Here is a 72089-nt window from a genome sequence, read left to right on the forward strand (position 1 = left end):
GTTTGAGCATAACACCTTTATCCATAACTTTCATCGCAAAGTACAAGTCAGTCCCACATAGTTCCACCAAATGCACACTACCAAAAAAATAGCTGACATGAAAACATGTATGACAGAGTATACAGTAATTATCCTACAAAATTAAGTGTATAATAGAAGCAGATTAATTAGACAAACCTGCCAGCGTCACCTGACTTGATCCCAATGGTTTTACAAGCCAAAAATGTTTTTAGACCTATCCCTTCTCACACTATCAAGAACCTACAAATTACAAGAGTAATGAGATATAAAATCACATATATACTGAGTGTGTAAGGGATCAGAATGGCAATGTAGTATAAAATGTCAGATACAAGTATAAGATAAAATGGAGAATGATGCTGCAAAATCTATTCTTTCTAATTCTTCTCTTAAAATCTTTTTGATAAACACCTGGGAATGATTAATACATAAATCTTCTGGATTCTGTAGTTAGTGAAATTTGTTGTTAGATTTTTTTAAGACAGAGAGGTTTCAAGGAGAAGGGATTAACCTTCAAGCATTACCGTATTGGTGCCTGGAAGATCCTTCACTGCTTCATCAACATTTTCTTCAATTTGTTTCACCTGCAATCAGTAATTATGCTTATTTTTCATATCAAGCCAACAAAACTGCAAATATTTCATAGAATACACAAAAAATGCATATACCCATAAACCAAAAAAATTTATTCAAAGTCTGGCTTTTTCTAAATTCATTGGTTAATTAATTGTGAAACAAAGAAATATAATATGCCCATAAAACAAAAATCAAATAATTGATATGGCAAAATCAAAATATAATTAAAATGTAGAATATAAATTATTTTTATTGTTCAAAGTCCAGAGATCAATACGCCCTAATATAATTTAAATTAAAATTGAAGCAAATAAATTACCTCAAAGTTATGAAAATGAAAGAAAAGTTTTGTAAACAAATTAAAAGCAAAAATAATAACAATGAAATAATTTTAAAAGGAATCAAATAAAGGAAAAGGGAGAGACTCGAAGGAGGAAGAGGGGGCAAAGCTTGCTGAAAGAAAGGGGGAAGGAATAGGGTACTTACCGTCTCAAGGGATGGGAAGGCAATCGGGTTTCCTTGAGGGTGATAGCTGCGTCTCTCGATGATTTAGGGAGAAGAGGAAATAACCAAGCAAAGTGACGATAAATGAGAAGAGTTGGTCGTCGGCATATGGGAAGAATGGGGACTCGCCGGCGAAGGAAAGGGATAGGGTATCGGGTTGGTCAGAGAGAGTTGTGTGCTATGTTGGCAGTTGTGATTTTGGAGAGAAAGAAGAATGGGAAAATGACATACTAAAGCTAACGCAGGTTGCTACAATATAACATTTTTTATTTTTTAATTTATATATGAATTAAAAAAATAATTAATAGATGGCCAAAATATTAATAAATTACAACATTTATTTTAGTAAAATTTTAATTGCACAGAAAGCTTAGGAATTATGATATCTTGAAAAGTAATATTAATATTTATTTATATAACCAATCATAATTTAGATTAAAAAATATAATTTTAGTTCATAATTCATAAAGTTTGCTTCAACTGAAATTTATTAATCCATTGTAATTCATAATATAATCAAATATGGATAAAAAGAAAAAGTTAATGAAAAAACAAATCACATGAAATCTTAAAAGGTTTGTTGTAACTCAGCAAGGAATTTAGAAATGTTTTCATACTATGATGCTATAAATATATATATATATATATACTAAATTATTTGTTTTTGAGAGTGAGAAAACACGGGTTCCCATCCTTTCTATTCAAATAGTATTTGTTTTGTATTTGTTTCATGTAGTATTATTAAATGGGAAAAGATCAAGATATAAAATTTTAATAGGACACTTTTTTCATTTTTGTTCTTTATATATATATATAAATATAAAATAGAGATCCATTTATATTAGTATAAAAATTATAATTTTTTTGACCTTTAGATCAAAAATAAATTTATAATACTTACATTTAGTCATTTTGATAAAAATTCAGAAGATATGTAAAACTTACAATAATATAAACGAATCACTCCTCATATATATATACATATATATATATATATACATATATTGATATTTGTTTCAAACCTCAAAGAGATCTTTGACCAAGACATCTTTGACCAAGGTTTAGTTAGATGAAAATTTCTTCTAGTTGCTACTTAAAGGCCTTCACATTAAAAGAAAAAAAAATCATCTTGATGTAAACCATTTTGATTAAACAACTTCAGAAGTTGTTTCAAATATAATATAATTTCACAACAACTTTTTCAATCATTACAAATTGAAAAAGATTTTATAACGATAACTTTTTGTTTTCAAAAAATAATAAAGATTTCATAACAACTATTTCAATTGTTGTATAAAATATTTGAAAAAATTAATTTGACAACAATTAAAAAAAGTTGTTGCAAATTTAATAATATTTCAGAACAATTTTTTTGTCATTATGAATATGGTATGGATATTGCAATTACTTTTTTTTTTATCATTGTGTTAAATATTTAAAAAATTAATTAGATAACAATAATGAAAAGTTGTTGCAAACATAATATGATTTCGTAACAATTGTTTTTTATCATTACCAATCTTGTAGAAATTTACAGCAACAAAAATTATCGTTATATAATATATTTAAAAAATCAAATAAGAAACGAATGTAAAAAATTGTTGCAAATACAATAATATTTTGCAATAATTTTTTTGATTGTTGCAAATTATGCTTGCTAAAACTCCATTTTCTAGTAGTGATATTTTTAAAATCAGATTCTCAAATCACAAAAAAAAATCAAATATCACAAAATTATAAATTTTATTGGTCTTTTATAACATATTATGACCACATTTAATCCTCATAGCACAAGTCAGAATTATAATTTTTTTTCTAGTGCAATGGGAAAGAAGTATATTAGAAGCAATTAAATCATTGCACTGACAATCATAATTAACTCGTTAGTGCAATAGAACATAATAAAAATCATAGTAACCCCTTTAGTGCAATGAGGCAGAAGTATATCACAATAACTACTTTAGTGCAATGGGACAAAAGTATATCATCGATGGCACGGTGAACAAAAACTATTATTCTCAACTCGTGGCATAATTCGAAATCGGTATTGATATCACAAAATAAATGTTGACATGACCAACAATTAACCCCTATCGGTAGGGCCAAAACATAGTCATAGTAGGAGATAAAAATCAAAATATATTTTCAAATTACCGAACATATACAAATTTAATATATATAAACCTTCTCAAAACATAATCCATACAAAGTAAATTCCATAATCATTCTGAAGAAAATTTTCATGTTTCGACAAAACAATGAATATATAGATATATTATTACAAAATGATATTCAGAAATCAAAATAATATCAAACCATATTCCAACCTCATAATAAAGTAATCATATGAACATTTTGAATGCTCAACTTGATTTACAAAATAAATAGACAAAACTAAATATATAACCAAAATTAAAGTAATTTATAACTAAATATATCAAATAAGGGTTGGAAATAATTTTTAAAATAATTAAAAATGAAAATTTCTAAATTCTGAAAATTTCACATTTTATGATTATTTTACTTACTTTGAGTTACAAAATCTCTAATCTCCCATAGTTTCTAGTGACAAATGAAGGCATAAATTTTAAAGTAGGAATGTAATATTACAATTTAGAATTTTGTTTCCACAAAAATGATTTCTAAAAGCTTTAGTTTCAAAGGCCAAAACTTTACAAATTATCACAAATGGCTTATATTTTTCTGGGTTTTAGATTCATGAAACCTATTTTGGGACTTTGGTTCCCTTATCCTATAAATCATTTAAACAAACTAATTATACCACTAGAAAGTTTACATTTATACTATCAAAAGCACCTCAAGTTCGACCAAATCACCTATCGGAATAGGGGGTTTTGGTGGCTCAAAGTTGGATGTTTATCACTTTCAAAACCCAAAAATCAAATTTTTCGAACATTCAATTCTCCTAAATTACTTAATCAAATAAAGTACCATACATACCATTAGAAAGGTCTTGAAGAGACTTTTTCATTGGTACCCACAATTTTGTCGGAAAGTTACCGGAATGATGCCGAAAAATTTAAAATATTAAAAACCCTAACCTAATACTTAAGTTTTTCTCACAAATACTAAAATTGAAAAGTTGAAAAGACAAATCTTACCTCAAATCTTCAATTGCATGATTATAATCTCAATCTTAGCCATTCTCTTCCTTCTCTTCTTAGGAGTTTTTTTTTTTTTGAATTTTTATATTTCTTTTTCTCTTAGAGAAAATGTCGAATGAAGACTATTAAAGTTTCTCTTCTATTTTTAGTTATTTCTTTTAGAAACTTATGAACTAAGTCAACTAATTAGGATATGAAAATTGGGCTTGGGTATTACAATTTACTGAATAAATAATTTAGTAGAAAGAAAAGTGAAGCAATAGCCCCAAAAGGAAAAAAATGTTTGGGCCTTCTCTTGCTATCTTTCACAAGGATTTGAATAAGAAAAATGGTAATAATAATAGTAGGAAAATTAATAAGTTTTTAATGTTATTTACTCTGATGTTGATTTCAATTTTCCAAATTAATTTATCCATATTCATGAACTTTTGAGATTATATTTTGAGAAATTATTTGATAAACTGATAGTGAAGTTTTTCTAATTCTATAAGTGAAATTATGATAATCATATATATCCCATTTCTTTTTTAAATTAATATTTCTAAATATATAAGGAACATGTGTTATCATGTTAATCTTGTTTGTAAAATTAAAAAATCTCACTGTCAATGTATTTAATAATTTTTCTTATATTTTTTATATAATTCTTTGAACAATTTTTTTTTTTAATTTATGAAACAACTATCAGAATTATCCATAAAAATCAAATTATGAAATTTGTCTCTTTATTTTAATTAAAATGAAGATTTAGTTTGTTTGACATTAAATCTTGTGTCACATGTTGCATAATTCGACAGAGAATGCTATCCCATAAAAACCAACAAAATCAAATAGGTGAGAAAGTTACTACTGAAAAATAATTGAAAAAAAAAAATAAAGGTATCGATAATTCAAAAGTAAATGTCATATCCCTCTAGCAAAAGCTGTGATGAACAAGCTGGCAATCTCGATAACAATCAGATTTCTTCCGAAGAAAAGAAAAAAAAAATTAAAGTGTGAACTTAAATGTGTTTCTCCGAAGACAAGAAAATGATGTTACTTTGGACTCTTGTATAATAATAATAAAAGACTACAAAGAAATTAAAGAAGTCTTTGATGCAACTTTTCTAGGTAGTTTCAATTAGTTACAAAGAAAATTGACTTATATTTCAATTAGTTACAAGAAAATGATTTTTCTTTTTTTCATTTGAAGCAAAGTTGACTTGTATTTCATCAGTTTTCTTTAAACACGAAAGAAAATTGAAATTAACAGAAATTTATCAATTACATTAATAGAATATTTTGAAAATATTTTTATTTTATTATTTTTATTTAAAGATAAATAAATTAAAAATATAATGACAATATTTAATATTAAACCGCAATATAATGACAAATTAAAGAAGGTACGCCTCCAAATAAAAGGAAAAAATGTTTAGGCCTTTGTCCAATTGTCTTCCACTAAGAACTAGAATAAGAAAAATAAGAATTATAATATTTTCTCCATTTCGAAATATTTAAATTGTATTGACTTTCATCAAATTTAAAAGACAGTTTTGATTTTAATATATTTAATATTAAAATTAATATTTTTTTATAAAATTATAAATTTTTAATTTTTAATATCAAAAAATAAAAAAATCATAAAAAATAATTTTAAAATATAAAAAATAAAAATATTAAATATTAAAAAAATACATAATTTTAAGATATAAAAAAAAAAATGAGACAAAGGGAATAATAAAAATAAAAAAAAATCCAAAGAAATTAGAGAAGTCTTTGATGAAACTTTCTTTGTAGTTTCAATTGGTCACAGAAGTCTTTGATGGTTGAATTTTTTTTATTCAATCGAAGCAAAGTTGTTGGATCTTGAAACTTCATATTTCCTTGTTATATTGATCTTTTTTCTTCTGTGTTGCAGCCTTACCTTACTCTTACAACTTTCTCCTCAAACAGTTTCCATTGAAGCAATCAAGCATCGTCTTCTATCATTATCTCCACATCTTCCAGCTAGCTAAAGTACCAAATCCTTTGTTTGATTTCTGCCTTATTGCTCTTCTTTTTATAACTCAACAAAAAAAATTTTGGTGCTCTTTTAATTTCCTTGATTTTCTACTTTGCTTTTATAACTAAAAAAGCAAATTTTTTTTTGCTTTTATTGATTCTCATTGTCGGTTCTTTTAACAGGGAAAAAGAAAAAAAAAAAAAAAACAAACCTGGTCCTAGATTTTCCTTTACAGATCCATACAGCTTTTGAAGATCCATCCCAAGCGAGGTATGCTTCAATTATTAAACCATTTATATAAAAATTTTATTCTTCATAATTTTTTGCTATGCTCAACTTCATTTTTCGTTTGCCTCCAGTAGTCTTTGATTTTTCATTCTTACTTGTTTATGAATTTACTTAAAATAAAAAAAAATAATAAAATATTTATTTTAAAAAATTTAAAATAATTGGTATCTTTTAAAATAGCTAAAAAGTATTATTAACATAAAAATATTTCAAGGAAAATATAAAATAATAACATTAAAATAATTTTAAGTATAAAAGAATTGATATTTTAAAATGAAAGAATCAAAACATATTGATGTAAACATGTGAGATCTAGAAATAATAAAATTTGTTTTAATTGGCCTAAAAAGTGTTAGAAATATTGTAACATTTAAAAAAAAAGTTATGAAAATTTTGAAAGTAATAAAACGTAAGAATAAGGCTTGGCTTGATATAGAAGACGAAATGGGATATGGATGAAACTTTTTAATCTAATAGTTAAACTACAAAATAAAAAAGTGATTATAAATTTTAATTATTGGATTAATAAGTTTTCATTCCTGATCTTTTCCATCTTTAATTTTAACCAAGCAAAGTTTAAGTATTGGAAGATATTATTTTAACATAAATAACTATGTTAGTAATGTAAAATTTAAATTAATTATTTTTCTAATTAATAGATATATAACATCAATCGCTAAATAAATACTTTCAAGGATAAAAAGATAACATAAAAAGCTAATATTTTAAAATATATTTTAAAAATTATTAACATAAATAGTTGAGAAGAATAATAAAATCAATGTCAGTTAGTTTAAATAAGTTAGAAGTGATGTAATAACTTAAGATAGAATTATAAAATTTTAAATATAATGAAAGGTAAGAATAAATGTAAAAAGATATTTTTTAACATAAATGATTAAGTTGTTACATAAAATTTAAATTAATTATTATTCATGTAAATATTTTTAGGCTAATGACTAAAAAATACTTAAAAGTAAAAAAAGACACTGTTAAAAAATTGATTTTTGCAAATAAAAAAATTAAAAAATGTATTAAAGTAAACATGTGTAAGAAATTATAAAATTAGTGTAATTTGTTGTAAAATGGGTTTAAAGTGTTATAAGATCAAAAGACAAAGTTATAAAAATTTTAACATAAATAATTAAGAAAAGAATAAGTATAAGAAGATATTATTTTAACATAAAAAATGAAGAATAAGTATAAAAATTAAATTAATTATTGTTCTTGTAAATATTTTAGACCATGACTAAAAAATATTTTAAAGACTCAAAAAATAAAAGGCAATGTTAAACATTAATGTTTGAAAATAAATAATCTTCAAAAACAAAAAATATTAACACAAGCATGTTAGAGAAATAATAAAATGCATATCATTTGTAGTAAAATGCGTTAAAATCATTGTAACACCCTAATAAAGAATTATGAAAATTTCAAGTATTTTGGAAGCTCAGAGTAAACGTAAAAAATATTATTTTGATATAAATAATTCAGTTGGTATGGTAAAATTTAAATTAATTATTTTTCTATAAATATTTTTAGGTCATGGCTAAAATAATATTTTAAGGGCTAAAGAAGAAAAGATACCTTTAAAAATTAATATCTAAAAATTTAAAAATTCAACAAAAAATTATTAGCATGAATACGTGAGAAGAAAATTTAAATTTGCCTCATTCGGTGTAAAATAGGTTAGAAATGTTGTAACATGCTAAGAAAGAGCTATGAAAATTTTAAATGTTGTAGAAGTCAAGAATAAATGTTAAAAGGTGAGTGCAATATTAAATTCATATCAATTGACGTAAAATAAGTTATAAATGTTGTGTAACACTAAGAAAAATTATGAAAATTTCAGACGTAAAACTAAGAATAAAAGTAAATAGGCAAGAGTAACAATAAAATTTGTATCAATTTATCTAAAATGGATTAGAGGTATCTTAACGCTATAAGAAAGAGTTATGAAAATTTTAAACATAATAGAAGATAAGAATAAGTGAAAGAATATATTATTTTATAGTAAATAATTATATTGACAACTTAAAATTTCAATAATTATTTCTCTTATAAATATTTTTACCCTAGTGGCTAAAAAATACTTTAAAGGCAAAAAAAGGAAAGCCATTTTTTTTAAATTTAATATTTAAAAACAAAAAATAAAAAATTGTTAACGTAAACATGTGAAAGGAATACTAAAATTCATATAATTTGATGTAAAATAGATTGAAAGTGCAATAATGTCTTAAGAAAAAAGTTATGAAAATTTTAAATGTTAAAAAAAAAAAGATAAAAATAAGCGTAAAAAGCTAAGAGTAATAATACAATTTGTATTAATTGGAGTAGAATGGTTAAAAATGTCATAACACCTTAAGGAAGAGTTATGAAAATTCTCAATGTAATGAAAGGCAAGAATAAATATAAACGGTGAGACTAATAACGAAATTCGTATTGTTGATGTAAAATTGATTAAGAGCATCGAATCACTTGAAGAAAAAAGCTATTAAAATTCTAAATGCAATTGATGATAAGACAAACCTGAGATGATATTATTTTATCATAAATAATTAAATTGACATATGTAAAATTTAAATTAATTATTTTTGTAAATATTTTTAGACTAATGACTAAAATACTTTAAAGAATGACAAAGAAAATACAATGTTAAAACATTAATATTTGAAAATAAAAACTTTTTAAAAGATTATGTACATAAACATGTGAAAAGAGTAATAAAATTCGTATAATTTGATATAAAATAGTTTAGAAGTGTTGTAACACTTTAAGAGAAGTTATAAAAATTTTAAACATAATAGAAGGCAAGCATAAGTGCAAGAAAATATTATTTTATTATAAATAATTAAGTTGGTAATGTAAAATTTAAATTAATTATTTTTTCTATAAATATGTGGTCAATGGCTAAAAAATACTTTAAAGACTAAAAAAGAAAAGACAATGGTAAAAATTAATGTTTGAAAATAAAAAACTTTTAAAATAATTGTTAATGTAAAAAAGAGAGAGGAATAATAAAATTCATATAATTTTATGTAAAATGGATTAAAAGTATTATAACACCATAAGAAAAAAACTATGTAAATTTTAAACATAATGGAAGGTAAGAGTAAACATAGAAATGTGAGAGTAATAATAAAATTTGATTCAATTAACATGAAATATATTAAAAGTGTTGTGATATCCTAATAAAAATTTATGAAAGTTTTAAACATTATGGAATGCAAAAACACACTTAAACATGTGAGAGTAATAATAAAATTTGTATCAACCAGTGTATAACTTGTACCACTCAAAGAAAAGGACAAAAAAGTTCTGAAAAAAGAAAGAATAAGTGTAAAAAATATTACTTTAACATAAATAATTAAGCTGGTAATGTAAAATTTAAATTAATTATTTTTTTGTAAACTTTTTAGGCCAATGCCTAAAAATACTTTAAAGGTTAAAAAGTTAATGTTAAAAAATTAATATTAAAAAATTAAAAATAACGTAATTAGAAGTGTGATAACATAATAGTAAACATTTATAAAAATTTTAATGTAATAAAAAGTAAGAATAAACGTAAATATTTGAGAATAATAATAAAATTTGCATCAATTAATGTAAAAGGAGTCAAAAATATTTTTTTTGAAAAAAATTATTAGTGTAAATAAGTGAGAAGAATAATAAAATTTATATCAACTAGTATAAAATGATTTAGAAGTATCATAACAATACAAAAAAGAGTTATGAAAATTTTAAACATGATAGAAGATTAGAATAAATGTCAACATGTAAGAGTAATAAAATTCATATCAATTAATGTAAAATACGTTGGAAGTATTGTAATGGATTAAGAAAGGGCTATAAAAATTATAAATGTAATGGAATATAAGAGTAAACGTTGACAATGTTATTTTAATCTAAATAATTAAGTTGGTAAAGTAAAATTTAAATTAATTATTTTTCCTATAAATGTTTTTAGGTTAATGGCTAAAAAATAGTTTAAAGTCTAAAAAATAAAAATGTAAACAATTAATATTTGAAAATAAAAATAAAATTCTTTAAAAAATTAATAACATAAACAGACAAAAGAGATAATAAAATTAATATCATTTGACGTAAAATGAGTTAGAAATGTTATAACACCTTAGGAATGAGTTATGAAAATTTTAAATGTAATGGAAGATAAGAATAAAGTAAGCAACATAAAATTTAAATTAATTATATTTCTGTAAATAGATAAGACAAATGGCTAAAAAGTACTTTTAAGGATAAAAAAACGTAAAAGGATTGATATTTTAAAATTAAAAGACATTAACTTAAATAATGTTGCTGTATCTTTCTTTTTCATTTTTAATGATAAAAAAGTACTGCCATTAGTCTTAACACATGTAACATATATTCTTAATATACGCATGAACACTGAATAATTTCTTCCATTTGCAGAATTTCAATTTCAAAGTTGTTCCATCAACAATTTGTTCTCTTCTACTTCACAATTGGCTTCCAAAGTAATTAAGGTACTTTGCAAACATTCACAATTGTTTTTGTCTCTCTAGCTGTTTATATGTTTACTAATCATTAAAGTTGTTTTTCAATCTCAGATCATCAAAGAATGGCTGCTGAATTTGCTGCCTCTGCTGCTGCCAATGCTGTAGGAAACCTCACAACAGAATATGCATCACCTTATGTTAGTTACTTTTTCCGATTTGGGAAAATTGTTGAAGAATTCAAGAATCGGAGAAATGAACTTGAATTGAAAAGTGATCGGTTAAAAAATGATGTCGAAGAGGCTATAAGGCAAAATGAGGTAATTGAGAAGGATGTCCTAGACTGGTTAAAAAGGGCAGAGAAAGAACTGGAAGAAACCCGGTGTCTGGAAGCTGAAATAGAACGTATGAAGTGTTTCAATTGGTGTCCAAGTTGGGGTTGGCGATTTTGCTTAAGTAAGAAAGTGGCAAAGAAGACGATCTCTATCGATAAACTACTTGTGAGTTGTAACTTTCCCCAGGTGGGGCACCGTGCTCCTCTAGAAGGAATAGAATTCTTCACCTCTAAAGATTTCATGCCTAATGAGTCTTCAAATTTTACTTTCAATGAGATCATCAAGGCTCTAAATACTGATGGTGTGAACATGATTGGATTGTATGGAATGCCAGGGGTAGGCAAAACAACTTTGGCAAAAGAAGTTGGGAAGCATGCTAAAGAGCAAAAGCTCTTTGACAAAGTTGTGATGGCTACAATGTCCCAAGCGCCAAACCTCAGCAAAATTCAAGATAAAATTGCAGAATTATTAGGTTTGAAATTTGAAGCAAGCACGAAAGAAGGAAAAGCAGAAGAGTTAGAGCGGAGATTGCAAGGCGTGGAGAAGATCCTCATAATTATCGATGATGTTTGGAATGAATTTAAATTGCAGACTGCAGGTATTCCATTCGGAGTTGAACAAGGGGGTTGCAAAGTTCTTCTGACCACACGTCTTTAACAAGTCTGTGTTCGTATGAATTGCCAACAGAAATTTAAACTTGACATCTTATCCGAAGGTGAAGCATGGGCTTTGTTCAAAGATACTGCTGGTCTAAAAGATGTTTCTTTGAGATTGAATGATGTAGCCAAGGAGGTTGCTAGTGAATGCAATGCAATTGCAACAATCGGAAAAGAATTAAAAGGTGCAAGTCTAGATGGGTGGAAAGCAGCAAATAAGCGACTCAAGGACTTAAGACATTTAGACAATGAAGAGGTTTCTCAAGGTATCTACAACTGCCTTAAGCTGAGTTATGATTATTTGAAGGGAGATAATATTCGAACATGTTTCTTGCTATGTTCCCTTTTTCCAGAAGATTGGGATATTGATATTGAGTTGTTGGTTATGTTTGCAATTGGTCATGGATTATTTTCTCATATTTACTTAATTGAAGACTTGCGGAGAGAAATTCGTGAAGCACTAAGAAAACTCCAAGAGGCTGGTTTGTTATTGAGAACTGATGATGATGATGATGAAAGATATGTAAGTATGCATGACGTGGTTCGTGATTTTGCTCATTGGATAACATCTACGGGGAAAAATATATTCATGGTAAAAGAGGGGTTGATGGAATGGCCTATAAGTGAAAGATGTGAATCCCATACAGCAATCTCCTTTTGGAACAGCAAAATAAATATTTTTCCTGAAAAGTTAGAATTTCCAGAACTCAAAATTTTGATTTTTACAGGAAAGACTTTGGTGGAAGTCGCGATTGCATTTGTTAAAGGAATGAAAGCCCTCCGAGTTTTGCATCTCCAAGATGTCATTTTCTCACTAGAAGTACTTAAATTCGTAACAAATCTTCGAACTCTGTGTCTAGTAAATTGTGAGTTGGAGAACATCTCATCGTTGGGAAATTTGAAAAACCTTGAGATTCTTGCATTTTCTGATACTAATATTTATGAGCTATTGCGTGGTCTAAAATCGCTACATTTTTTTTTACTCAGGAAGTGAACAGATCAATTTTCCCCCTAATTTACTATCAAGGTAATAGTAGATGTCAATTATTTTTTTGGCATATTGCACAAAATTAAGTATTTAGTTTTATGTTATTTATTTTTCTTTTATTTATTAAACTATGGGATACATATCTAACATAAGCTTTCGGTCACTCCCATTATTATGAACCATTCGAAGTTGTAGCCCTTTTTTTAAGAAAGGTGCTGAAGAATCAGGCTATATTTGCTGAGATAATTAAAATTAATTTGTGTTTACTTCTATTTTTATGATTCGCTTGAAGTGTTTGATAATAGTTTTTTGTAATTGTGTGTAACAAACAGGTTGACATCACTCCAACAGCTACACGTGACTTGTGAAAACAATGTTAATCTATCAGAGTTGAATTCATTGTCTCGATTGACTGCGCTATCACTGAGAGTTTCTACTGCTCAATGTTTTCCAGAAAACTTTGTGTTCCCTAAATTACAAAGCTACATTATAGCTATAAATGAAGATCTTCAATTTATACCGGAGCTAAAATTGAGAACCTTGAACATCGGACGTTTCTCATTTCATTTAGTGCATTCAAGGAGTTGTTTTGCAGTGTGGAAAAGTTGAATCTGGAGGATGTCAAGGGACACAAAAATATTGTCCCAAACGTAGATCCAAAGGGCCTAAATGAATTAACTTCTCTTGAGCTTGGAGATTGCGATGATATGGAATGCTTGATGGATACAACAGGAGAGAAAGAAAGAACCACTGCATTCTCTAATTTGGTGAAATTAAGAAAGGAGGACATGACTTGTTTGAAAGGATTGTGCCATGGTCCGCCTCCGATTAGCTTCTTATAAAAGTTAAAAGATGTGACCATTGGAGATTGTAAGCGGTTGAAAGTGGTATTTGAAATGGATGTGCTTCTTGAAAAGGAAAAAATTAGTCAGATGCCACTACTCTCAAATCTAACAAGCTTGTATCTATACCTTTTACCAGAATTGGAGAGTATTGGAAATTACAATCAACCCATCAATATCATGCAAGCCTCCAAAGTCTAAAGGTTGTAAACATTTGGAACTGCGGTGAATTGAAAGCCATCTTCCCGCCTTGCCTTGCTCAAAGTTTGTTGCATCTACAAGAACTCTCCATACATTTCTGTAATGGATTAGTGCAAATCATTGATTTTCCCCATGAAATGGGTGAGCTTGAGGTACCTATTCTCTTTCCATTTCTCCTTTAATGAATAATGAGAAATTACTAAACTTTATGTATTGATCATATAGTTAACTTCTGTTGAAGTTTAAAAGAAATAAAGTTTAATTAAATTATATTAGTAACTAAACTAAATTTGTACTTATTACGTGGCTTGCAAGTTGAGAAAGCTAACACTTTATACCATGTCATGTCTTAACTATATTATTTGTCACTATTCATGCTTTCTAGGTTCTAGTTATATTCAACTTAATTTGGATTGTTTAAATTTCTACAATAATAAATTTTTAGTGAATTTTCAGCTAAATACCAAAAATTTTGTTACTAATTATTTATTTTTTGATCGAAAAAGTAAGGGTCAATCTTTAAATAGTTAATATTAATAATTTTTTTATGATAATGTTAATATGGATATAAAAAATACATCATTTTATTAAATTGTAAAAGACATTTATATTAATAGAATATTCATAAACTATTAAATCTTATAAAGTTGAACCAAAAATAAAACATCAAATAATAATAATTTCATTTATATATATATTTGATTGAACAATAAACCATATATAATTATTAATTTGTTCATAACCATTTGCTTTTATTAGTTCTTATTTTTTACAAACTTTAACATATATATTTGCTTTTTATTAAAACATAAATCAAAGATACATGTATAAAAAAAACCAAATATACAAATTGAGAACGCATATATAGTTAAAATCTTTTGAACTTATTCACAACAAATATCCAACTTAACTAAATATATAAAAATATATAAATCAAATTTTTTTAACAATAAATCAAATCAAATGTAAATATCATATAATAGAAATAAAATCAAATAAACAGTTTGAAGGAACAAACAAATGAAGGAAATAAAATAAATTATGAAAAAAAGTAATGATCCATACCTGTTACCGAGTTGAAACCAATCCAAATGTATGTACGTTTTCTTTCCATTTTTGAAATTTGATAAAAAAATTAATGTCATTTAAGCAAAAATTATATAAAAGTAAAATCAATTCAACACCATCACATACTTATTTTTGCAAATAAAAAAGAAAATAAAAAAAAGAATAATAAAGGCAAAAATGAACTTGTTCATAGTATGATGTGATTTACTCTTCTTTCTAACTTTTGTCCATTCCCGTGAAAACCAATAAATCATAACCTTCAAGTAAAAAAAAAAAAAAGCTTGTATTCTTAAATTTTTAATTCTAATAACAACAAATAAAATAAGCTTGGCTAGAAGGTGACCTCTCACTTTATAAACTCTTTACTTTCAATTTTAGATTCTAATTTCATCAAATAAAAATTTATTAAGTGTGTATATATATATATTTGAAACTATGATTAAATTTAAAAAAAAAAGATAAATTATGATTTAATATATTTAAATTCAAAACTTATATAAAATTTTTAACTTTTGGTAGAGTTTGATTTGAATTTAAATAGTCATCCAAAAATATTAAATTTAGATAATTTATTAAATAAAATTATTTGACGGTAGATAAAAATATATTAAGCATATAAATACATATATATTTTTGGAACAATGATTAATGTAAAAAGAAAAAATAAATTATAATTTAATATATTTGAATTTAAATTTATGCAAAATTTTTTTATAGATTTTGATTTGAATTTAAATAATTATTCTAAAATATTAAATTTAAATAATTTATTGAATAGAGTTATTTGATAAATAATATAATAATATAACATTATCCTACAAAGAAATTATTTAAGTAAACATATATATCAGCACATCTTATTTGATAATCTAATATATATATATATATATATTATAACAACATACAAGATTACATGATCAAAATTGCTTATGTAGATGCCTAGGTGGATAACCTATTTTAATAATGTATAAGACAATATTTATATTATTTTATTTATCAAATAAAATTTTTTAATAAATTATTTCAATTGAACATTTTGGATAATTATTTAAATTGAAATCAATATCTATCTCATATTGAAATTTTTGAATAAAATTTGAATTCAAATATATTAAATCATAATTTATCTTTTCTTTTTAAATTTAATGATGGTTTCTAATATATATACTTAATAAAATTTTATTTTCTGTCAAATAATTCTACTTAATAAATTATTTAAATTTAATACTTTTAGATAACTTAATGAATTATTACTAAAAAGCTTGTATTTTTAAAGAATAAAAGCTTACGTCTTTATTTGAAAATATAAGACATTTGAATGTTGATAAAAAAGTTAGATAAAAATATAATTCTACTTTGAAAACAAATATAATGTTTTATTTATGTTCTAATTCAAATATTTTTATACTATATATTTGGTTAATTTATTTGTTTTTCTTTAATTGATAACTTTTTTTAGTTTTGCTTAGATTGATTATAATTAAAATTTTGTATTATATATTTTTTGTTTTATTCATTTCTTCAATGTTTTTATTCTTTGTTAATTTATTAACATATTTACTTTTATTATATATATTTATCCTTGATAAATTAATATGTAAATTTATATTCTCTATTTTCTTTTGTTATACTTTTTATTATTGAATTTCTTTGTCTACAATAGATGATTTGAGAAGAATAATGATCACTACCATATCTAACTCACAAAAGATATTATCAATTATGTTAAAAATTATTAAAAATAAAAAATATATTTCAAAAAAAAGTTTTAAAGTATAACATAAAGAATTATTGTTTCCCTTTTATCTAAAACATAACTTTATTTGTTGACATTTATAGAAATAATTGTTAACCCAATATATTTATGTAAATAATTACTTGAAGTATGTCAAAAATAAAAACTAATAAAAAGCAAATGATTATAACAAAATTAATAATTGTGATTTGTTATTCAATAATATATATATATATATATATATATACACACACACCACATAATCAACATTATGATAAAAACAATTATTAATTTTAACTATTTAAATATTGATTCTTGATTTTTTTTTCAAACAAGAAAAAAGCGGTAACAAAATTTTTAATATTTAGCAAATAAATTGAAAAAAATTATTTTTCAATAAAAAAGGGATTTTTATAATTTTTGAAAATTTACAAAAGTTTAGATTGTTTTAGGTGAACAACATTATTTATAATATATTATATATAAATTATTATTTAATTATAACTTAGCATTTATAAATATATGATTATATATTAGATAAATAATTAAAAATAAATTTAAAATTATGAAAATTTTAATTAAAATTCATGTACCTTGTACGGGCTAAAAAAGCTAGTTTTATAGATTGTAATATATATATATATATATATATATATATATGATTTGGTACTTTTGAAGTCATATATTCTTTGACCATTGTAACTTATTCAAAATTTAATGAAACTATGATATTTTTATATTTATACAAGAATTACGATTCTCTGAGTTTGAACAAAAAAATATGTGCGATACTATTAATTGAGAATATATTTCAAATTCAAAATGGACACTTATTCTCAACGATAAAGATTTTAAATCTAAAGGGTATACATGAGTTCTAAGGTCCCATCCAAATTGTAAGCCTTCCTTATCTTAAAGACTTAAAAAGTGTCAAATTGTAATAGGCTGAAATCTCTCTTTTCTTCTATGCTTGCTCCAAATTTGCGCAATTGAAAGTTTTGGATATAAAGTGCTGTGAGGAGTTGGAAGCAATCATTGAAATGGACCAAACTTCAATATCAACATCATGAAAGGGTCATCTCCAACCTATTTCCTTTCCTAGTCTTCAATGTATATGGATTTTTGGGTGCAGCAATTTGAAAAGCTTGTTTCCTATTAGTGTCACTCGTTCTCTTTCAAACCTCGAAAGAATCGAAATTGGAGGGGCTTCTAAACTAGAGCAAGTCTTTGGGTATCAAGGTGAACTAAACTTTGAAGATGATCAAAAGGGAATAGTGCTCCCTAAATTCGGACTATTGAATCTTTCTGAGCTATCAGACCTAAAGAGTTTTGCTCCAATTGGTTATCATTTCCGATTCCGTACTTTGACGTTTTTCAAGAAAACCAAATCTCCCAAGTCGACCGCAAGTGTCATCATGGATTTAAAACATCCTGTGCGTGCCATACAGAGGTACCTATCCGACTTTTTTTCTAACTATTATGTTTAATTAATTAATTTGTTGTTCTTGATCATATTGATACTAATGATGAAACGATGATGGAAACAAAAGTTATGTTAGTATATAACTACATATTATTATGAATTGGATGACTCTTTTATATACACACTAGTCATATGATAATTAATTAATTAATCACTACTAGCATAACTTAATGAGAATTGTCTTTTGTTGTGAAGGAACCCCAACAAGTTCAGAATAATTTTGCAATGTAGAACGAATTTACTCTACGTCGCATTGCAATTGCTTATTTGATATTGTGAAATAGAGTCATGTTTAGCCATTCATTTAAGACAAATTTCATGAATTTTTTTTTTTTATATTTGGACTCGAACTCAAGCTTACATGTCTTATAAATCCTCTTCTTATCACTTGATCAAGAGATTGTTGGAAAAATTCATGTACTCTTAAGAAACATGGCTTTTTGTGTTTAGTTTGGTTTGCTGGTTCTTTATTAGTTCCTTCTAGCAGCTTGTATGGATGAATTGTACATAGTTATGTCTACTTGCATATCATAGATGGTTTTCCATGCTTGTTTTTATCGTGGTGATTTAATAATTATGTCAATGATATGTATTATATACGCTATATTATATGGACTCTTGTGATAGGACGTGAAATATGAATAATTTTTTTTTTGACAATTTTTTATATTAATTTTGAAAATCAAAGTATTATATATATATGAATAGTGAAGCGTTCAAAAATATTAAAATCCATGCGAGTATCTTAAAATATAATGAACCAAATTGAATTTAAAATTAATTATTCCACAAATTTACATTAAATATACTTTGTGGAGATTTTTTGCTTTAAGTTGTGGCAAAATTTGTAGAAATATATCATGCAATAATGATGATGAATTTATGACATTTAAAAAGAATGACTAAAAATATAAACCAAATCAAAACATGTAAATGGCTAAAATACTATTATGTAGTTCAGCTATTAGATTATATAATTTTTTAAATTTCACTGAGATTTTTAAGATTTTTTATAATTCATCTAATTAATGGGAATTTTTGGGTGGTTCATTTGGAAGAAGAGAACATGGTACTTAAAGGCCATCACTTTCCTCAAAGACCAAGGGATAAAATATTGTTGGAAGGAGCATCATTGTGAAAAAGGACAAAAGGTTTTGGCCCTCTTTTTTATTATTTTTTCATTTAGTTTTTATTGGCGTCAGCAATATAAATACATTTTCTCCGATTTGTTAATTAATTGAACATTAGCCATATTTCATCCATTTGCTCACGTCCTGATCCAGCCATGTATTAAATATCGTGTTTTTAAACAGTGTGAAATGAAATTAATTAATGAAAATGCATTTGCATACATGTAAATATTTTCTTTAGTTTTAAAATTTGAATTATTTGGTTACTACATTTATTGATTTATTTATTATTTATTATAAAAAATGCATTTCCATAGACAAAAAATCAAAATATAAACAATTCGTATTTTAGGCAAATAATGTACAATTAACCGCATAAAGCTTACATACTTTTTTTTATTCTTTTCATTTACGTTTTTTCTTAATATAATTAAAAAGAATTCGATTAACCATGCTTATCATAAGTAGTGATTATGGTATGTGAGTCATGGGGAGGGGGGATTTTTAATTTCTAGTTTTAAAATTCAAATTAAAGCCAGAAAATCATTCTCCTTATTATAAAGCAAAAATGCTAGTCTCGTTGCAAAGCGTCCAAGAGTTCCAAAAAAAAAAAATGCATGTCAATGGAAAAATTGGGAAATTCTTTAATTATTAATTTTTTATGAACTTAATAGTATAAGAAAGTATTATATTCCTATTAAAAATCATTGAATTGAATCAAACAAAAAAATCGACACATAATTAAATAAATTTAATAAAAAAGTTAAATTAAATTCATATATGATGGGGATTGAATTTAAAAATTTAATATTATCAGATTTATAAAATATTATAATGTTGATAATGAAAAAATAAAAAGTGATAAAGTTAAAGATTTATAAGGTGAATTAAATTTGTCATTTATATCTTTTAGTTTATATTTGCATCATTAATTTGCTTTATGTTACATAACATACATTTTTGCTATTCTCAAAAGATATATAAAGTAGCAAAAGATGATTTTAAAAAATATATTTTTTATAAATAAAATAAGATAATATCCTCAATAAAATATTTCTTGAGACCCTACCTAAATATTGGAGGCATTCTCAATAATTATTCCTTATGAAAAAATATTATCTTTGATTTTAAAGATTATCATGAAAATACCCAAGTGAAAAACATTTTTCTAAATTTTACCAAGATATTAAGGAATTCAAAATGAAAAATTTTCATTTTATTTCTAAATAAAGCGATTCTAAAAAGGATGGAAAAAAAGGGGTTTTATGATAATAAATGGGATTCAAGAAATTATTTTTTAAATTTAAAATTAATGTCATTTTTTATCAATAATAAAAGATAACATGTTATTAATTAGTATCGTTTTTTAATGGGTACTATGAGATGTTAATCTTTCTTCACATGCAATTGTACTCTTAAACCTAAATGTGTTTTTGCACACCAAAAAAATATTTTTTTAATAAGTTTTAATTAAATTAGATGTCATAACATCTAGATTCGATGATCTATCGCTAGACATTGACTTAAGGAGTTGCCACCAATCTTTTTTATCTAGGTGTGATTGGCCACTTAAGGAATCTATCCTTTCAGGGAACACCTGAGTTTAAGGGTCCCTAAAAGAATAGGTTCAGGTCTACTAACTAGAATAGGATTCGGGAGTTTGGTTACGTGTGAGGAAGGTTATAACACCCTCACAATGCCCATCAAAAGATGGTACTAACTTAATTTTGTGTTATCCAATAAGCCTTAAAAATTTACCAAGTAATTAATTAGTGGAAATTATTCTCAATTGACTCTAATACTTTTAGTAGAAAATTAAGAAAATCCCTTCACCTCAAGAGTATGCAAGAAAACTACTGTTTCACTTGCAAAAGCTCCATCATCGGATTATTTAACATTAAAGAAAATTCAAGAAAATAGAAAAAAAAAATTGATTGCTTTTGTACAGAAAAAATTGATACTTACAACTTTTCTTCAAAAATATTTTTGAAAACTTATTTTTAAAGAAAATTGATACTTTCAACTTTTCCTCAAAAATCTATTTTTGAAAACTTTTATCTTCAAGGGTCATTTAAAAGATGCCCAACAAATCAAAATTTCCTGTGAAATAGTTTAAACTTGCTTGGTGTCCAATATGAGAACAAATGAACAGCTTCCTGCACCACATTTGCTTATAAGATGGTGACGGATTTAGGTGCATTGATTCTTGGCCCTTTAAGATACTGATACATATATAATGTTCCAACAGACTCACCCATCTCCTTCTCAATAGCAAACCTAGTCACTTCAACCACTAGGTGAGGAGTAGCATGGGCAATCTCCAGAAAGCAAAGCTGTATCCCCAAATGGGCTATCCCTAATCCCAAGCTTTTGCAATTATGGGCAGCTCTCAAGTACATATTTCACTCCCATGTCATTATCTCCGGCAAAAGCAACTGACAATGTGCGTATCAATTCCCTGTATTTTCCAATATAATCAAAAGCTTTATCTGCTAGTAAACCAGAAATAGCAAGGCGAGTAAGTTTCTTACAATTCATAACAATGGCTCCAAAACCATCATCCATAGGAGCTTCAGTCACAGCATCAAGCTTGTGACGCTTCATTATGCATAGCCAGGAAACAACAAGATCTGGACAGTTCTTGGACATTGCTATGACAGTAGCATTAGTCATCCTGTAACAGAAATACAGAATGGATTGCAATTTCTGACAATCCTTAGAAATAGCTTGGAGGTCCACTTCCAAAACGGGCTTATCACTATCCTCACTAGCGTCAATAAAAAAAACCCGAAGCTCACGTAATTCCTTGCATGTTGCAGCCACTGCTTGAAGTCCTCCATCACATATTAAATCAAAGATCCAAAAAACCTAGAGCTTGTGGCAGTTCCCTATAATTGGCTTAAGCTGTTCTGCATTGATGTTGACATGGACTTCACTTTCAGGTGAAGAGCCTTCACCCTGATGAACCTGGCCATCGCTTGACCTGATGAAACCGTCTAACAATTCCCTATGAACAGCTCGAATCGCGTCAGTGACTCGACCTTGTACCACGACTTACACACCAATGAGGCAGCGTTTCGGTCCTACCTTGACGTAACAAAGTGGAGCGCATTTTCCAACATGTTCTCCAGAACCTGGTCTAGGTACAGCGACTGGAACTTCGGGTGACCCACCATCCAGGCTACTGCTAGCTGGAGCTTTTCTTGAAGCAACTTGCCCATTTCTGGAAGCACCAAATGCGGGGAAATCCTAATCATCAGACATTCCAGATCTCCAATAAGGTCTCCTTCCCTTCAAACCTGGAACAATTCCATCAGATTGGACAAATCTTTCTCCAAATGGAATTCGCCCACTGAACTTGGAACTATAGTCAGAGAAGCCATTATACTTCCCTAAAGGTCTATTAGAAGATCCTTCAAACCCCGCCATAAAATTACCACCTCTCATGCCTACCAGTCGTTGTGTTGTTGTTTTCTGTTGGTTGGTTTCGCCTTTTTTTTTCAGAACTTTGATGATTCTGTGAATAATATATTCTTCCAAATAAACAAATGAATACTTACAGGTTGTACAGGTGATCTTCCACCTCCTCTTTCGAAGCAAAGCCTTCCTTCTTCAATACGTAAACAGAAACAAGACGATGAAATGAACAAAGATTAAGGTAAAATGAACCTCAGTTATTAATAATATTTGCCATTGACTGTCGCCGTGGCTCCGCTTTCACATACGATTCGCCATTTATTTTCAATACCCACCAAATACCAGACTTCCCCTTTCTCAAGCAACCCTGTCCTTTTGGATTTGATCGATTTATATTAAAAATATTTGAAAAACTTTGCTTCTTTGGGTATTTGATTTATTCAGGAATCTGAAAGGCAAAAAAAACCCTGAGACCCCCTCAAGAGCTTCCTTTTTGTAGAAGACGATGATGAAAGGAAGAATAAAAGGATGACATGGCAACAATGACTGTGATCTCTCTTTTCTTGTGGCTGTCTTTCTTTCTGTAAATTGCAATCATTTTATAAAACTATGTGATTGAGTTTTAGTGCAATTCTGATTATCACCCAAAGCTAAAAATTAGCACCAATCTTAATCTCATTCTTTCAACTTTTCTCTTTTAAAAAAAAAAATCAATCAGATAATGGAAAAAGAAAAAAAAATTAAACAATAGATAAACCATAAAAAATAAAAATGATAAATACAAAAATAAAAAAAAAAATCTAAAATAAAAATGAATAAAAATCCCTACAATCGAGCTTAGATTAGTCTCGATTGACAAAGAACCCAGGACAAAATAGGGTGTCTACAGCTGCCCCTCTTTGCACATTTTCTGTGAAACAAGAATTGTGCAAAGACGTAGACACCCGTTTAAGACTCAACTTGACTTTTTTTTTTGCTTTTTTTTTGTTAAAATTTTGATCAAAGCTCCTTTAAATAGAGACTCAATGACAGAGACTCAAAAACTTTGAAAAAAATAAACAAAGCTCCTCTAAACAGAGGCTCAATGACTTTTGGAAAATAAAAGGCTCCTTTAATCAGAGGCTCAACGACTTTGAAAAATAAACGGCTCCTCTAAACAGAGGCACCACGACTTTGAAAAATAAATTGCTCTTTAACAATCATGTTCAAAGGAGTTATAGATCGTGACTGAAGGAATTTTGTAATGGGAACTCAAGGATTCACAATTTGAGTTCAACATTCAGAGGTTCAGATTCGCAAGAATCTTTCAACTTTGTAAGAATTTACTGAAATTTGATTCTCAAAATTTTAGTTTCATTCAAATTTGTAATATCTCGAGATTTGCATTTGCAACTTGCAAGACTCGCATCCAACATTTAAAGATCTTTTTTTGAATTTTGGAGATTCACATCCAAAAGTTCAAGGCTTTTCAAAAGTTCTCTTTTGGCAAACTTGGAATTCATATCCAAAAATCTAAAGCTTTTCATTTGAATTTTGGAGATTCGCATGTAAAATTTCAAAGCTTCTCATTTGAGTTCAAAGGCTCACATGCAATAAAACTTAGAGTTTCACATCTAAGTTCAAAGGTTCTCATTTAAAACATTAAAAATTCATATCCAAAAAGTTGAAGCTTTGTATTTTGGAGATTCACATCCAAAAGTCCAAAACTTTTCATTTGTTCGAAGATTCACATTTGATGAACTTTAGGGTTTCACTTCTCAAATATTATCATTTTGAAACTCAAAGATTCTCATTTGAGTTTTCAAAAATTCTCATCAAAATATTCATAATTTGTTTTTCAAGTGACTCAAAAATTTGCACGAATGAATGTTATGACCAAAGATGCAAATGCCTTCTTAATGATGTGAATGCAACAACCTAGATTCTCATAGCGCCATGCATGTCCACATAAAGTTTAATTCAACAAATTAAGTGCATGTACTATTCAAGCAACGATGCCAACATGATACATGTAATGTGGATGTCAATAATGTCATGAAATCCTAAATAATTATGGTAATATGGCTTTCAAAACTCCACCATTTCGCATTTCTTCCTTGTTCAGTTTCTCAATACTTTGGGACAAGTTTCATCAATCGATCATCACTTGACCATCATTCATGGGCTTTTCAGCACTAATAAATTTTAGAACAAGTTTTATCCACCATCATTGGGTCACTACTCATAGGTGTCTCAACATTAACCGTTTCGAACAAACTTCATCATCTGTCACTAGGTTACATTCATAGGTTTTTCAACCCTAACCACTTTATCCATTGATCCATATTATTTTCATCATTTAATCATAACTCACAAGTCATGTCAACCAATTCATCACTTGGTCATATCACCTCTTCAAGTTTTTGCATTTTCTTTATTTGTTGGCCAACCCATCACCATTTTCATCATTTGACCACACCACGTGTTATCTTAAATCATCCTTCTCAGGCTTCTACGATCTCTTCATTTTTCTTTATCATCTTAGATTTCTTTTCAAATGAATGCAAGACTTTTTTAAGCACATATTCATTCATTCATTATCATTTCAAATCTTGACAAATACAATGCAATCAAGCATTTTCTCAATTCATTTTAGAGATGTGAGAACAAAAGAGCAGAAAGTGCATTGAGAAAATGAGAAGTGATCTTGGTACTAAAACAAATAGAGAAAGAAACAAGTTGGATGTATGACATTAGGACAAATGAATATTCAAACAATTTTAAACATTAATTCAAGATTTTTTTAAAAAAACTCATTCCATTGATTGTCAAAATCATTTTAAGCTTATCAAACTTTACCCCAGCTTTGGAAGACTTTAGATCCATTGATCTTCTATATATTTGAACTGTTCATCTAACTTTCAGCTCAGAGATTTGGTCTACCCAAATTGCCCTTTCGGGTTTTTAATTAGAGTCTTCTTTTTTTCCTTTTTTTATCTTTTATCTTTTTTTTTTTTCATTTTCCCCCTTTTTTTCTTTTTCTTTTTTTCACCTTTCACCATTTTCTTTTCTTTTTTTTTCATCTTTCATCCATTGTTGATATCTCTCACACATTAATCTTTAGGGCAACAACATGATTCCATCATGAGCACACCTTTGCCCAATATATGATTATTCAATTCGAGCATTCACACTTGATCCAAATGGACTTTTCAAGGTTGTAATGTAGGCCATGGTATGGGGTAATGAAAGAAATGGATAAAATAGGCTCAATATATACATTTAAAGGGCTCAAAACCAAAGGATCATTACTTGATGCAGCTTGACATTTTGCCCCACTTTACATCATTTTACTACTTTTCTTTTCTATCTTATTTCCTACACAAAGGATTCTCATTACTTTGCCCCAATTTGCTTGTGCTATTTATTTTATCTTTTGCTTTTCTTTCTCTTTCTATCTTTGAGACCTTTTGTGATATTTTTTTTAAATTACCCCCAGTGTAGAGGGTGATCCTTGGTTGAGGTTCTTCAAAAAAAGAAATCATAATAGGCTCAAAGGGGTAATAATAAATGGTTTTTCGAATGGTAAAAGAAAGATGGCCATTTTTCATCTCAATTGTGAATACTTTTCTTGAACATCATCTATTGAACAAAGCTCATGAACCTATATAAAAGATTGCACATCTTCAAGACATATCTATTTCACTTTTGGTAACAGCTTACTTTTTTTGCTCAAATCATCTCTTCATATTAATGTGGATGAGTTCTCAAAATTAAATCCTCGAATTTTTGTTATCATTGTCTAAATATTCATCATCTGAAATTTGAGAATAGGAATGTAAAGTTATGAAAGGTAACAGAGCATGGAATAATGGTCGAGTGAAAGAGAAAATGTAATGAAATGCATTAACTTGCCTTTATTAAAATGATAACAAATGAAATCATATTGCAAAAAAGAAATCCTAACATTACTTTAAAAGAACTCTTAGAATGACAAATAGTATTCAACCAGTTTTAACATCCTTTTTTAAAATCATTCGCCTGTGCAATCAGGTGAAGGATTTTTATCTCGCATCCTTTATTCATTGTGACTCTTCAGGCCTTTTTAAATTAACATATTCTTAATTCTCATTCAAAGTATTGACATTGTGATTAGATAATGGATTATCACTAATATTAGGTATTGTTGCTCTTCTTTGATCAAAACTTACCATTCCATCCTTGATTAATCATTGCACCTTATGCTTTAGAGTAGTGTAATTTTTAATGAAATGGCCCGTAATTCCATAGTGGTAGTCACAGTGAACTATAGGATTATACTACTTAAGATAAGATGGCTTAAGTAGCTTCACACAACTTGGAGGCAATCAGGTGGCTATTATAGAGCTTTCGGTATAACTCCATATAAGTCTTGGAGATTAGATCAAATACAAGCTTTTCTTGAATAGTCTGTTGCTTTTGTGAACTACTTGCAAGACTAAAAGGACAAATTTAAGGTCTTGTAGGAGTTTGAATGTTAAGGCTGTATGTGAGAGCTTAGGGGATAAAAATAGGCTGGTATGTGGATGAATTAGGTGGTTGTGGGGCTAGTTGGTATGGATAAGATGAAGCATTGTTCACAGCAGGATAGTATGAAGAGTAACCTTAGGGTGGAGGCTGTATGTGAGAGCTTGGGGGATAAAAATGGGCTGGTATGTGGATGAATTAGGTGGTTGTAGGGCTAGTTGGTATGGATAAGATGAAGCATTGTTCACAGCAGGATAGTATGAAGAGTAACCTTAGGGTGGATAGGGTTGATATCCCCTGAACTATCTGTTAAAGCCTGTAGCTTGAACTTCAGTCTCTTTTTTCTCAGATGCTTTCTTGGTTTCTCTTTATTTCATCTTGTCATTTTTTAATGGTATTCTCAATGATTTTGCCTGAGATCACCATGTCAACGAAATTCTTTGTGGCATTCCCTATCATCTTTTCATAATAGGGGAATTTCAAAGTCTTGACAAACAATACGGTGGTCTCTTTTTCAGTCAAAAGAGGTTGTACTTGAAAAGCCATATCCCTCCACCGTTGGGCATATTTTTTAAATAATTCAGTTGCTTTCTTCTCTATATTCTATAAAGAAAGATGATCAAGGGCCAAGTCTATTATATGGTGGTATTGACTAATGAAAGCATGAGCCATATCACTCCAAGAATGAAATGCGAGTCCTGTCTAACTGGACATACCATCTAGCAGCAGAGCCTATTAGGTTATCTTGAAAGATATGCATTAAGAGCTTTTCATTATTGGCATGGGTAGTCATTTTTTGATAGTACATAGTAATGAGTTTTTGGACACCTTGTACCATCGTATTTCTCGAACTCTGATACTTTAAACTTTGGATGGATAACCACATCCGGGACTAAAAAGAGTCTATCAGCATCGGTAGAACCATAAAAACCCACTCCTTCCACTACTCGTAGCCTTTCCTGTAACAAGTTTATCTTTTGTTTAGCTTTTAAGGCTTTTACAAGCTCCTTCTCTATGGGCCTCAATTTTTCTTTTTTTTTATTCTTTTAGATCATCTAAATTAGGGACTGATATTGGTTCTACTGCCTTTTCAGTAAAGATAAAATTTATATAACTTTGGTACTATCCTTGATTTGAATCTCATGGCATTTTAGGATATGTGTACCTTACAAGATAGGTGAACTGCTGTAATGGTGGACCTTGTGCAGATTGGACTTGATGTGGCTCGAAATCAAAAGGGAACAGTGGGTCATCCTCTTCTTATTGGCTAGCATTCTCCTTTATTGCCTTCCCCTTGTTTAGCTTGTTCAAAGCCTTTAATATCTTATTCAACTCTTGTTCTAACTTCTCCTAAGCTTTCTCTAATGTCTCGAGATGATTAGAATTTTCTTATTCAATTTGTCTGGCTCGAGCTCTTGTATTGTATTGGTGAGTGGGGTTGCTTGGTATAGCTATCCTTGAACCTGTAGTATCACAATTATGATTAAAAATGCTATGCTATGCTTTATGTATGATACGTTGATGCACGAATAAATGTATATTTTTATGGATGAAATCTAATATGAAATGAAATGCAAATGATTGTCTTAAAATATGATCATGAAAATAATACAGATGCATAAAATCAGACAAACAACATAGTTAGTTTCATAGATGAAATGAAAGTGATGCCGATGCATAATGTTACATATGATAATAAAAATGGTGCACAAAGTCAGACAATCAAAATGATTAGATAAACACCCTTTTGTGTCCTAGTTTCAGGGTATACCTATCATTGGTTAGAAAATGGCTCTATCTTAGGTTTAGGCATTTCTAAAGTTCACTATATGTGGTTCAAGATTAAAGTCTAAAGGTTTTCAAATTGCTCCTTACAGCATTGTCCATCACAGACTAGTAAGGCACCCTAATCCTCACCCATTATAGGCTACAAGCGAAAAAGGATTAATTTGAATGGGAGTATTTCGCTAGCCACTATGGAGGCATTAAACCTCACAAAAGTAATAGGTACTCTACTCCCTCTTAGAGGGACAGAGCTTTTGTATAGAGCTCATGTTATGCATATGCATATGAATGACATAATTAATAAAGTAAATAAACATGAATGAATAAAAAATCTATACAAAAGGTTCAATTTTATTAGGCTTTTGGATAACACAAATTTATTTGCTAGCCTGACTCTCAGACGTCCCCAGTGGAGTCGTCAAGCTATCATAACATCTAGATCTGGGGATCTATCGTTAGACATTGACTTGAGGAATCGCCACCAATCTTTTTTATCTAGGTGCGATTGGCCACCTAAGGAATCTATCCTTTTAGGGAACACCTAAGTTTAAGGGTCCCTAAAAGAATAGGTTCAGGTCTACTAACAGAACAGGATTCAGGAGTTCGGTTACGTGTGAGAAAAGTTATAGCACCCTCATAATGCTAATTGAAAGATGGTACCAGCTTAATTTTGTGTTATCCAATAAGCCTTAAAAATTTACCAAGTAATTAATTATTGGAAATTATTCTCAATTGACTCTAATACTTTTAGCAGAAAATTGAAAAAATCCCCTCACCTAAGAGTATGCAAGAAAATTACTGTTTCACTTGTAGAGGCTCCATTGTCAGATTATTTAACATTAAAGAAAATTCAAGAAAATAGAAAGAAAAAAAATTGATTGCTTTTGTACAGGAAAAATTGATACTTTCAACTTTTCCTCAAAAATTCACTTTTGAAAGCTTATTTTTAAGAAAAATTGATACTTTCAACTTTTTCTCAAAAATATTTTTGAAAACTTATTTTTAAAGAAAATTGATACTATCAACTTTTTCTCAAAAATCTATTTTTGAAAACTTTTATCTTCAAGGGTCATTTAAAAGATGCCCGACAAATCAAAATTTCCTGTGAAACAGTTTAAACTTGCTTGGTGTCCAACATGAGAACAAATGAATAGCTTCATGCACCACATTTGCTTACGAGATAGTGACGGATTTAGGTGCATCGATTCTTGGCCCTTTAAGATACTGATACATGTATAATGTTCCAACAGACTCACCAATCTCCTTCTCAGTAGCAAACCTAGTCACTTCAACCACTAGGCGAGTCGTAGCTTGGGCAATCTCCAGAAAGTAAAGCTACATCCCTAAATGGGCCGTCCCTAATCTCAAGCTTTTGTAATTGTGGGCAACTCTCAAGTACATATTTCACTCCCATGTCATTATATTCGGCAAAAGCAACTGACAATGTGCGTATCAATTGCCCGTATTTTTCAATATAATCAAAAGCTTTATCTATTAGTAAACTAGAAATAGCAAGGCGAGTAAGTTTCTTACAATTCATAACAATGGCTCCAAAACCATCATCCATAGGAGCTTTAGTCACAGCATCAGGCTTGTGACGTTTCATTATGCATAGCTGGGAAACAACAAGATCTGGACAGTTCTTGTGTCACGGGTCGAGACTCAAGCTCTGAACCCGCGCGGCTCCGGGACCTAGGCATCCACTCATCCGGCATCCCAGATCAGCCTTCTTGCCATAGTTCACACCCTTGTGAGGTATTGTCCGCTCTGACCCCCCCTGGCCTCACGGTTTTGTCCTACAAAAGGTGCCTCACAAGGCGGAGATGGTGTGAACCCTTTTATACCCCAGTGACCTTCTTATTATGTTCGATGTGGGATTCAGGACTCCCCCTTAGGTCCGTGATATTCTTCCGCACCCAACCTCGTGACGCCCTCGTCACGAAGGTCGGCCACCCTGCCTACCTCCCTCGAGGTGCTTGGCGTGGATCGAACGATTTAGGGCTAGCTTTGATACCACTTGTCACGGGTCGAGACTCAAGCTCCGAATTCGCGCGGCTCCGGGACCCGGGCATCCACTCATCCGGTGTCCCAAATCAGCCTTCCTGCCATGGTTCACACCCTTTGTGAGGTATTGTCCACTCTGGCCCCCCTAACCTCACGGTTTTGTCCTACAAAAGGCGCCTCACAAGGCGGAGATGGTATGAACCCTTTTATACCTCAGTGACCTTCCTATTATGTTCGATGTGGGATTCAGGACTCCCCCTTAGGTCCGTGACAAGTTGGTATCAGAGCCAGCCCTAAACCGTTCGATCCACGCCAAGCACTTCGAGAGAGGTAGGCAGGGTGGCCAGCCTTTGTGACGAGGGCGTCACAAGGTTGGGTGCAGGAGAATGTCACGAACCTAAGGAAGAGTCCCGAATCCCACATCGAACATAATAGGAAGGTCATTGGGGTATAAAAGGGTTCACACCACCTCCGCCTTGTGAGGCGTCTTTTGTAAGACAAAATCGTGAGGCCAGGGGGGCCAGAGCGGACAATACCTCACAAGGGTGTGAACCGTGGCAGGTATGCTGATCTGGGACGCCGGAAGGGTGAATGCCCGGGTCCCGGAGCCGCGCGGGTTCGGAGCTTAAGTCTCGACCCGTGACACTTGGACATTGCTATGACAGCAGCATTAATCATCCTGTGGCAGAAATACAAAATGGATTGCAATTTCTAACAATCCTCAGAAATAGCTTGGAGGTCCACTTCCAAAACGAGGTTATCACTATCCTCACTAGCATTAATAGGGAAAACCCGAAGCTCACGTAATTTCTTGCATGTTACAGCCACTGCTTGAAGTCCTCCATCACATATTGAATCAAGGATCCAGAAACCTGGAGCTTGTGGTAGTTCCCTATAATTGGCTTAAGCTGTTCTGCATTGATGTTGACATAGGCTTCCCTTTCAGGTGAAGAGCCCTCACCCTGATGAACCTGGCCATTGCTCGACCTGATGAAACCGCCTAACAATTCCCTATGAACAACTCGGATCGCGTCAATGACTCGACCTTGTACCACGACTTGCACACCAATGAGGCAGCGTTTCGGTCCCACCTCGACGTAACAAGTGGAGCGTATTTTCCAACATGTTCTCCAAAACTTAGTCTAGGTACGACGACTGGAACTTCGGATGACCCACCATCCAGGCTGCTGCTAGCTGGAGCTCTTCTTGAAGCAACTTGCCCATTTTTTAAAGCATCAAATATGGGGAAATCCCAATCACCAGACATTCTAGATCTCCAAGAAGGTCCCATTCCCTTCAAACCTGGAGCAATTCCATCAGATTGGACAAATCTTTCTCCAAATGGAATTCGCCCACTAAACTTGGAACTATAGTCAGAGAAGCCATTATACTTCCCTAAAGGTCTATTAGAGGATCCTTCAAACCCCGCCATAAAATTACCACCTCTCCTGCCTACCAGTCGTCGTGTTGCTGTTTTCTGTTGGTTGGTTTCGCCTTTTTTTTTTCAAAACTTTGATGATTCTGTGAATAATATATTCTTCCAAATAAACAAATGAATACTTACAGGTTGTACAGGTGATCTTCTACCTCCTCTTTCGAAGCAAAGCCTTCATTCTTCAATACATAAACAAAAACAAGACGACGAAATGAACAAAGATTAAGGCAAAATGAACCTCAGCTATCAACAATATTTGCCATGGACTGTCGCCGTGGCTCCGCTTTCACATACAGATTCACCATTTATTTTCAATACCCACCAAATACCAGACTTCCCCTTTCTCAAGCAAACATGTCCTTTTGGATTTGATCGATTTATATAAAAAATATTTGAAAGACTTTGCTTCTTTGGGTATTTGATTTATTCAGGAATTTGAAAGGCAAAAAAAACCACGAGACCCCCTCAAGAGCTTCCTTTTTGTAGAAGACGACTATGAAGGAAGAATAAAAGGATGGCATGGCAACAATGACTGTGATCTCTCTTTTCTTGTGGCTGTCCTTCTTGCTGTAAATTGCAATCATTTTATAAAACTATGTGATTGAGTTTTAGTGCAATTCTGATTATCACCCAAAGCTAAAAATCAGCACCAATCTTAATCTCATTCTTTCAACTTTTCTCTTTTTCTAAAAAAAAATTAATCCGATAATGGAAAAAGAAAAAGAAATTAAACAATAGATAGACCATAAAAAATAAAAATGATAAATACAAAAATAAAAAAATCTAAAATAAAAATAAATAAAAATCCCTACAATCGAGCTTAGATTAGTCTCGATTGACAAAGAACCTCGGACAAAATAAGGTTTCTGCATTATAATTTTTAAAGCGATTCTAAAAAGGATAGAACAAAAAGGAGTTTTATGATAATAAACGGGATTTTAAGAAATTATTTTAAATTTTAAAATTAAGGTAATTTTTTGTAAATAATAAAGGATAACATGTTAGTAATTGATACCATTTTTTAACGGGTACTATGGGATATTAATATTTCTTCATACGTAACTATACTTTTGAATCTAAATATGTTTTCGTATAAAAAAAATCTTTTTAATAAGTTTTCATTAAATTAAAATTTTTATTAAAAATATTATTTAGGTGATCAATCATACCTAATCAAAAAAGATTTGTGATGATTCCTTATTTTAATTTTAAAATTTTGTTTATGTGGTCAAGTTTCCGAATCCGCATGTTGTAACAATTTGATGACTCCATTGAGAATACTTTTTTGAAAGTCAAGCCAAAAATGAATTATGTGTTATCCTAAATTTTGATTTACTAGTTTAATTGATATTTAATAGTTATTTTCTTATTTTCATTTTTAAAAACAAAAAAAAAGAAAATTATGCCAAAACAAAAATAAATAAATAAATGAATAATGTTGGTTGCATTCACGTTTACTTATGTCATTCTTTATGTTAATTACGGCATTTTCTCTGTTGTCTAATAAATTGTGGGGCATTTAGGATATTGGTATATTGATAAATGCAGACTCACAATCAAATGCATTTTTTTTAACAGATCGCGTATAGTTTCGATTTTGTTCCCATAATTGAATAGTGTTTAAGTATGGAAGTTGAAGGTGGAATACTGTTCTGTACATTCTCATTCCCTCTTTGGCAAGAGTTTCTACAACATTTAGAAGAAAAAAAATCCTGAATGAAGTTGCTCAGTCAAGTATACGCTAACAGAAGCAGGATGGATGAATGTAACCATGGCTGACGAAGCAGATATTTGTAAATCTAGAGGGTGTGGAGAACATACCAAGGCAGTGTTGACTAGCATTCATCTGGACAGAGAAAGGAACTACGTATTTTGTGTATGTGACGCAACGAATTTTGAAAGAGAAATGAAACTTATTCAACATGAAACGAAGCATTGCTATGATCAACTTCAGTATTGCTTATCTCCTAATATGACTTTTGCGTTGATTTTGGCTAACTTATCTCTACTAAGATCATTTCTTTTTAATCTGAAAATTAGTTTGTTTCTCATTAATCAGTGAATGGATCCATATGTAACTATTTTGATTAGTAGTCAAGGCTGTTTAAAGCTCACACAACAGACAGAGTCTCGAAGGATACCCCAAAAATTTGCTTCCTCTTTTCAGATTACTTACTGTTTCTGCAGATAACAGATGTTGGTTTCTGTATATCATTGTTTGAGAAAACCATTTTCCCTATATTTTCCATTTTAAAATTCAAAATTTTCTGTAAAAAAGGCATCGATTGCAAGTTCTGGTGAAAGGATAACTACATATATGAACTAGGGAAGAAGTGATTTAGCTGAGAGCTTGCTAAAAAGACTATGGTTCTGTCCTAATTGAGCTTTCTGTAAAAAGGGTACCATAACTCTGTCTTAATTCTTTTGCAAATACAGAAATAGTGATTACATCTGAAGGCTCAGTTTTCTTTCTCCTTCTAGATATCAAGTTGATTTATCAGTGACTTGTTCGCCTGTTGTGAGCAGTTTCAGATAGCAATTGCTAAGAGTTCAGGTGCTCAGGGAAGTTTCAGAGTTTCTCCTTCAATTTTTGTTGATTTGTCAATGATATTCCATGTACTAACTCAGCATGTCTTTTAAATTTCTGATTCTCAGGCATGGCTGATATTGGTCTATCTACGACGTTGGATCCAAAATTTTATTTTTTGGGAGTGTCCACTTATAATATATATAAATGACGGATTTATCAATTTTGATGATTGAAAAGGTGGCCACAGAAAATTTTGGAGGTGTGCAAGAAAAGTTTCTGTCAAACTATCTTTTTCTCGAATACATGGACAGCCTACATCAATGCATGGATCCGCCTCCGCTTCTGGTGGCACCAGCAATTCCTGATCTTAGATATGTTTTTTGTTTTGCCAGTAATGTTACAGACCTTAGGAAAGAGACAGTGGCACAAAGGCTTTTGCAAGATGATGTCAATGAAGCCATCAGGCAAACTGAAGAAAATGAAGAGGATGTTGTCCAAAAATCAACAAATTGATGGTACAATGACAAATTTTAATATTAAATCAAAATGTAGTGACAAATTTGATCTTAATCCCAACTTTTTTGATTAATTTACTATTAGCAAGCCTCAAATGATATTCGGAGTATTTGATGCATAAGTACTAATTATAATTGTGTTTAGAAAAAAACTTTCTACCATTAGTTGGAACCTTTGTAATCAAGCTGTGAAGCATATAGGCAATACGTTAGACTTGTTCTTGTTTCTTTTCTTTGTCTATGACAGAAAAAATTAAAGGATAGGTGTGGCATGTGAGGGTTGGGAGAGTTTGGATTGTAATTGCAGGCTTCTGTTCACTACATGAAATCAAAATTCGAAGGTTCAATAAGTTGAAAAGCTTCTTTCCTGTTTGTGTTGCTTTACCATATATACTTAGAAAAAATATGGTAGATGGTAGAAAAAAATGGTTAGAGACTTGAGATGGGGAATTCTGCATTTGTGTGAAAAATTTATGTATAACTATTATTTATTAAAAAAATTGTTACCTTATAAAAAGAATGTAACATCTTCCTATAAGATTTTAATTCTGATAAATTACTGTAAGTAGTAGAGCTTCATGACAAATACAAAAGAATAATTGAAAAAAGAAAAAAAAATAAAGGATCAGTCAACGGATGATTTGTTGATAGCACAATAAATTTTTTATTTTAATAATTAAGGTTTAATTTTAAATTTTGATAATCTTAAAGGTATGTTTGAGCCTTTGTCCAGTTGTATTCCACTAAGGATTTGAATAAGAAAAATGGTAATAATCATAATAAAAGAGACACCAAAGAAATTAAAGAAAATAAAGAAGTTTTTGATGTAACTTTTCTCCATAGTTTCAGTTGGTCACTAAGATTTCAAGTATAAATTTTCAATATTTTTGGATAGTTGAAGCTTTTTTTTTTATTCGAAACAAGGTTGATTTTTATTTTTTTGAACTCAAAAAAGAAAATTTATCACTTGCATTAAGGAAATTTTTATAAATATTTTAATTCTATTATTTTTAGTATAAAAATTAACAAATTGAAATTATAATGATAAAATTAAATATTCTCCCATCTAAAAATAATTGTCTGTGATTGATTTTTTGGTTAAATTAACTCAATTTTTTATAATTATTTTTAATAAAATTATAAAATTAATTTTTGTTAAAAAATAAAATTTAACAAGTTTTGAATTTCAAAATTTTTAAAATATATTTTTTAAAGTTTAATTTAATGTAATATTTTAAAAAAATGGAAATGGAAATTAAATTAATTTGACAAAAATAATAAAATATAATTATTTTTGGACTGAAAGAGTATTATATTATAATATACTAACAAATTTGACTTTAATCTCAAAATTTTTCACTAATTTAATGTTAGCAAACCTCAAAAGGTATTTGAATATAGAAAGAATGATTTGATTAAGTATTTGATGCATATATGCTAATTGTGTTTAGAAAAAATTTTCTACTATTAGATAAAATTGGATTAATTGGACCTACATAACAAAGCTCACTCGAGCCCAAACTGTTTAATAAGATAAAATTAATTGAGATGTTCACATGGACTCAAATTAAGCATAAAAAACATGATCCATTTTAATTAATTTAAACAAAATTAAGTGTCTATAATATTATATCAACTTTCTTAATCTTTTCTAATCTATTCAAACATATATACTCATATGGACTCTCTCAATTTTCATTAGTACTGTTGACTTGATAAACTCTATAATTCTTTTTTATGGTTTTCTCTTAGGTCTAACCCTATTAGGACTCCTAATATTTATAAGACTTCTAACTTATCACCAAAAATAATTTTTCTTTCAAAATTTATCTTTTAAATCTTTTTGTCCATCAAACAGTAAACTTTAAAAATATTTTCAAACAAATCTATTTCAAAATCTTGAGAACTTTTAAAATTTAAATTAATATTTCGGATAAATATGTTCAGTGATTTGCCTTTCCATGTTTAGATTTCGTTTAGTTATTTCTTTCCTTATCACACAAAATAAAATGTATAGTAAAAGAGTAAATGGTTAAAGAGTTGAGATGGGGAATTCTGCATTTGTGAGAAAAATCAACATGGAACTATGAATTATCAAATAATTGTTACATTATAAATAGAATAGAAAATCTTACTATATGATTTTAACTCTGATAAATTACTGTAAGCAGTGGAGTTTCACGGCAAATATAAAAAAATAATTGAGAAAAGAAAGAAAAATAAAGGGATCAATTAATTCAAAAGTGCATCAAAGATGCCATATTCCACTAGCAAAAGCTATGAAGAATATTTAAAGCTGACAATCTTGATAATGATAAAACAGTTTTATTCAAAAGTTCATACGAGCCTAAAGAGAAAAAAAAAATTAAAGGTGTGAATTTAATTACCTTTGGAATCGTGGTTTAATAACAAACTAAAAATGTTTGGTCCTTTTGTCTTCTGCTTAAAAGGATTTTAACAAGACCCATTCCTCTTACCATTACACTATAGTTATTAAAATCAAATCGGATATTAAAATGTTCAAGGTTTCAAATGATCAAATTAATAGTTTAATCATCGAGTCAATAAGGTTAATTGTCAGTTCAATAAAAAATATTATAAGAAATATAAATATTTTAAAAATTCAAAATTCAAACTTTTAACTCAATTTATAGTTTAATAATTCAACTATAAAACTATAAATTTTAAGGGATATAAAAAAACTACAAATTTTCAAATATAAAATTTATAAAACAATTAATTACTAGTTAGAAATGAAATTACTTAACATTTTATTAAAATCATATTTTATATTTTAATAGTTAGAAATAATATTTATATTTTAGTAATATAATAAATAATTATAAATAATAATTATTTTTTTATTTTTATTAAAATAACAATATTATTTATTATTTATTAATATATAATAATTAATCTTTATGTAATAAAAAAGAAATATCTCTATATAAAATTAGTAAAAAGAAAATATTTATTATCATAATGGTTTTAAGGTTGCAATACGAATTTGAAAATAAAAGAGTGACCACCAATCTTTTTTTGGTTTGGTGTAATTGGTTACTTTGCAAAACTTACCTTTGTAATAAAATCTTAAAATTTATTAAAAAGATAATTTTTGGGTCTGCGAAAATAGTTTGGATTCGAGAGTTGATTACATGTGAGAAAAGATTAGCACCCATAAAGCCCGTAAAAATATGGTACTAATTAATTATGTGTTGTTTTTTAATTTTGACAAAAAGATCTTAATTTTGGTTTTTAAAAAATTAATTTTCTTAATGTTCTTTATTGTAAAAAAAACATATTTTTTTTCTTTTTAGTTGTTTGCTTGAAAAATAAATAATAACCTTGCATATTGAAAATCCTATTGTCAATGGTTCATATTTTATCTTCAATGTTTATATTTAATAAGCATATTGTAAAATATAATATCTATAATTTAAAATCAAATAATATTATCTGAAAATTCATTTCTTATACTAAAATGAGAAATCGTTATCGAAAATTATTCTGAATGCTCTAGTATGTTGACAGTATTTTAAATAAATTTTTTTACATAGATATTCTTAAAAAATCACCATTCAAATTTCTTTAGGATCTTATCCTCTAATATTTCATTTACTTTCATAATATAGTACACATGGATTAATTTATGATGTTATTGTATTGTATGAAAATTTGTTTTTAGAAATGAAAAGTAAACGAGAGTTTTCATATTGAAAATTATTCTAAATATTTCAATACTTTGATAATATTTTTTAAAAAAAATTCTCTCACTTAGACAATTCTCGGAAATCACTACTCGGACTTCTCAGAATCCCATTCTCAAAAAGCTCATGTTTAATTTCCAAGAATTATGTGCAAGCAATGCAAATGACAAAATTAATGCCCATATTTTATTTTCCCTCTTTAATTAATAATTCACCTTTTTTTGTTGATTTTTATCACTTTTTTTATTTGAAGAAAAGAAAATTTTTTATTGTATTGAAAATTGTAAATACTTTAATTCGTTAGTAGTATTTTAAAAAATCTTCTTACCTAAAGATTTTTTAGATCTCACTACTCAAACAACCTTAGAATCTCATCATCGGATTAAAAATTCATTTCCCTCATTTTTTTAAAAACTAATTTTATCATTATTTATTATTTATTATTTATTATTTTTCTTCAAATTTAAAATTACCAAAAGTCTAGAAATTATTTTAATTATTTTTTAAAAAGATAATATATATTTTTTGGAAATTTGAAATTAAAATGTGTAAATAAGAAAATAAATAACAAAATAATAATAAGCATAAAAAAATAAAAACAATGTAAAAATTACCTAAATCGATCAATCTGAAAGTGGTTTACTAGGTTTGATTTGATTCAGATGAATTGGTATCAATTTAAGAGAAAAATGGACAATTCACTGGCGGTCTAATTGTTTTGATCAGTCCAAAATCGATTCAGCTAGACCAATTTGAGACTGGCAACATTCTTGGCTTGGGTTAAACGCGTGGACCTAGGGTTGGGTCCAAACCAACGCGCAGGTTACTAATTTTCTCTCTCTGTTTTTTTTATAACTATAAAACCCTTTTTTTTTTTATTTCAATTCAACCATTCTTTTCAAAAAAAAAAAAAAAACCTCCAAATTCTTTGAAAAAACACCCAAATGCGTGGCCACCTTCAAGCCCATATTCCGACAATCGGCTATCTTGCCGTTGCTGCCCATCACTAGGGTATAGATCTATTTTTTTTTCATTCCCTTCTCTTTCTTTTCTTCCCTTTTCTTTTTTCCTAGTGGCACCCCTCCTTTTGAATGAAACTTGAGCCTCTTTGTAGCTGCTAGTCATCAATGCTGCCACCAGTGCACTATAGTTCTTCCCCTTTTAGAAGCCAACACTGCTTTTTTTTCCCTTGAATTTTTTTTTAAGAACTTTCTTTTTTTTTTGTTAAATAAGGTAGTTTGGCATTGAGGTTCTTCCCCTTGAAGAGGACTATGGTTGGGTCCAAACCAACGCGCAGGTTACTAATTTTCTCTCTCTGTTTTTTTTATAACTATAAAACCCCTTTTTTTTTTATTTCAATTCAACCATTCTTTTCAAAAAAAAAAAAAACCTCCAAATTCTTTGAAAAAACACCCAAATGCGTGGCCACCTTCAAGCCCATATTCCGACAATCGGCTATCTTGCCGTTGCTGCCCATCACTAGGGAATAGATCTATTTTTTTTTCATTCCCTTCTCTTTCTTTTCTTCCCTTTTCTTTTTTCCTAGTGGCACCCCTCCTTTTGAATGAAACTTGAGCCTCTTTGTAGCTGCTAGTCATCAATGCTGCCACCAGTGCACTATAGTTCTTCCCCTTTTAGAAGCCAACACTGCTTTTTTTTCCCTTGAATTTTTTTTTAAGAACTTTCTTTTTTTTTTGTTAAATAAGGTAGTTTGGCATTGAGGTTCTTCCCCTTGAAGAGGACTATGGTTTTTTTTTTTTTTTTATGGGTTTTATTTGACAGGTTTGGATGGGTTTTGTGTTTTTTTTTTATGGTTTTTAGGTAAGGGAACGGTGGCTGGTGATTTGGCCAATGGTGAGGATGCGACGGTTACTAGTATGGTGAAATTGGGTTGTTAACTGTTAGACGGTGGCTAAAGGGGGTGGTTTCAATTTTTTTTTTTTTTTTGTGTTTTTGGTTTAATGAATCGATCAAGGCTGGTGTTGGTGCATGCAAGTTCCTGGTGGGGCTAGTAATGGTGTTGGGGGTCCGTCGAGGCTGGTGATTGGTTCCATGTTGTTAATGTTTGGGAAGAAGGCTGGTAAGTGGGCTTTTGGTGAGCATGGGATTGGCGCGTGTAGGGGTCGATGAGTACAAGAGCTGGTGTGGGTTAGAGATCGGTGTGGGCAGTGATAGCACATGTAAAAAGTGAGTTGTGGTGTTGATAGGTTACTAAATAGTTTATTTCTTTAATGAAAGAAGCTTGGCTGAGGATGTTTTAGTGGACTTGTGGTGAATAGTGAAGGGTTGTAGGCTAGAGCTAGGTTGGGTACAGGCAAAGGTGGCTATAGTGCTCGGTGTTGTGTGTTTGGGAAGGGCTATCAGTGGAGCTTGGCTTTGGCTATAAGGTTAGCGATTGTAGGAGGGACGGGTTTCAACCTTTAGGTTATTGGGTTGTGGAATGAAGGGCTGATGCTTAGTGGGTGCTGTATTAAGTAGGGGAGGGCTATGGCTCGGTTTTGGAAGGGATGCGATTAAGGTTGAGTGAGGTGTTCCGAAGAACGGTGTTGGGATCTTACAAGCAAAGGTTGGGGTTCTGGTCGAGGGTGGTGAAAGGGTTTAAGGAACTTGGGTGTTTTTTATGATGACAAGAGCCTGGTGATAGAGTAGGGGGTAGGTTGGGTTTGGTATTAGTGTGTGCGGATACTGATTTAGGGCTGGTGATGATGCTAAAGGTCAGCCAAGACTGGTGTTGGGCATGGTATAAGGGTGATTAAGCCTGGGACTTGGTGATCAATGAGGAAGTTTGATGCTAGTGAAGAGTTTCTATGTGAATTTCCCCCCCAAAGGAATTTTTATGTTTTCCTCTTAGTCTTTTTAATCTGTATATCTCCATAATGGACAAAATTTGTAGGTTAGTCGGGCTAAAGCTCCTGATTGCAGGGTAGTGCTTGAGAATTTTGGCCTCATATGGCTTGAATTGCCAATCTAATTTTCGTTGTTTTCTGTTTTTTGACCTTTTAAATTTAATTTAAATTATTTTTTATAATTTTTCAATTAATTTGATAAATTGTAAATAATAATAATAATAAAATTAAAAATGACTAATCCTAAACAAACTCGAATCAATCCAATTCGATTTAATGCTTAAACCAATTCAAATAAGAACATGCAAATTAAGTGTAAAAATTGAATAAGTTTGAATTGATTATGACGAAATTGAGTGTCTACATTTATATTTATATGAAAATTAGTAAAAAAAAATTAAAATCACTTTTATATTTTTTATATGAATGTAGATTTTTTTATTAATTTTACATATGTACATTTTTTTATTAGTTATTTTTTATCATGATCAAATAATTAATCTTTTTTGCTAATATTTTATTTTTTTATTAATTTTATAATTATTTTTAATTATGGTATCAATTAATAAAATTTTTTGTTAAATTATCATTTTTTTAAAAAATTGCTTATTTTTACACATTTATAAGTTTTTTTACAATATCATTATTTACATATCTCAAAATATGTTAACATATCATTAATATAATGATACAATGGCTTTTATGGTAGAAAATATGAGATAAGGGGCTTATTTAAATGAAATAGTAGTATAGAGACTTAATTAGATTATTTTGAATATTTGAAAGGCTTTTTTCATATTTTACCTAAACATATTAGTTGGTATTGAACTAATATAGTTAAAAAAACTCACATAGTGTACTAGTTTATTATGTAAACTGTCAGTTCATAATGATTTAAAGTAATTTAATTATAAAACTGATTGAATTACAGAATTGGACTAATTCCAACACTGATTCACCAGTTCAATCGGTCAAACCGATGATTCGATCAATTTTGAAACTATGCATTACAATTCTTGGAGAGCATCTTTATTTTTTTTCTTCTTTTTTATTTTTTAGAGAGAATACTTAGTTGGAATATTTTTCTTTTCCTTGAGATCATGATGAATTTAATTATTTATATTTTTCATTTATCTTAGACTTGGTGATTCATGTATTTGTATTGTATTAAATATTAAAATTAATATATTTATGTTATATTTTATACGAAAATTATGTCATAATTTATATTGACATGAAAATATAAAATATATTTTTTTGTTTTGTTAAAGCTATACTTAATTTTTGGACGTGAAAGAATAATTTGATTCTTAATAGATTTACGGGAGAAGGTCACCGAAAAATAAATTAGAAAATAATGCAAAAAAAATAATTGAGAAAAGAAAGAAGAAAAAAAAAAGGCTCAACAATTCAAAAGTGCATCGATGATGCCATGTCCCACTAATGAAAGCCGTGAATTACAAGCCACTAGTAAAAAAAAATATAAATGGTTTGACTTAGAGTCATTGCCCCCAACTCCAAGAAAAAGCCAAGAGGTTGGGCCCTTATCTAGTTGTCTTCCATGAAGGATAGGAAAAAGGAAAATGATAATAATTAGAATCCAGAGAAATTAAGAAAGTCTTTGATGCAACATTTCTCAGTAGTTTCGATTGGTCATAAGATTTTAAGCAGAATTTTCCGGTATATGTGGATACTTGAAGCTTTTTGTCATGTGAAGCAAAGTTGATTTTACGTCAATTTTTTTTAATTCAAAAAGTATTGATTGAAATAAAAGCTTCATCTTGGATCTTGAAAGTTCATATTTTTTAGGTATATTTATTGCAATGTATAAGTACATAAAATTGATTATTAAGTATAAAATTATGAAATTATTATCATTTTTAATTAAGTATGATTAATCACTTAATCAAATCTATCTTATTTTATAAAGATTTTAGGTTTAATTTTATATTCTTTAAAAGAATAGATTTTGTTCTATAAAATTAAATTAGATTCAAAAGTACGATTATGTATAAAAAAAATTATAGTACTTCTATAATATGCATCCAAAAAATAGCATTAATTAATTTTATGCTATCTATTAAATCTTAAAAATATAAAAAAAAATCTTAAAATAATTTTTATATTGGAAATTATTCTTAAATTCTTCTAATATTTTAGCAAAAATTCAAGAATATTTTTTTACCTAAAAAATATTCAAGAAAACTATTATCTCTCTTGAAAAGATTTCATCGTCAGATTCAAAACTTTTAAAAATTTTCAAATTTAATTGGAATATTTAATATCAGAAAGTATTTTTAAATTACTCTAATATTTTGACAAAAAATTTAACCTATCTTATATCATAACGTTCAATTTCAAGAATCTACTCATTAGATACAAAAATATGGAGTCACAGCTAATATTTTTATTTAAGTGTAATTGATCACTTATATGAATCTATTCTTTTTAAAATTATCCTAAGTTTGACTAAAGGTTCTTAAAAAAAATAATTTTTGGTCTACAATAATAAAATAAGTTCAGGAGTCATATTACATGTAGAGAAATTTTTAGCACTCTCACAATGCTTAAAATTAGTACCAAATTAATCTTATCTTATCTCATCTAAATCTTAATTGAAAAGGTTTATATTCCTACATTTTGTTAATTTCTATATTTAATTATTGGAAAAAAATCGTTAGGCTTTCACCAAAAAAAATTCCTTACCTCAAAAATATTCAAGATAAACTCATTATTTGTTTGAAAAAACTCTGTTGTCAAATTTATTAAGTACCTTATAACAAAAAAACCAATTTACTTACATCTTTTTTATTTGTTTACAAAATATTAGTTACAAATAATGATAAAAACATATTTACAAGCTTCTAATCATAAAAAAATATATTTACACTTTTCTAAAAAAATACATTTCAATTTTTATTTTCATCAATTAAATTAATAATCAAGAGGTAAAAAATAAAACTGAAATAAAAAAAACAAATAATGAATAAATATAGAAATATAGAAATAGATAAATAAGTAAAAAATAGTAAAACAAAATAATTTCATAAAAGAATTATTATCAAAAATATTATCCTAAGTTACATTAGACAACAAATAAATATAACATCATAATAAATAAAAATAAAAGGAAATACACTTAACTAATGCTCTTAGACCAACCCGAAATAAAGCCTACTACCAAAAAAATTTTGCTTGACTCTATTTACTCTATTATTACGTGTATGGCTCTCCTTTTTTTTTTACTTAGTGATTCTTCTTAATTGTTGTTAATTGTTTAATTGCTTGTTGCCTTACTTAATTGCCAATTATTCTTGTAATCTCCCCTTTTAATTGCTTATTGATTTTCCTTCTCCTTCTTTCCAAGAACTTCTTTCTTAAAACTCAAAGCTTTTTTATTTCTTGATAATTTTGATTGTGTTACTTTTTGATCTTCTTAAACTTGGAATTGAGTTCTTTTTATAAGGATTAAATCTCTTTTCAATTTGGAAATCTTTAATGCCAACTGAATATATCATGATTTTGCCAAAATTTATTTTCCTTATTTGTAGAAATTTGATTCTCAAGAATTATCAAAATCAAACTCAATACTTAAATTTCAAATCTAAATAAAAATCACAATCTTTAAAAAAAAATCAAAATTTATATTCATTTTTTTACCAAATAAAACAAAAAAAAAACACTTTGGGCTTTTAAATTTAAGCTTAAAAAATTACTTTTAAAAGCCAATATCAACATGTAATCGAGACCCCATAATACAAAAAAGACCTAATAATTATAATTATCATACATAAATATAGCATATGATTTGAATAATCGTAAAACTAACAGTGGTAGTACTTCTACTTGCTGTGATTAGAAATGAATCCAATTAGTTGTTAGCAATGTCCTGCTTAAGAGTGTAAATGATATATTAGTACTCACAAATTATTCGAATTTGAGCCGAATAAAACTCAATTCGATTCGAATAAAACTTAAATTTGGCTCGAATATTATCAAGTTGAGCACGAGTTTGAGTAGCTCAACTCATCGATTGAGCCAAATTCAAACATTCTTATACCTGGCTCGAGTAGCTAGCAAGCCTAATCGAGCTTTTATATTTAAATATATTTTTATTATTTTAATTAATAAAATATCTTGAACGTAAGCTCGAGCATGAATAATCAAGCTTATTTTTATATATTAATCAAGTCTAATCGAGCGAGCTCTAGTAATTCGATTTTTATCTTGAGTCGAGCTCGAGTTAGAAAAATAAAACTCAATCGAGTTCAAGCAGAATTTTGAGCCTCGAATTTCAAATCGAGCTCGAGCTTAAGCTTAATACTGTATTGGCTCGAATTCGATCAATTACACCCATAGTTCTGCTGAAACTAAGGATAATTACAATTCAAAGAATATTTTATTTGATTTTTTAAATAATATATAAAATTATAAATTTTTAAAATCGATCCAATTTAGAACCAAATGTTCATATGATTTGGTCTAAATTAAATTTTATCAGTTTGGTTTGGTTCAATAGTTTTTTAAATTTAATTTTTTTTCTTATGTATTATTTTAATATAAATTTAAATAAATTTAAATAAATTTGGATATAAAATAATTATTTTTATTTTATAAAAATTTAAAAATATATAAAACTTAAAATATATATAATTCGATTCGGTTTAATTTTTTTTTATTTTTCATTTATCGATTTGAAATTTAATCCAAAACTAATATATACATTTCATATTCAAACTTAATCTTGATGACACCTCAAAATGACTGAAATTATTAAAATACCTTTTAAGAGTCTTTTCATAATTTAATATTTGAACTTAATCTTGATGACACCTAAAAATAAGTGAAATTATTAAAATACCCTTTAAGAGTATTTTTGTAATTTGACATTTTTAATGTCCTTTTTTTACAAAAAGCTCAAGATCATGTTTAAGTATTATTTAATAAATTTTGATGCATTTAAAATCTTGATTGCACCTTAAAAAGAGAGAAATTATAAAAATATCCTTCAAAAATATTTTTGTAATTTAATTTTTTTGAAATCAAATTTTTCATAAAAAAATTTTAGATCATGATTAAGTATTCACACGTGATTAATTAACTAATAGAATATAAATGTATAAACTGTTGAATCAAATATAAATTTTTATTCATTTCTGATAAAATTAAACGATAGCAGCTCATGGAAAGACATAAAACACTGACGCACTCGTCAGCCAATAAGCAAAGTCAAGCACCACAAATAATTTTACTGACCCCATTCTTGCAGACATCAATATGTAAAGCGCAACTCCAAAGTCAAACCATTAACACCAAATTAAAAAAAAAAAAAAAGAACAGATTTAACTAGGCAGACAACCGATAGATGATGTTATCCAAGTTGTAGCATCTTACATGATTGTACAAGCTGACGATTCTTGTTCACTCAAGTCATAACGACAACAGCTTTGAGAACTGCTGCTGCATCTTCCACAATAACATGATCCACCACAACTGCTATAGGAAAAGTTACCGCATCCTCTGCAAGAAAAGCTGCCGCACCCTTCACAACACCGGCTGTAATACCCACTAGAAGACCAGCCATTGCATCTACTACAAGAAGAGCTGCAACTATTACACCCACTACAAGACTTGTTATTACATCCCTTACAAACGTTGCTACTACAATTACTATAATACCAACTGATCCACCCATGACCTGAGCAACTTTTGCAACCACTACCACCACACCCATTACAGCACATTCTTTTTCCACAATTCTCAGTGCATGCAACTGGGAATGAAATACATTTACTCTTGTCGCATTGACCTTCACGATGCCACATATGGCATTTCGTACAAAATATCGCTATTATTTTAATTTTGTCATCTTTCTTTTCAGGCTCTTTATTTTCTGTTGTTTCAGTCGAACTAGCAGGCTTGGCAGGCTTTTTAATCTCGATATGACCTAAGCAGCTTTTGCACCCACCACCACCACACCCATTACAGCAAATTATTTTCCCACAATTCTCAGTGCATGCAAGTGGGAATGAAATACATTTACTCTTGTCGCATTGGCCTTCATGATGCCACATATGGCATTCTTTACAAAATATCCCTACTATGTTAATATTTATGTTATCCGGTGGCGGTGGGGGTGGCGGTGGGGGTGGCGGTGGCGGTGGCGGTGGCGGTGGCGGTTGCCGTGGCTGTTTAATCTCAATGCTTTTTATGCAACAACCAGCCTTGCACCATATCTTGCTCTTCATAGACTCGGGATTGTCGGATACCACAGTTATCGTCACCGTATTTTCCTTCTCGTCGTATTTCTGGTCTCTTATTTCTGTTCAATACCATTACATCACACACAAGCTTAATTGGTCTTTAATTATGTTTAATCTCCCAACACTTTTTTGTTCATGCATATACACAAGCATAGTGAGAAAAGGAGAGATTGATGATCAGATCACTTGCCTGGAAATTTACAGAGTACTTTCTTGACTTTCTTATAACAGCGGTAGCACTGAAGGTCTACTTTCAACACCATTGTTGTGGCCTATAACAATGCTCTTACTTGTCAATGAATATGATAGCTCAAAAAAACGTAGTGATATGTTATATCAAACTATACAGTAAATTAAAAGAGAATTAATACAATGTCATCCCATACAGAATAATTAGAAAAAGTATATGGTATTTCGTGGTAGTTTCTGCACCAATATATAATATGTACAATTGATAGGTGGGTCCAAAAAGTGCATCTAAAATGTTATCCACCGCTATTAAGGTGTGAGAAGCAATTCACACACATAATAATCTTTTGCAGCCGTAAATAATAGCACAATGAAAAATAGTTGCAAAAACGGACCACTATAGCCATTATCAAGTCCTATTAAAAGCTACAGAAAGAAAAAAACCAACCTTAAACTACAACAATCAATCAACAATAATTTTATGTTTCAATTTATAAATAAAAGAAAGAATTAATATAATAAAATAATAAGATATTCACTTAAAAGTACCTTTTCTTGTAGCATGGGTTTTTTCTCTTCCGCCATTTTGATAGAGATGAGACGAGATTTGAGGATAAAATAAAGCAAAGGGTATAGGTCTACATGGAGTGGTTTGTTGTGCTAGGTTTTGGGCAAGTCTATCATGAGAAGGGGAATTTATAGGGATGAAGAGAAGTTGGATGGGGAAGAATGGGGATTGAAGTAGGTAGAGAATAAACAAAGGTAACCCGGTCAAGTGAGGGTCTTTAAAAATAATAAAATTAGTTTTTATTTTATTTTATTGTTTAGATAAAAAGTTGAGAGGGACAGTTTGGTGGGAAATAAGAATTTAAAAAAATTTTTATTTAGATTGAAATTGATAGAGAATGAAAGATAATAAATAGTAAATTTATTTTTTAAGTGTTTTATATGTATAAGTATTATTTAAAAATAATTAATTTTAAATTAAAGTTTTTTATAATTAATTTTATTTTTAATTGTATTTTTTTGTTTAAATAAAAAAGTTGCTAAGTATTAATTTAATTTGTTAATTGATAAAATAATTTTCATCTATTATATTTTTCAATTAATTTCACATACGATATTATATTTTAATTCTATATAGTTATATTAGTCATGTTTGTAAAATTCATGAATATCTTATTGAATAACTTTTAAATGAGAATACTGACTATTAAGCTATGATTCTAAAAAATGTTAATAATTGATTTTATCATATAAAAATATAATTAAAATGTCTTAAAAATTTTTAAATAATATAAAATAATATAATGTATCAAATATATATTTTAAATAATATAAAATAATAGTATTTCTTTTATTTATGATGAGTTACGCAAAAATTAAAAAAAAAATTACGATCATGATAAGCATAAACCATTATCTTATTAGTTATATCCATAACCACAACAAATTTTATAGGACCAAACAATAATCACAATTTAAATTTCTATATATGAAAATCATCTATATATATAAATAAATAAATAAAATGTGGAACCTTAAATATTGAATCTCGTACATCCAATTATTGGTTTTGCATATGCTGGATTGAGAGGCACTTCTGACCTACCCATGAACTTGATCAAAATAAAATTTCTTATCACTACCTAACAGGCTCAAGTTTAATTGGACCCAGATTCCATGCAAACCACCAAACCCAACGTTGTTTTATAGTATGAAAAAGGACTTACGCACCACGGCCATCACTTAAAGACCACGTGATAAATCTTGTTGGAAGGAGCATCTCCATGAAAAAGGACAAAAGGTTTTGGCCCTCTTTTGTATTATATTTTTCTTTTAGGTTTTATTGATTTCAGCTATTTGAATACATTTTTACTGTACAGTAACTTTTTTTTATTAATAGATCAATCTGTTTAATAATTTTACAAGAATTTTAATTTAGAGGATTCATAGTACTATAGTAACTATTAAAAGTACTAACTTATGTCATTATAAATCATGATATAAAATTAAGAATTAACTCTAGACAAAACCTGAGACAAAAAGGAATAATAAAAAAAAAGAAAGTTTAAAAATTTATAATTTATATTTCACAAGAGAAGTTTTGAACTCCTCGATGCCGTTTAGGATTTTTAGAATATTTTTTTAATTTTTGAAGTTTTTTTTTTTGGAAAATTTTTAGAAAATTTTCAGAATCCAATAAATTTTTCAGTAATATTTAAGTTTTTTGACTACTTTTCTAGCGAAATACCCAGTTTCCTATGAAAAAACCTAGAAATTAGTAAGAATCCTGTCGGTGTTCTTCGCACGTAAAGAGAGAGGGAGAGAAAACTGAGGGGAAGAGAGAGGAAGGGGAGAAGCGTCTGGCAAAAAAAAAAAGGATTTTTGGCCTTTTATACTTGTTCAAGACGACATCGTTTTGGTGTTAAATCAGTCCAGAAGATCCACGTGTTTTTGTTAGGTTCGACTCGACCCGAGCGTTGACCCGTGTCTGACCCGATTGCCAACCAACCCTTGGAGCCGAGCCGCTTCCCGTCGAGCCGTGTTTTCAAGCCATTCACCTTTCTAGAGTCGAGCCGAATCTCAGCCTTTGAGCCGAGCCGCCTAAGGTTTTTTTTTTCTATTTATTTATTTATTATTATTATTATTATTATTATTATTTTAAATTAGAATTATTTGGTATATCTTTATTTTATTTTTATTTCTTATTTTTTAGGATTTTCTTAAAATAAAATTTTTTAAAATATATATATATATTTTAAGGAAAAGTTAAAAGTATCAATTTTTCTGAAAATAAAAAAAAATTTTTTAAAAAATATTTTTTAGGGAAAGTTGAAAGTATCAATTTTCTTTGAAAATAAAAAAAATTTTTAAAAAATATATTTTTAAGAAAAAATTGAAAGTATCAATTTTTTCTTGAAGTTAAAATTAAAAAAAAAAACCCATTTTGTGGAAAAGTTGGAAGTATCAATTTTCTTTAAAAATTTTATAAAAAAAAACCGTTTTAAGGAAAAGTTAAAAGTATCAATTTTTTTTGTACAAAAGCAATAATTTTTTTTTTTTTTGGGAAAGAGAAGGATTTATATCTAAAATTGAGGTTTTTATTTTTTTTCTTTTCTTGAGAAATATAAATGTTAAATAATCCAACGATGGAACCTCTGTAAGTGAAACAGTGGTTTTCTTGCATACTCTTGAGGTGAGAAAATTTTTTCAATTTTTTGTTAAAAGTATTAAAGTCAATTGAGAATAATTTTCAATAATTAATTACTTGGTAAATTTTTAAAGCTTATTGAATAACACAAAATTAAGCTAGTATCATCTTTCGATGGGCGTTGTGAAGGTATTATAACCTTTCTCACACATAACCGTACTCTCGAACCCTATTTTGATTAGTAGACCTGAATCTATTTTTTTAGGGACCCTTAAGCTTAGATGTTCTTTAAAAGAATAGATTTTTTAGGTGATCAATCGCACCTAGACAAAAAAGATTAGTGACGATTTCTTAAGTCAATGTCTTACGATAGATCCCCAGATCTATATGTTATGACATAAATAATTAAGAAAAGATTAAGTATAATAAGATATTATTTTAACATAAATAACAAAGAATAAATATAAAAATTTAAATTAATTATTGTTCTTGTAAATATTAATGCCATCACTAAAAAATATTTTAAAGACTAAAAGAATGAAAGACAACGTTGAAAATTAATATTTGAAAATAAATAATCTTCAAAAAAATTTATTAACACAAACATGTGAGAGAAATAATAAAATGCATATCATTTGTAGTAAAATGAGTTAAAATTATTGTAACATTTTAATAAAGAATTATGAAAATTTTAAGTATAATCACAGTAAAAGAGAATCCAAAGAAATTAAATAAAAAAGAATCGAAAAAAAATTGCGTGATAGTCTACTCTTAAGTTATTTCGAAAGGAATTTAAAAATTAATGCTACACTGTTTAATATTTAAAATTGAGGATGGCATTTCGTTAAAGCTAAAGATCAAATCAACGTGGAAATGTGGATTTCAGGATAAGGGAATATATCGTGGGAGAGTGTCGGTGGAAGTTGACGTAGACCAAAAGACATGCCCCCTGCTGCCTTCGTAATTGGTTGCTGTCTCTCACACGTCTCTTTATGGATGTAAATGATTAGGATACGAGGTGGATAAATTTGTTTTTTATTTTTAAAAAATTTTTATATTATATTAATATTTATATATATTTAATGAATATTTTAAATTTATTTTATTTTTTTAAATATTTAATAGGTATAAGTAATTTTTATATTTATATTATTTAATAAAAAATTTATTTACTAAATATATAAATATATACATAAAATATAAGTACGAAGCAAAGATTATATTACTCGTTTTCACATTCTTGCTTAATAAAAATTTAAAAATTATATCTATTCATATTCATATAGTATAATATTTATCATTATCTTTATTAAGGTAAAAAAATTAAATTCTTTATTAAATATAGATAAAATTAATATTCCTATATCTCTTAAAAGCGTCGTGCATTGAACCACTGTTTACACCGTGAATGACAAGGAAAACACCTTTCTTTTTATTTTTTATTTTTCTTTCTTTTTCTCTTCAATTCCCGCCGTGAAATTTCAGAAACAGTGAAAAAAAAATTACACCTACAAAGAAACAAACAAAACTTTAACCAAACACTTAGGGACTGTTAAAGCGCACGTGACCTGCATGTGCGGTCAATTTGTTGCTAAATTCGTATAATCATTCATACCTCTAGTATAATTTCGATAGTTGTTTCTGCATTTTCATTTTTTTCAGTCTGACCCCAAAATTGCAATTTGGAGAATTTGTTTCCTCTGTTAAAAAACTGTTCCAACAAAAAGTGGTAGAAAAAAATTGTTGTTCTTGGTTTATGCATATTTGAGAGTAGTGTTGTCTCACAAGTATACAATTCTCACTCTCTAAAATAAAAAGAAAAATTAAAAAAATTAAATTCTTTGAATAAAATATTAATATTTAATTTTACACTCAATTTATAATTATTTGTAACATGAAAATTTAGCTAATAAGCAAGGTCTATCATATTCCCTCTGGTGAAAAAAAAATTCAATTTATTATTTGCGATCAACAATAATTTTTTGAAGAAAAAGATGGAAAAATGCTGAAGTAATGTATTTAAAAGTTTTCAATCTATATCAACATGACAAGTGAACACTTTTAGAAAAGGCTAGCTAGTTCACTCGATAACTTTGTAGTTTCCATTTAAGTTTGTTAAAGTAAAATGGTCTGGTAATGAATTAAGATGCTTTTGGAGGACCTTCTTTCATTGTTTTTCTTTTTTTAATTGTTCCACGAGTTAATTCTCATCGGCCAACGTTTCACACTTCTTCCATCACCATCAATATTTATTATGTATACATAACTCGTTATCTCCATTATATATAATACGTTTTTAACATAAATGAAACAAATTATAAGTACATAATACAATTTGAGGGGATTCAATTGAAGAATACATGTACATAGATTGAGAATGTAATCCCTTAAAAACCAACAAAATAAAGTAGGTGAGAAAATTACTGCTGAAAAATAATTGGAAAAAAACAAAAATAAAGGGATCAATAGTTCAAAAGTGGATGTGATATCCCACCAGCAAAAGCTGTGATGAACAAGCTGGCAATCTTGATAACAATCAGATTTCTTGGAAAGAAAAAAAAAACATGTGAACTAAAATGTATTTCGCCCAAGACATCAGGAAAAGATGTTACTTTGGACCCTTGTCAATTTGTCTTCAACTAAAGGTTTGAATAATAATAATAATAATAATAATAATAATAAAAGACTTTAAAGAAATTAAAGAAGTCTTTAATGCAACTTTCCCAGGTAGTTTCAGTTAGTTACAAAGATTTAAGTAGAACTTTTCTATATTTGTGAATTGTTGATTTTTTTTTTTTTGTTTCATTTGAAGCAAAGTTGACTTGTATTTCATCGGTTTTCTTTAAACACGAAAGAAAATTGAAATTAACAGAAATTTATCACTTACATTAATAAAATATTTTTATTTTATTATTTTTATTTAAAAATCAATAAATTAAAATACAATGACAATAATTTAATATTAAATCGTAATATAATGACAAATTAAAGAAGTTATGCCTCCCAATAAAAGGAAAAGATGTTTAGGCCCTTTACAAACTGTCTTCCGCTAAGGATTAGAATAAGAAAAATAGTAATTATAATAATAATAAAAAAGACTCCAAAGAAATTAAAGAAGTCATTTATGAAACTTCCTCTGTAGTTTCAATTGGCCACAGAAATCTTTGATGGTTCAATTTTTTTTAATTCAATTGAAGTAAAGTTGTTTGATCCTGAAACTTCATATTTCCTTGTTATATTGATCTTTTTTCTTTTGTGTTGCTGCCTTACCTTACTCTTACAACTTTCTCCTCAAACAGTTTCCATTGAAGCAATCAAGCATCGTCTTCTAGCTATCATTATCTCCACATCTTCCAGCTAGCAAAACTACCAAATCCTTTGTTTGATTTCTACCTTACTGCTCTTCTTTTTATAACTTATGAAAAAAATTTTGGTGCTCTTTTAATTTCCTTGATTTTCTACTTTACTTCTATAACTAAAAAAAGCGTTTTTCTTTTTGCTTTTATTGATTTCTAATTTTCTATTCTTTTAACAGGGAAATAGAAAAAAAAAAAACTGGTTCTTGATTTTTCCTTTACAGAGCCATACAGCTTTTGAAGATCCATCTCAACTGAGGTATGCTTCAATAAACCATTAATATATAAATTTTATTCTCCATAATTTTTGCTATGCTCAACTTCATTACTCGTTTGCCCCGATTAGTCTTCGATTTTTCACTCTTATTTGTTTACGGATTTACTTAAAATAAATAATAATAATAATAATAATAATAATATGTCCGCCTGATAAATTGGAAACGAAAATAAAAAAATAACGGAGTCGCCATTAATCTTTTTTAGCTAAGTGCGATTGGCCACCTATTAAAACATATCCTTTTAATGAAATCTTAAAATTAATTAAAATTCATTACGAGGATAATTTTAGGATCTACGTAACAATCTGAGTTCGAAAATCGATTACGTATGGGGAAGGATTAGCACCCCACGATGCCCGTTTAAAACGGTACCAATTAACTATGTGTTATCCTTTGATTTCGATAAAAAATAGTCTCATTTTCTGTATTTGAAAAATAATTTTTTTGATTTTTTTATTGAAAATTATTTTTTTTATTGTTCAAATTTTATTCGAGAAAAATAAATTAGAACCATTTTATTCAAATAACTCTTAAAATGTTTTAGTATGTTGGTAACATTAAAAGAACTATTTCTCACCTAAAGATTTCTTAGGCATCGCTTCTTGGAATACCTGAGAATCTCACATTTGGAGGCTCAAATTTACTTTTTGTAAAAAAAAATTAAATCATGCATGCAATGCAGAATGTTATCATGTTGATGTATACATTTTATTCCTTTTTTTAGAAAATTTTTTTATTGTTTTATTAATTTTTTTATTTTTAAATTGAAATTTTGAAGAGAAAAAAGAATTTTATTATATTGAAGATTTTCTATAAATATTCTAATACACTGGTAATATTTAAAAAAAGCTTCTCACCTAAGGATTTCATAAAGCATCACTACTCGAAATACTTTTAGAATCCCATCATTGGATAAAATTTCTTTTCTCATTTTTATTACTTATTCTTAATTTATTAATTAATTTTTATTTATTATTAACAAAAAGAAAAATTTTATTGTATTGAAAAATTTTTATAAATACTCTAATACACTGGTAGTATTTAAAAAAATCTTCTCCCCTAGGGATTTCATAGGCATCACTACTTGGAGTACCTTTGAATCCCATCATTGGATAAAATTTTTTCTTTTCTTATTTTTTTATCAATTTTATATTATTTTTTTAATTAATATTTTTTTACCAATTATTTTATAAGGTTTATTCAAAATTATCAAAAAAAATTTATTATATTTTATTACTTATTTTTATTAATTATATTATAAAACAATAAAAATTTATTTTGGTAAATTTTAACATTCTAACATGCATAAATATTAAGAATAATAATTAAAATAACAAAAATAATATATAAACAAATATTAAAATAAAATGAAAATAAAAATTTTTTTTTACCTGAACCGAACTGATCAATGGTTCGGTCTATGCGTGGTTTAGACCAGCGATTCAGTCAGGCATCAGTGGCTCGATCTGGGTTATGTTTAGTGGTTCGAGGCGGTTCGATTCGGTCTGGTTCGGATCAAATGGATCGATCAGAGGCTGAAGGAGAAACGGGTCACTGAGTCGAGTGCGTGGACCCCGGGTTGGGTCATGGGTTGACGTACGGATCCTCAAGATTCAAAATGGCGTCGTTTTGGGCATTATTGAAACGACATCATTTTGGGTTTAGTCTTCTATATAAAAGTCAAAATTTTTTTTTCATTCATTTCTCCCCTTTAAAAAAAAACCTTATTTTTTTTACTCAGCCTAAACACAGATGTCGACCAACCTGCGCCTCCGTCATCATCGTCGCCATTTATTGGTCATCGATTGCCATCGTCGGTGGTCGAAAAATCTTAGAAAAGAGTAAAATGTTCCTTTCAACCCCCTAAACCTAGATCCAACCTCCGTTTCACCTAAAGTGTCTCAAACAGTGTAGATCTGGTCTGGAAGTTTTCGGCCAAAAAAATTTTTTTTGTGTCATTTTTTTTTATGATGCTAATGCTAGGTTCCCCGTTTCAAGGGACTGTGTTTCTGGATTTTTTTGCTTTTTTATTTTTTTTTTATTTTTTTTGAAAAAATACTTTTTTTTTTTACAATTTTCTTATCAGTTTTTTTTTTGGGATTCAAATCCCAGATTTTTTAGGATTCGAATCCCATGTTTCAACCTAAAATCCACGCTGCCAATTTAGGCAGCGTGTCGAGCGGCTACCGGTGGTGGCGACCGCTGACATTTTAGACTTTGGTGATGGTGCATTTAATGCATTGACACCTTAGTCAACTTGAATCGGATAAGGAAAAAAAAGAAGGAAAAAGAAAGAAAAAAAGAAAGAAAGAAAAAGAAAAAAAATAATAATTAAAAAAATGGTGTTCACAGTTGCCTCTCTTTGCCTATTTCTGAGAATTAGGAATAAGGCAAAGACAAACAAACAACCATTTTGTTTTGAAAGAAAAAAAACATTAAGCACAAATTTTTTTTTAAGGCTCTAGAAGTTAAGCAACATTTTTAAAAATTCAAAAGACTCCTCTAAGCAGAGGCTCAATAACTTTAAAATTCAATCTTGAAAAAGCTCATCTCAATAGATTCTCAACAACTTTTAAATTCTCATCTTGGAAAAGCACCTTTCAGTAAAGGCTCAACAACTTTTAAAATTCTCATTTTGGAAAAGGTCCTCTCAACAGAGGCTCAACAACTTTAAAAATCTCATCTTGGAAAAGCTTCTCTCAACAGAGGCTCAACAACTTTAAAATTCTCATTTGTTTTTGAAATTGAGTTCTCATCTTTGAACAAGTAAATTTCTCTTCTTTGAAATCTTTCGTTTGATTATTATTTTCATCCGAATATCAAAATCTTGTTTTTCATTAAAAAAAGATGAAAAGTCTTTGTCTTTATTATAACTGCTCATGGATGCATGTACTGAGTCTCTGAATGCAATGCATGTAATGCAATCAAAATTATCCATTATAGTAAAAAGGTTCTCAAAATCTCTCACTTTTTGCTTGCCTTTTCATCATTTTAAGTTCAGGACCAACAAAATGCAATCACACATTTCTCTCATTCATTCGTATAGTGAACAAAAACATCAAATGAGGATAAAGGAATGGATAAGCATTATTTTCAAGGGAAAGATAACATATTTCATTAGACTGATAATAAGTGCATAACAAAGTGTTTAAGTTGAAACAAAGGTGCTTAAACAATGATCACAAGATAATTATGAACAAAATATTCTCAAACTTTTTTTTTTTAAAACTAAATTAGATAACTTTTTGATTCTTCAAAGTTCATCAAACTATACTTGCCCTAGTGTTGTAAGTACATCCAAGCTGCCTTTTCAGGTTTTCAGCTAGATGAGTCATTATTTTTCATTTTTTGACTCTTTTTTTTTCAAGCAAAATATTTTTTCACAGCATTTGAATTTATCAGAGTAGGCAAATCACTTCCGTCCATTTCTGTCAAAATCAATGCCCTATCGAAAAAGGTCTTTTTCACCACGTATGGACCCTTCCAATTTAGTGTCCATTTTTCTTGATTGTCATATTAATTTGGAAGGATTCTTTTTAGCACTAAGTCTCATTCCCTAAAGTGACAAAGATGAATTTTCTTATCATGTGCTCTTATCATCCTCTTTTGATATAATTGACCATGACAAAGTGCTATAAGTCTTTTCTCTTCAATAAGGTTCAACTGCTCGTAGCGATTTCGAACCCATTCTGCTTCCTTTAACTCTACCTTCATTAGGACTCTCAATGAAAGAATTTTCACTTTGACTAGAAGCACAGCTTCCATTCCATATACCAAAGAGAATGGGGTGGCCCCAATAGATGTTTGGACTAATGTTCTATAGGCATGTAAAGCAAAAGGCAACTTCTCATACCAATCTTTGTAGGTATCAGTCATTTTCTCCTAAATGTTTTTGATATTCTTGTTCCCAGCCTTCACTGCCTCATTAATTTTCAAACGATACGATGTAGAATTACAATGACGGATCTTAAATTGAGTGCACACTTCATTCATCATTTTACTATTTAAAATTTTGGCATTATTAGAAATAATTATCTCTGGAAGCCCATATCTGCATATTATCTCTTTTTTTATGAACTTGCATACCATAGATCGGGTTACGCTAGCATATAATGTAGCTTCTACCCACTTCGTGAAATAATCAATCATCATAAAAATAAATCTATGCCCATTCGAAGCTTTTGGAGTAATGAGACCGATGACATCCATGTCCTATATAGAGACTGGTTATGAAGGAGCCAAAATGTGCAATACTGTTAGAAGAGCATAAATCCTATCAGTATAGATCTGATACTTATGACATCTTTTGGCATAATCAATACATTCACTTTTCATTGTCAACCAATAATAGTCAGCCCTTATAATTTGTTTAGCCATCATATGACCATTTACATGTGCCCTACAAACTCCATCATGTACTTATTCAATAATCCTTTTTACTTTAGCTGTATTTACACATCTTAAGAGCACTTGATCTCGACCCTTTTTGTAAAAGATATCTTTATTAATGAAGAAACTCATAGTCAATATTCTGATAGTCCTCTTATCATTTTCTATTGCATGTTTTGGGTATTGCTGGCTTTTAATGTATTGCATGATGCCATGATACCATGGCTTTCCATCAACTTCTTTTTTGACATTTGAATAATATGATGGTTCATTTTTCACATTTAGCTTGATGGGTTAGATTTTAGTATTTGCATCTATTATAATCATTGCAGCTAGAGTAGCTAGTGCATCAGTATTTTAGTTTTTCTCTCTAGGTAAATGCTCAAACTGAATTTTTTTAAATTGCTTGACCAACTCAGAGATGTAATTATGGTATCGTATCAACTTGGAATCTCTTATTTCCTATTCTCTTCACAATTGATAAATGACTAAAGTTGAATCTCCAAACACATTTAACACTTTGATCTTCTTTTCAATCGCTGCTCGTAAACCCATAACACAAGCCTTCTAATCAGCCATATTGTTTGTGCAATTGAAATTCAACCTAGCTATGATGGGATAATAGTGTTTGTCATAACGTCTAGATCCGGAGATCTATCGCTAGACATTGAATTTTAGGGAGTCGCCACCAATCTTTTTTGTCTAGGTGCAATTGGCCACCTAAGGAATCTGTCCTTTCAGGGAACACCTAAGTTTAAGGGTCCCTAAAAGAATAGGTTCAGGTCTACTAACTAGAACAAGATTCGGGAGTTCGGTTACGTGTGAGGAAGGTTATAGCACCCTCACAACGCCCATCAAAATATGGTACCAGCATAATTTTGTGTTATCCAATAAGCCTTAAAATTTCACCAAGTAATTAATTGTTGGAAATTATTTTCAATTGACTCTAATACTTTTAGCAAAAAATTGAGAAAATTTCCTCACCTCAAGAGTATGCAAGAAAAACTATTGTTTCACTTGCAGAGGCTCCATCATCGGATTATTTAAAGAAAAATAAAAATGAAACTCAAAATAAAAAAGGAAGGAAAAAATGATTGTTCTTGTGTAGAGAAAATTGATACTTTCAACTTTTCCCCAAAAATATTTTTTTGAAACTTTTATTTTCAAGGAAAATTGATACTTTCAAAATTGATACTTTCAACTTTTCCCCAAAAATATTTTTTGAAAATTTATTTCTAAGGAAAATTGATACTTTCAACTTTTCCTCAAAAATATTTTTTTTTGAAACTTTGATTTCCAAGAAAAATTGATACTTTCAACTTTTCCTCAAAAATTCTTTTTTGAAAATTTATTTTTAAGGAAAATTAATACTTTCAACTTTTCCCCAAAAATATTTTTTTGATTTTTATTTAAAGAAAATAGAACAAAATAAAAGTGAAAATAAATAAAGATAAAAAAAATAAAGAAAAGTAAAACAAAAATAAAAATAAGATAAAGATAAAAAAATATTAAATAAATCTAATCTAATAAATAAATAAATATAACAAATAAATAAATAAAATTAAAAAAAAACAAAAAAAAACCTGGAGCGGCTCGGCTATCGACTCGGCTCGGCTCAATGAAGAGAAATGACTCGGGGGGCGGCTTAGGAAGCTCGGCTCGGCTTGGCTTGGAGGGGGGTAGGCATGCGTGAGTCAGGAAGTGGGTCGACGCTCGGGTCGGGTCGGGTCTCGATAAAACGCGCGGATCCTCTGGGTCACTTAAAGCCAAAACGACGTCGTTTTGGGAGGGTATATAAGGTCCTTCATTCTGTTTTTCAGCAGAATGCTCCTCCCCTCTCTCTCTCTTCTTCCCTTTTCCTCTCACCTCTCTCTAAAAGGTCGAAGAACTTCGGTTGAAGATTCATCGGATTCTGGGATTTGTCGCTGGAATCTGGATTTTTCATCGGAAGTTCATCGAAAGATCACCGATTTCTGGGATTCTTCATCGAAAACTAGGCAGGTCATCGAAAACTTCAAGGTTGGTCGAAATTTTTGTCGAAAAATTCAAACTTCGTTAGAAAATTCAACTGAAATCTGGATTTTTCCAGAAATTCCTAAAAAAAATCACCAAAAATCTTCAAAAAATTTCTGCTAACTCCTAGAACACTCTTAAACCTTTTCTTAGCCTTCTATACACCTCTTTTCTCTCAAATCAGTAGCTTTGCTCACTATTTTTTTCTCTGTCTTGCATATGTTCCAGGAGGTCCCTTTTATAGGGATTGATCAGGAGTTCCTAATCAATCCCAATTCCTCCTTGAATGGAGATTCAATCTTTGAATCCAATCTGGACTCTTCTGATTGAATTCCCATTCACAATGGGATTCTTCAACTTTCAATCACAGCCATAAAAAAAGAAAACAAAAAATAATAATAATAATATAATAATAATCAGATAAACAAAGATCATATAAACGGAACAAAAAAAGAAAAAAAATTATTAACAGATAATTAGAAATACAATAAGATAAATCCAAAAAAATATTACAAGAAAAAAAGAATAATAAATAAATTATAATATAATAATAAATATATAACTATATAAATAAAATACATATAAATATTAACAAAAAAAATAAACAAAAAAAATAATAAATAAATAAAGATATACATATATTAATACATAATAATAATAATAAATAATAAAATACAAAAAATAAAAAAAAATAAAAATAAAAATAATACAAGATAAAAATTGAATTGGGCTTACCCATTTGGGCCAAGCCCAATTGATCTAGGCCTGGACCCAATTAGGTGTCTACAACCGCCCCTCTTTGCACATTTTCTGTGAAACAGAAATTGCGCAAAGACGTAGACACTCAATCAAGACTCAACTCAACATTGTCATTTTTTTTTGTTTTTTGTGTTTTTTATGTTTTTATTTTTTTGTGTTTTTTTTTTTTACCAAAGCTCCTATAAACAGAGGCTCAACGACTTTGAAAAACATAAATTGCTCCTCTAAACAGAGGCACCACGACTTTTGAAAGTAAATTGCTCCTCTAAACAGAGGCACCATGACTTTGAAGAGTAAATTGATCCTCTAAACAGAGGCATCACGACTTTGGAAAATAAATTGCTCCTCTAAACAGAGGCACCACGATTTTGAAAAGTAAATTGCTCCTCTAAACAGAGGCACCATGACTTTGGAAAATAAATTGCTCCTCTAAACAGAGGCACCACGACTTTGGAAAGTAAATTGCTCCTTGACAATCATGTCCAAAGGAGTTGAAAGTTGTGTTTGAAGGAATTTCGGGAGATTATGCCCAAAGGTCTTATAAATCAACCCTGATACCAGAAGACATCCTATTTCAAGGATTAGGGACTTACCTGACAAGCTTTTTCTTTTTCAATTTTGCAAAATATCTTCATATCTATCTTCTCCATGTGGGATGTTGGAACACCTTTGCTTCTTGAATTTATACACTATACTTTCTTGAAAGTAGTGTATGCTATGCAAATGCATATGAATTTCCATGCATGCTATGCAAATGTTGGCCAAATAATTCCTATTCAATGTATGGTACACAAGTTTCTCAAGCTCTTTTTTTTTTCTTTTTTGGGTGTCAAGCCCTTTGATTCCTTAAGGATCCAATTGCACTGCTCTTCTAAGATCGAACTAGTGTAGCTCTTAATTATTTCTTCCACTCATATTCTTCCTGTAATAAAAAATCTCTTCCCAAATTCAATGTCCTAATTAGGAGCTGAACATCTCGATTCTGCCTTTTTCACTTTTGACTTATTCAATGTAATGTAAAGATCTTTCTATGTTGTTATTCATTCATCAATCATTATTTTAAACTCAAAAAGTGAGAATGCATTTGCACATTTCTTTCATGGTGGGGTACTAAGAAGAAAGGGATATGAATGGTTGGGAAACAGTCATCAGAAAAAGGCACAAAGAATGAAATAAAATGTTTCTTTATTAGCAAATGTTGGCAAACTTTGGCCAAGAAAGAATTACAAGGATAGGTATGGGGACAAAGCCCAAAATGAACAATCAGATAATCATGATAACACATCTCAAAGTTTTTTTCTGAAAACACAACCCTCTGATGTATTCAACAACTTGGAACTCTTTTGAATTTGCTAGTCTCTATATCAGCGGACTTTCAGATTTGATGTTGTATTCTCCTTATCTAAGCCGCCTTTTCAGGTTTTCAACTTAGACAAACCTCCTATGACTCAAACCGCCCTTTTAGGGTTTTTTCCTTGAGTCCTCCTTTTTCATTCACTTTTTCTTTTTTTTTTTCATTTTTTCATTTTTTCATTTTTTTCAAGCATAATATTTCTTCACAGCATCAGAATTTATAGGATGTGGTAAATCATTTCCATCCATCTCAGTCAGTATCAGCGCTCCACCTAAAAAAGCCCGTCTCACCACATACGATCCTTCCCAATTCGGAGTCCATTTTTCTCTACTATCGTGTTGGATTGGAAGAATTCTTTTCAAAACCAACTCTCTTTCTCGAAAGAAACGAGGTCAAATTTTTTTATTATGAGCCCTCATCATTCTTCTTTGATATAGCTGACCATGGCACAGTGTAGTCAATCTCTTTTCTTCTATGAAATTCAACTGCTCATAACGTTCTCGAATCCATTCAGCTTCTTCCAACTCAACTTTTTTTAAGACTCTCAAAGAGGGGATCTCTACTTCTACTGGTAGTACTGCTTCCATCCCGTAAACCAAAAAAAATGGAGTTGCCCCAGTAAAGGTGCGAACTGACATTCGATATGCATGCAATGCAAATGGCAACTTCTCATGCCAATCTTTGTAAGTCTCGGTCATTTTTTCCAAAATCCTCTTTATGTTCTTATTGGCCGCCTCAACTGCCCCATTTATTTTCAACGATATGGTGCCGAGTTATGATGCTTGATCTTGTATTGAGCACATATTTCTTGCATCATCTTACTATTTAGATTCTTGGCATTGTCTGAAATGATTCTCTCTGGAAGTCCATATCTACAGATAATCTCTTTTTTTATGAACTTGCAAACCACGAAGCGTGTCACATTTGCATACGATGCTACCTCTACCCATTTTGTGAAGTAATCTATCATCACAAAAATGAATCTGTGCCTATTAAAAGCCTTTGGGGTGATCGGACCAATGACATCCATGCCCCACATTGAAAGTGGCCATGGTGGTGCCATAACATGTAAAGCAGATGGCGAAGCATGAATCTTATCAGCATATATCTAACATTTATGGCATTTACGAGCATAATCAATGCAATCATTCTCCATTGTCAACCAGTAATATCCCGCTCTCATGATCTATCTTGCCATCATATGTCCACTAGTATGTGTCCCACATATTCCATCGTGCACCTCTTTAATGATTTTCTTCGCTTCAGTCTCATCTACACACCTCAATAATACTTGATCCTTGCTTCTTTTGTACAGGACATCCCCATCCAGGAAAAAACTCATAGCCAATCTTCGGATGACCCTTTTATCATTTTCTGTTGCATGAACTGGATACTGCTGATCCTTGACATACTGTAAGATGTCATAATACCAGGGTTTTCCATCTTTTTCCCCTTCTACATTAGAATAATACGTTGGTATATCCTTAACATCTAACTTGATGGGCTGAATGTCGGTATTATCATTAATTCAAATCATTACAACCAGAGTAGCCAATGCATCAGCAATCGAATTCTCTTCTCGGGGTAAGTGATCAAACTGGATATCTTCAAATTGTTTCATCAACTCTAGAATATACTTATGATATGGAATGAGTTTTAGTCTCTCATCTCCCATTCTCCTTTCAACTGATATATGACTAGAGCTGAGTCTCCAAACACTTTTAGTACTTTCACTCTTCTATCTATAGCAGCTTGCAGGCCCATGACACATGCCTCATACTCAGCGATGTTATTTGTGCAATTAAAATTTAACCTTGCTGTTACAGGGTAGTATTGTTCTTCTGGAGAAATTAGAATTGCCCTAATTCCATGCCCCAAGGCATTAACAGCTCCATCAAAATACATTCTCCAACATTTTTCTACATGCTCCCTTTCCTTCAGTTGGGAAATAGTCATTAAGTCTTCATCAGGGAATTCTAGCTTCATCGGCTCATACTCTTCAGTAGCACGATCTGTAAGAAATTCTACTATAGCACCTCATTTTATTGTTTTTTGGCTCACGTATATAATATCGTATTCCGAGAGCATTACTTGCCATCTAGCGATTCTTCCAAACAAAGAAGGCTTCTCGAGGATATACTTAATGGGATCCAGTTTCGCTATGAGCCACGTTGTGTGATAGAGCATATACTGTCTGAGTCTTTTGGCAGTCCACGCTAATGCACAACATATTTTCTTCAATGAAGAATACTTGGATTCATATTTCGTGAACTTTTTATTCAGATAGTAAATAGCTCTCTCCTTTCGGCTAGCCTCATCTTGCTGCCCCAGCACACATCCCATTGAATTTTCACATATGGTTAAGTATAAGATTAAAGGTTTCCCTGGAACAGGTGGCACCAATACTGGAGGGTTCGATAAATATTGCTTAATTTTATCAAATGCCTCTTGACATTCTTCATTCCATTTTCCAAGATTATTTTTACGAAAAAGCTTAAATATGGGATCACATTTGTAAGTAAGCTGAGAGATGAACCGAGAAATGTAGTTCAATCTTCCTAGAAAACCTCGAACTACTTTTGGTGTGCTGGGAGGTGACAAATTCTGGATGGCCCGTATCTTATCGGGATCGACTTCAATTCTTCTTTCAATGACCACGAAGCCTAGCAACTTCCCTGACTTTACCCCAAAGTGCACTTGGCTGGGTTTAACTTTAACTAAAATTTTCTCAACCTCTCAAATAATTTTCTGAGGCTAGTGACATGATCTTCATCCCCACAAGACTTTGCAATCATATCATCTACATACATTTCGATCTCTTTGTGCATCATGTCATGGAAGAGTGTTACCATGGCCCTTTGATATGTTGCCCCAGCATTTTTTAACCCAAAAGGCATGACTTTGTAATAAAAGGTTCCCTACATGGTCACAAAAGTAGTCTTTTCCATATCATCTGCAGCCATTTTTATCTAATTATACCCTGAGAAACCATCCATAAAAGAGAAAATCGAATGCTTAGCTGTGTTATCTACCAGTGTGTCGATATGAGGTAAAGAAAAGTTATCCTTTGGGCTAGCTTTATTCAAATCTCGATAGTCTACACACATTCGTACTTTTCCATCTTTCTTAGGAACTGGGACTATATTGGCTACCCATTCTGGATACTTGGCCACTTGTAGAAAACTTGCATCAAATTGTTTCTTCACCTTCTCTTTAATCTTTAGCAGCATTTCAGGCTTCATCCGTCTCAGTTTTTGTTGAACTGGCTTACATTCTGGCTTTAGGGGCAATTTGTGTTCCACTATCTCTGTGCTCAGTCCTGGCATATCCTGGTAAGACCAAGCAAATATATCTACAAATTCTTGAAGTAGGTCTGCCAATCGTTGCCTATTTTCTGATGAAAGTGAAGTGCCCATTCTGACCTCTTTTTTATTCTCTTCATCTCCCAGATTCACTAAGTCTACTAGCTCCTGATGAGGCTCAATTGGCTTATTTTCTTGTTCAATCATCCTCATTAGGTCCGGAGGCATAACATATTCTTCAAGATTCTCTTCATTGTCAAGTTCATCAGTGTTAATTGAATTCTCAAAGCTAACCTCTTGATTGTTATCATGATTATCCTCATGTTCATTTAAAGACCTACAATTGAATGAAATGGGATATGTTGGCAAGATGTGCTTGGAGAGATGGAAATAATGAAGACACAAGAAGAAATGAATGAAAATGCATACTTCTTAATTTTTATTAAAAATAATAAATGATGAATGGCCCGAACAAAAAAGATCACCCCAATGCCCTGGGCAATAGCTATTAGGATGTTACAATTACATTGCCTCTAAATCAAAAGTCAAAGGCATCTCGATGGCACTTCAATTATTGAGCTCAAAATCTGGTGGACAAAGGCAAACCCACTCCTCTTGATTAACCTTCACTTCATCTTCAACAGCATTAATGGCTAACTGGGCAAAATCATCTTCCATACTTTTTCTTGTATCTGGGTACATGAATCCTCAAGGTCTGAAGGTTTCATACAAGTGCAGGATAAACATCAATCTTGCTGTCTTTCTTGATGGCCTTCTTTTGACTTCCCACTCTGCCATCTCATAGCCTAGGCCCACCCTGTCGCTATTGTCTGTTATTGTTGGAGGTTCTTTAATTCCCTGCAAATTTTTGCCTAGCCCAAGTCCTGGATACCAGCCCTTGTTGATGACTTGGCTCACCACTATCTTTGAAAAAGACTGATTTTGAAATCCTTCACCTACAGAATTGACCAACTCAAAAGATCGATAGGAGCATTCCAATGCTTCCTCAGCAGCCTCTACGTATGGAGTGTTCAATGGTTGGGTCACCAGCATGTCTTCCTCCCCAACTACCACTACTAATTAACCTTTCACATTGAACTTGATCTTCTGATGAAAAGTAGAGGGTACAGCTTCTGCCATGTGAATCCATGGCCTTTCTAACAGACAGCTGTAGGATGGAGAGATATCCATCACTTAAAATTTTATATTGAAGGTGCATGGCCCAATTTGTTAGGGCATCTCAATATCCCCCAGGACTTCTTTTTCTGGTTCTATCAAAGGCTCTCACAATCATCTGACTGTTTTTCATATGAGAGTAATTAATGGGTAACCTTGCCAAAGTTGACATAGGCATGACATTGATGGCAGAACCATTATCGATAAGGACTTTGGCTATGATATGGCTCTTACACTTGACTGTGATATGCAGAGCCTTGGCATTTCTTTTTCCCTCCAAAGGAATCTCATCATCACTGAATGAAATGTGATTTGGCATAACTAGATTTCCAGCCAAGTGGTTCACATATTCGACAGACACGTTATGTGCCACGTATGCCTGATTCAACACTTTCAGCAAGGCATTTCGGTGTGGCTCTGAGTTTAGCAACAGTGATAATAATGAGATTCGAGCTGGCATTTTATTCAACTGTTCCACAATTGAATACTCACTATGTTTTACTAGCTTCAGGAATTCACAAACCTCCCTTTCTGATACTAACTTTGGCTGATCTTCTTCAGGCTCTATCTTCGGATTATTTCATCTTTCTCTTTCTTTAGCCTTCTCCCTTCTAGCCTTCTCTAGCATTTCTGGGGTGTAACATCCCCCACTTCGAGTAATGCCTCATACACCAGTAATATTGGAGGCATCGACCTTGGAGACCTCTTTTTTCTATCATTGAACTACAGTGTCACAGCCATATCTCCAGGGTACAGCTTTATCATCTTTGTATGGAAAAAAAGTCGGGACTTTAAAAGTTATCGACCGGGGGAAGACCTTGTCTATGACTGACTTTGGTTTGTTCCTACACTGAATTGTCACTGGTTTTGGAAACAGCTTTTCAGGCCTATCAGTCATGTGCACCTCAACATTCTTCAAGTCTTCTTTTTCTTCATAGACCTCCATCTGATATGAATCCAAGAGTTTTTGCACCTCTTAGTGAAACTGCTCACAGGTTTCAATGGAATGGCCTATTGTCCCATTATGATACTTACAACTGGTGCCAGCTATATATGCTTCATGATAGCTGTATGGACTTACCAGTTGTATCATGTCTGCTCTTCGTAAAATATCGAACAGTTGGTCGAGAGGTGTCTTAATATCTACCACTTTCTTCTTCACATGGCACTCCTGTTCTTCACCTATAGCATTCACATTATGATTCGGTAAAGGATTGCCACTAACATTCGACGCAGTCATCCCTTCAGTATCAAAGCAAATCATCCCATCTTTGATCAACCGTTGCACTTTGTGTTTCAGGGTAGTGCAATTTTCGATAGAGTGACCAGCAATCCCATAATGGTAGTCACAGTGGGTGGTGGGATCATACCACTTAGGGTAAGGTGGCTTGAAGGGTTTCAATTTACTTGGAACAATCAAGTGACTATTGTAGAGCTCTTTATATAATTTCGTGTAAGTCATTGGAATTGGGTCAAAAACAGGTTTCTCACGAGTGGTTCGTTGCTCCCGCGAGCCACCAATGGGGTTAGTTGGGCGATTTTGGGGTCTTAGGGTAGGTTGAATGTTAGAACTGTACATGGTATTTTGGGGTCTATTAGAGGTTTGATATGTTTGGTATGTTTAGGGGTATGGTGGTTGTGTAAATGGTTGGTATGGGTGAAATGAAGTATTATTTACAGCAGGTTGATATGGCAGATATTCTGGTGAGGGGTAGGGTGAATAACCTCTAAGTTGCTGTCTATCAAAGCTTACAGCCTGAGCTTTAGTTTCTTTTTTCTTCAGGGCTCTTTTGCTAGATGTTTCACTTCCTTCTAGCTTGACGTTCTTGATGGCACTCTCAATGATTTCTCCCGAGATTACCATATCAGTAAAATTTTTTGTTGCATTCCCTATCATCTTTTCATAATAGGAAGGTTTTAAAGTGCTAACAAATAGCACTGTAGTTTTTTTCTCGATCAGAAGAGGTTGTACCTGAGAAGCAATATCCATCCACTTCTGGGCATACTCTTTAAAAGACTCATTTGTCTTTTTCTCCACATTCTGCAAAGATAAATGATCTGGGGCCAAATCGATGATATGTCAATATTGACTGATAAAGTCATGTGCCATATCGCTCCAAGAGTGAATGCGAGTCCTATCCAGCTGAACATACCATCTGGCCTCAGAGCCAGTAAGACTGTCCTAAAAAATATGCATCAAGAGTTTTTCATCATGTGCATGAGCTGCCATCTTCCTGCAATACATGGTGATGTGGGTTTTGGGGCACTTTGTACCATCATATTTTTCAAATTTTGGTACTTTGAACTTATGGGGGATAACCACATCAGGAACTAGGCAGAGCCCAGCAGCATCAACTGATCCATAAAAGCTAAATCCCTCCACGGCCCTTAGCCTTTGCTCTAGCATGCTAATCTTGGAACTTTCCTCACCCTCCACTCTCATCTTTTCCTTCTCTTTCTTTTTTAAATCATCTAGATCAGGAATTGGTTCTGTCGCCTTTTCAGTGAAGACAAGATTTATATAGCTATTATACTACCCTGGGTTGAAAGCTAATGGCATTCTAGGATATGTTGGATATGCGAAGTGTTATGGCGGGACCTCTTGGGCAGACTGGGCTTGAGGTGGGCCAAAACTTGGAGGGTACAAAGGGTCAGCCACTTCTTGCTGACTTGTATTTTCTTCAACCCTTTTTCCTTTATTCATGTTATTAAGAGCTTCCAGAATCTTGCTTAGCTCACTTTCAATCTTCTCTTGTACTTTTTCTATCTTTTCAAATCTATGGGAATTTTCCTGCTCCATTTGCCTTGTTCTGGATCTTGTGTTGAATCGATGGGCAGGGTTTTTGCTAGATGGAGCTATCCTAGAACCTTGAGTACCATATCTTAGAATTAGTAAATTTGCATGATTATCACATGGTTACTTTGTTAAGTGTAATGAATGAGAATGCAATGAATGAAAAATGCATGTATGCAAAGAACATTTGTCTTAAAATGGTATTCAACTAAAAAATTTCATTTATTCCAAAAAACTTTGATCTACATTGAGTTTATCATCCTAGAATTATAACCATAAAATTGTTTGATCTGTTCATACTGGGCCTTGGCTTCTTCTATGAAGTTCAAGAGACGCTGTCCATGTTCTCCTACTGGGGCCACCACTTGTCTTAATGCCTCTGCCTCTTCCACCATCTCTCTTGCCTTACACACCCCTTTATGAATTTAGGTTGTTAAGTGCTCAATGTATTTCTGCCTTCCTAGGTTCTCTCTTTTACCACACCAGACTTGGTATGATAATTCTCTATGTTCTCTAACCAATGCAGTGATATGGTCTCCTTGTTCATCCAACTTTTGACTTAACCTACTTAAATAACTGTTTAGCATGTTAATCTCTGCCTGTGCTTCGGTGCTTTCTTCTTCCAATTTGGCATACTCTTGTTTCAATCTTGTATTTTCCTCAATCAGCTCGACAATGGTTATCTTTTTGGCTCTTTCTCTCACATATAGCCTTTTATGCTCCTGGTGTACCCTTACTAGATCTTCAGTAGCTGCATCTCATTCTCTAGCAATCTTATGAACTTTAACTTCATAACTTTCGGCTCTACCTTTCCACTAGGCTTTTTCTTCTTGAAGTTCCTGAATCTCTTTCTTTAACTTGATCTTTTCAAACTCAAATTCTTTTGTTGCCAGCTCTAACTCTGATGGTGTCTCTTCAAGTTTTTCT

General features: G+C 30.1%; 1 protein-coding gene, 1 long non-coding RNA gene and 3 pseudogenes across 2 annotated transcripts in view; 1 reads left to right on the plus strand and 4 right to left on the minus strand.

Moving 5' to 3' along the window:
• LOC149519121 (uncharacterized) overlaps positions 1–298 on the minus strand; it is a 1316-nt gene extending 1018 nt beyond the window's left edge. Inside the window, exon 1 of the long non-coding RNA XR_016341533.1 lies at positions 1–298. This exon is cut by the window's left edge and continues 511 nt beyond it. This is a non-coding gene — a long non-coding RNA (uncharacterized LOC149519121).
• Positions 299–11022: 10724 nt separating this feature from the next.
• LOC111288833 (disease resistance protein SUMM2-like) lies at positions 11023–12763 on the plus strand (annotated as a pseudogene).
• Positions 12764–21517: 8754 nt separating this feature from the next.
• LOC111288831 (transport inhibitor response 1-like protein pseudogene) lies at positions 21518–22858 on the minus strand (annotated as a pseudogene).
• A 7385-nt stretch (positions 22859–30243) lies between these two features.
• LOC149519122 (transport inhibitor response 1-like protein) lies at positions 30244–32534 on the minus strand (annotated as a pseudogene).
• A 14716-nt stretch (positions 32535–47250) lies between these two features.
• LOC149519123 (uncharacterized) lies at positions 47251–49293 on the minus strand. The gene is made up of 3 exons (XM_089760330.1): positions 49137–49293; positions 48589–48670; positions 47251–48457 (listed from the first exon to the last, which is right to left on the minus strand). The coding sequence occupies exons 1-3, from the start codon at positions 49170–49172 to the stop codon at positions 47526–47528; spliced, it is 1050 nt and encodes a 349-aa protein (XP_089616456.1). The 5' UTR covers positions 49173–49293; the 3' UTR covers positions 47251–47525.
• Positions 49294–72089: the final 22796 nt, after the last annotated feature.

The sequence above is a fragment of the Durio zibethinus genome, chromosome 4, assembly GCF_047325235.1.
Source record: "Durio zibethinus cultivar Kanyao isolate XHJ-2024 chromosome 4, ASM4732523v1, whole genome shotgun sequence".
NCBI lineage: Eukaryota > Viridiplantae > Streptophyta > Magnoliopsida > Malvales > Malvaceae > Durio > Durio zibethinus.

Coding starts and splice junctions, on each gene's coding strand:
- LOC149519123 (XM_089760330.1), bottom strand. CDS start 49,172: ATGGCGGAAGAGAAAAAACCCATGCTACAAGAAAAG. Junction 48,671..49,136: donor AACCCATGCTACAAGAAAAG/GTACTTTTAAGT, acceptor GCATTGTTATAG/GCCACAACAATGGTGTTGAA. Junction 48,458..48,588: donor AGTACTCTGTAAATTTCCAG/GCAAGTGATCTG, acceptor GGTATTGAACAG/AAATAAGAGACCAGAAATAC.